The 72,089-nt window shown below is 43.6% G+C and overlaps 2 protein-coding genes across 5 annotated transcripts; both read left to right on the forward strand.

The window, feature by feature from the left end:
• The first annotated feature begins 5,074 nt into the window (after positions 1–5,074).
• Positions 5,075–22,398, forward strand: LOC120535992 (CD48 antigen). Of its 3 annotated transcripts, none has more exons than XM_039764253.1 (10): positions 5,075–5,333; positions 6,113–6,205; positions 14,088–14,405; positions 14,564–14,830; positions 14,906–15,031; positions 15,130–15,150; positions 15,605–15,649; positions 18,195–18,233; positions 18,309–18,349; positions 21,265–22,398. In XM_039764253.1, exons 2-10 carry the CDS (start codon positions 6,187–6,189, stop codon positions 21,457–21,459), a joined length of 1,071 nt encoding a protein of 356 aa, XP_039620187.1. In that variant the 5' UTR covers positions 5,075–5,333; positions 6,113–6,186; the 3' UTR covers positions 21,460–22,398. The 3 variants fall into 3 exon arrangements, with proteins under 3 accessions (XP_039620187.1, XP_039620186.1, XP_039620189.1); XM_039764252.1 differs by lacking the exon at positions 5,075–5,333 and adding an exon at positions 5,340–5,511; XM_039764255.1 differs by lacking the exon at positions 5,075–5,333 and adding an exon at positions 5,340–5,511 and having other exon boundaries at positions 15,126–15,150; positions 21,265–21,370.
• Positions 22,034–40,083, forward strand: LOC120535991 (hepatocyte cell adhesion molecule-like). 2 transcript variants are annotated; one of them, XM_039764250.1, is made up of 9 exons: positions 22,034–22,110; positions 31,192–31,527; positions 33,144–33,407; positions 37,248–37,367; positions 37,541–37,561; positions 37,708–37,749; positions 37,868–37,906; positions 37,997–38,031; positions 38,344–40,083. In XM_039764250.1, exons 1-9 carry the CDS (start codon positions 22,044–22,046, stop codon positions 38,809–38,811), a joined length of 1,392 nt encoding a protein of 463 aa, XP_039620184.1. In that variant the 5' UTR covers positions 22,034–22,043; the 3' UTR covers positions 38,812–40,083. The 2 variants fall into 2 exon arrangements, with proteins under 2 accessions (XP_039620184.1, XP_039620185.1); XM_039764251.1 differs by having other exon boundaries at positions 37,997–38,096; positions 38,344–38,694.
• The last annotated feature ends 32,006 nt before the right edge of the window (positions 40,084–72,089 follow it).

Genomic DNA, 72,089 nt, shown 5'->3' on the forward strand with positions numbered 1-72,089 from the left:
GAGGTTGAGTGTCTGGCGGATTGATGGGTCGGAAATAAACGCCTTTCTGAGAAAAACTGCACCTGTACGCTCTCGTATCGTATGCAACATTTTGGCGACAAGGATGGCTACATTTTCACTTCCACCACCATCTCCCTTTCTTTCCCTGCCCGGAGAGCCTCCAGTGCCTTGGTTCCGCTGGCTGGAGTCTTTGAAACTTACCTCCTGGCTCTTGATTTGCAAAATGTAAGTAATGCCCGCAAAAGGGCTTTGCACCTACACTGTCTGGGAACGGAGGGACAGCACGTGTTTGAGACTTTGGGGAACGCAGCGACATACTCAGCTGCTGTGACTCTCCTGGAGACGCACTTCTCCTGCTCGCAAAGTGTTATTCTCCGCCAAATCCTTTTCGTAAACGACGACAGCAGGCAGGCGAATCGGTTCACCAATACGTGGCCAACTTAAGGGGTTTAGCCAGTTCATGCAAGTTCGGATACATGCAAGATGAATTTATTAGGGATCGATTGGCTGAGCACACGAACAATCCAAAAGTCCGCGAAAAGCTCTTGCTAGAATCAGATGATTTAAGTCTATCACGGGCAATCCACATTGCATTTCAAATCGAGTCTGCCAAACTCGACATATCTCCTGCTTCCTCAGCAGTGACAGGAGACGCGGCTCAAGAACTGCAATGCACAGAAGACTCGGACAACTGCAACGAGGATCCCAGTGTGCAGCATACGCGACAGCTTCCTCCAAGACCCCAGCGTTTTTGCGGAAATTGTGGCTCAAAATCACACCCCACGAGAGCGCAGAGCTGCCCTGCCAGGGTCAGATACGCCGGCGCTGCAATAAGGCCAATCACTTCGCAAAAGTTTGCCGTTCCGCTCCGGCATCGTCAAAGCCTGTGACAATTCATAATGTGACATCTAGGCATACATCTTTTAAAACCTGCATCCATCCATCCATTGTCTAACCCGCTGAATCCGAATAGGGTCACGGGGTCTGCTGGAGCCAATCCCAGCCAACACAGGGCACAAGGCAGGAACCAATCCCAGGCAGGCGCCAACCCACCGCAGGACACACACAAACACACCCACACACCAAGTACACACGAGGGCCAATCTAGAGTCGCCAATCCACCTAACCTGCATGTCTTTGGATTGTGGGAGGAAACCGGATCGCGGAGGAAACCCACGAGACACGGGAGAACATGCAAACTTGCACAGTAGAACTCGACAACGTATGCCTTCCGCTTTTGCTAGATACTGGGTGTTTGTGATGCGCCATCTGTTGAAATGACAAACGCAATGCATGTTATTACTGTACTAGAAATGTTTTTGATATGCCATCGGATGGAATGACAATACAATGCAATACAATACAGTTTATTTTTGTATAGCCCAAAATCACACAGGAAGTGCCGCAATGGGCTTTAACAGGCCCTGCCTTTTGACAGCCCCCCAGCCTTGACTCTCTGAGAAGACAAGGAAAAACTCCCAATAAAAACCTTGTAGGGAAAAATAGAAGAAACCTCGGGAAAGGCAGTTCAAAGAGACCCTTTCCAGGTAGGTTGGGCGTGCAGTGGGTGTCAAGGTAGGGGGTCAATACAATACAATACACAGAACAGAACAATTCCTTAATACAGCATAATAATAAAAATTTTAGAAGTACGGTTTAACAGTGGATGATATGGCATAATTAGGTTTGGATATTTTTATGACGAATGCAATGCATGTGTATGTGTTATATACCATTTTGTACAGGATTCCTAAAATCAGTGTTAATGTCTGTGCAACAGTGTCTCTGTTAAATCTAAAGACTAAGAAGAAGTTTTTCCCAGATCTCCAGCTATCTGCTCCAGTCACCACTCTTTGTGGCTATGCCAGCTCTAAGATTGACATTGTGGGTTCAGTTGAGCTGTCAGTACGCTATGGTTCTAAGTTTCTTCCGCAATTCACATTTCATGTCTCCCTCCATGGTGCCAACCTCTTAGGCCTGGATCTTTTTAACAACCTTGATGTTACCCTTGTTGACACTAGTAGATCTGTAATTCTTAATGTCTTCTTCTTTGGCAAAAAAAGTTGCCATCACTTTTTGATGGACTTGGCTGTCTCTCTGCCTTTTATCACCAGCCTTTGCTAGATCTCACTGTGCCTCCTGTCATCCAGCCACCACGCGCATCCCACTGGCTTTTCGTGACGGGTATCTGCTGAACTGCAACGCCTCCTAGAGGCTGGAATTATAGAACCTGTTAATGCTGCCCCATGGATTTCCAATTTGGTTGTTGCAAAAAAAAAGTCAGGGAACTACGAATCTGTGTCGATCTAAGAGCAGTAAACAAGGCAGTCATTCCTGACAAATACCCTCTGCCAACTTCAGAGGAGCTAACTACACAATTTTATGGATCTCGTTTCTTTACAAAGTTAGATCTCCGTCAAGGATATCTGCAGGTGCCACTCCACCCCAGCAGTCGAGACCTGACTGCATTTGTCACTCACATTGGGGTTTTCCGATATACTAGAATGCCATTTGGACTCAGTTCAGGCCCGAGTTGCTTTCAGAAGATAATGTCAACCATCTTGGCAGGGATTCCAGGGGTTGTCATTTATCTTGATGATATAGTTGTGCATGGTCCCACAACCTCTGATGAGCGTCTCAAAAGAGTGTTTTCAGCTCTGGACAGGTATAATCTCACTCTTAATGGTGATAAATGTGTGTTTTCTGCACCTTCAATTGAATTTGTGGGTTTCCGACTATCTGCAGATGGTTTAACCCCACTCCAGTCTAACACAGAGGCAATTCAGAGAATTCCAGAGCCCACATCAGTAGCACAGGTTGCTTCATTTTTGGGTATGACTGCATACTATCTACGTTTTCTGCCGCAATACTCCTCCACTACTGCACCCTTACGTCAACTTTTGAAGAAAGATGCTCCCTGGGCATGGACTCCAGCCTGCACAGAGGCTTTTCAGTTACTAAAGGCTCAGCTTGTTTCACCGCCTGTGCTGGCACACTTTGACCTCAATAGTCCCACCTTAGTCACATGTGATGCATCTGGAGCTGCTCTTGGGGCTGTACTGTCTCAGATTCAGGAGGGACTGAGAAACCTGTGGCATTTGCTTCTAGAGCTCTTAGCCCAGGTGAACAGAAATACTCAGTTAGTGAGCGAGAAGCACTGGCATGTATCTGGGCTTGCGAACGGTGGCACATGTATCTGTATGGCCATGCATTTACACTCAGAACTGACCACCAAGCTCTCACTGCACTGCTTTCTATATCTGGTTCTGGTCACAGGCCACTAAGACTGCACCGCTGGTCAGAGCGTCTCCAGCAGTACAATTTTAAACTCCAGTATACTCCCGGGCACCACAATGTGGTGGCTGACCTACTGTCTCGGTTCTCAGCTCCTCCAGTCATGACTCCCTGCCCTGATTCTGCTGAGCCTGAACTTGTTCAGCTTCTTCACACACCTCTAGAGGCCACGGTGTCACTCCAGGAGCTGCAGCAGGCCTCAGAGCAAGACCCTGTGCTCACTCAGCTTCGTACTTTTATCAGGCAGGGTGGCCTACTCAAGTCTGAGGTGACGCCATTCCATCGTGTCAAGGATGAACTCACTTGCTGGAATGAAAGCTGTGTTGCTCGTGGTCTCTGCACAGTAGTTCCAAGGTCTCTCCAGGCACGAGTCCTGGCTATGGCACATGAGGGCCATTTGGGTATTGTCCGTGTTAAGCAACGATGTCGCAACCTTGTGTGGTGGCCAGGGATTGATGCTGATATTGAAGCTCTGGTCAAGGAATGCCCTGCTTGCCTTGTTAGCGGTAAAATGGGTCCTCCACCCACACCCCCATTGCAGCCAGTTCAGTGGCCTGTTAAGCCTTGGGAACACATACAGCTAGACATCTGCGGTGAGTTACATGGCGTTCCACATCATCAGCGTTTTCTTATTGTGGCATATGACCTACACTCTAAGTGGCCAGAAGTAGCCTCAGTTGGATCAGTTACAACCAGAGCTGTGATCGAGTTTTTGGAGTCCATTTTTGCTCGCTGGGGGTTGCCAGTGGCTGTTTCAACAGATAATGGTCCACAATTCACTTCTGTTGAATTTACAAGCTTTTTGATGAGTAAAGGAATTCGCCACCACCACACAGCATTCTACCACCCTCAGGCCAATGGGGGTAGAGCGTCTAAATAAAACTTTAAAAAATGGCATTAGAGCACATTTGGCAGATGGATGCACATTTCTCTCTGCACTTCTCCAGACACTTCTTCACTACAGAGCTACACAGCACTCAACTACAGGCAGTTCACCTGCAGCTCTTATGATTGGTCGTGAACTTCAGCTTCCACTGGATCGTCTGCGTGCCCAACCAGCTTTGCCCACTGCAATGCATACACACAACAGGGTGTACAAAAGCCAGAATAAAATGAAGCAACATTTTGACAGGTCACGCAGGGTGAAAATGCCAGACATAATTGTATCAGATTGGGTCAAGGTGTGGAGGCCACATCGAGAACATAAGCTGAAATCTTTTTGGTCTTCTCCTTTAAAGTAATAAGCCAACTAGGAGCTGCCACATTTTGTCTGGCTGATGGTTCCCGATGGCATGCAAGCTGCCTCCGCAAGGTACCTGCACCACCAGTGTCGAGCTGTGACTCTTCAGGTTTTACACCAGAGTGGCTCGATTCAACTGCAGGATCATTGGTCCCTATGCAGAATGTGGATCCTGAGGTGTTGCAACCTCTGACTGAAACCATCTCCAGACCTGAACGCGTCAGAACTCGGCCAGCCAGATTCAAAGATTTCCTTACTGATTTTCACAGTTAGGCAGACTTTAGAATGACCTTTGGGTTTTGGAAGAAGCCCACAAAAAAAAAAAATACTTCTGTACAATTTCAATTACTTCTGAAAGTTCGAGCCTTATGTTATGTTTTTCTGGGAGTCACTGTATTTGGTGGGGTTGGGGGGAAATGTTATGTCTGCAATATGTACATTTTACGACAGTGTGTTCTTGTTTGCAGTAAAGTGTTTGGGGTTAGAGGTTGAGTGTCTGGCGGGATTGGTGGTTCGGAAATAAACGCCTTTCTGAGAAAAACTGCACCTGTACGCTCTCGTATCGTATGCAACAAAAACAACCAGGGGTTTTAGAAAAGAGCAGAGATTATCCGAATCCACTCTTTTGTTTGCCCAGCAAGCAGATCTGCGGTCGGCTTAAAAGGGCTTCGCGCTGGTTCTAGTGCTTACCAAAAAGAAAGAAAAAAAAAAGAGAGAGAGAGAGAGTGAGAGAAAGAAAAAAAAACATCAAAGCGGCTTTGGACTCCAGCCCTCCACTGCGAGGTAGTCTGACAGTCAGGTGAGCTCTGATTCGCAGCACCGCCCTGCTGCGCGCTCTGCTCACAGGCGCGCGCCCCGTCCGTCCAAAGCGGCGGCGGACAGCACTGGACTTGAGTGCGCGATGCCCTGCGGAGCGTGTCCACTGTCCTCCACGGCTCTGGGACTTCGAGTGCTCCTCGTTTACGTGCTTGTCACAGGTAGGAGACGGGTATGGGGTTCCGACTGCCGGCGGAGGAATGGGGTCCATCTAATCAGCTGGTCGGATTTGGGTTTGTCGAGTGGGTGAAATAAAAAGAAAAAGAAAAGCTAAGCCGAAGCCAGACCCCGCGATCGGACTCAATGGTCACCTCGTATCCGTCTTGGCAATTCACTAGGAACAAACGGACACGGGGTGCGATCCTTTTATTTGCCTTTGCTTCTTCTTTTTTAAATCTTTTACGAGGCAACTTTTAAGAGTCGGACTGTTTACGGTGGAAGAATGGCGGGGACTGGTTTCCCTTATCTGAAGGAGACCTTAAGAGTGAGAGTGACGCCTTCCATCCTCTTTTTATTATTATTTTTTTATGGCAGTCTTAATCTTTAGTTTATCGGACGACGAAATTAGTAAAGGGGCCTGTCTGTGTGCTTCAGCAGCGCGTCTCCACTTCTCAATTTTTTAAACTGGTGAACTAAGCGAGCTGTCCATAAAGCATTAGCAGATGGGGGTCTGCTCTAGACGAGCCCCTTCAAGTTTTATTTTTAATTATTAAAGAGATAGATATGAAATCTCTTTTATTTCTTCTGTACCTTTTTCTGCAGCAAGTACGCAAAACCGCAGCTTTCCTCCTGCCAGTGAAGCGAGCAGCAGAAGCCCCTCGCAGTGTAAAGACGACATGACAGACTTGCACCAAGGTCAGGTTCAGCCTTTTTCTTTTAAACATATTCACGGGTCTGTGTCATTTTGTTGGGGGTGTTGGGGAGCTCTCAGTCTTCCATACGTTTTCCCTGCAGTTTGTGATATGTTCTCTGCTCCTCTCTGCATGGAAGTTCAAAAAAGTGGCTGCCATGTGCCTGGGCTCTGCCATCAATGGCTATGAAGACATTTGAAAAACGAATAAAGAGGAAGCTGTCAGAGAAGACCTCGGGTTTATTAAATTCTGTTCAGCAGGGCCTTCTTAACAGCATTATAGCCTCTTTCCCGACCCCACCACACCCCCCGGCAAAACAGTGCACTGGGGCCCCTATACCTACACAACCACTCACAGGAATAAAAATATAAATGGTCAATAAAATTAAACATATATTTATTGTATTGGTACTTAAACAAAATAAGTGTTTAAACATTAAAAACATGCCGTACAGCAAAGATTAATCAACACAAACGTTTGAACGATATAACATGAGCCTTGAGAAACACACATTTCAACATATAAGTAATACTCAGTTGGTAAACCATGCAGCCTGGGGCCCCTATGCTCGTGGGACCCCCGGACAATTGCCCAGCGTGCCCATGTCTTAAGATGGCTCTGTTAGTGGAGGCAGGGGACAACATGGTCACTTTGCTTCATCTGGAGGGCATCAAGACTCACATGAGGCCCATCGTACCGTTAGCTTTTAACACCATCCAGACCGACCGTCTTGCGGAGAGACTTCTAAAAGATTCGGACTTCATTTTGGTAGGGCTGACTGGTAACTTTTGAACAGATAGGACTCAAGGGTGAAAAGGTTCACTCAGTCTGTCTGTGTTAGACACGCTGCCTTCATCTACACTCCGAAACACTCTTTACAGTTCTTTACTGGGTTCTTCATAGAAGCGCAAGGCACCATTTCATTCTAGACGGGGTCTTTACTTATGATGTTGGTTCTTTGTGCTTTGAAAAACTTTCTAATCACTGTAAAAAATGTTACATTTACGGTAACAAAAACTGTAAGCTGTGATTGCCAGAATTTTAACTTAAAAAAGAAGGTGACAATATTTTTAAGTATGCGGTATAACTTTATAGTATATAACGGTTTTTTCTTTACAACACATTCAATAGAAGTAATGTAGGAGCACTGTAAGTAATATGCTGTCAGAATTAAATACCAATAAAATAACAACCAATACAACAGCAAACATGATTTAAAAAAGCTTATTTTAAACATATTTAGATAATCTATACAAAAGCACACATTTAAATCTATGTCATCAATAAAATCTAATATCTTTAACTATCTATTGTATTGTACACTTTTAAATATTGATATATTTAAAGACAATCTTTAGTCTATTACAGTCTATATCAATTTACAACACATTGTAAGGTTCCGAGTCCTGCGCCCTTCCTGTGTTAGGGTATTGGGGCTCTCATGGCGGCGGTCCTTCAGTGTCCAGGACAGAGTGGTCTCTGAGTAGGCTGCGGATGGACTTGCAGCATTCCCGGATTATCATCCTTTTATTTCTGAGGACAAGGCGGTTCCTGGCGACCCTGAGAGCGTCTTTCACGCATGTAGCACGTGAGACTCCGTGGCTCCTCGTTGGCTTCCAGTGAGTGGGATACCGGGGAATAGTCCAGAGAGCACCGAGTGGGGTGAGAGACTCTTCCAGTTGGTCTTTCAAGGCGTCCAGCAGTAACTGAGAATTTCCAGAAGAGATGCAGTGCGTCTTCTTCCCGTATGGACTCACCACGGAGAATAGCAAACGTGACGTATCATTTAGTTTTAAACATTGAAACGAATTCAGTGCTTAAGGAGATTACGGCATGTTGTCCGGTAGAGAAGTAAAGTTTGCTTTTGGTGTATGGTGTTCTACAGGTGTGCCAGTTTATCGAATACAACCCACCATAAATCAGCTGCCATAACCTCAAAAAAACCTTCAACATGCGGGGAAAAAGAAATGTGCTAACTTTGTTTTTTCCTTAAAGCTATGGTGTTCACCGGGAAGGAACGGTAAAAGTGGACTTGTCCTTACGTAAATATCGTAACGTCGGTGTTACTGAAACGGGGAGAAAGGATCGGCGGCAGGTCGAATGGAAACGGAGCTTTACCGTTTGATACTTTACAGTTATTCACCGTCGCTGTTTAACAGTTTTACACCGTACAGTAACGGCCATTTGTTCAGTGTTACCGTAATGTATCAGTAAACGGCGTCTAGCATGTTGTGAAGGTAGAAAAATAATCGATTTCACAGAACCTGACTGTAAAAATAATGAAATGTATTATTTAAGACATACAGGTAATTTTCAGTAGAAAATAAGTTAACTTTCCTTTCTTTCAAAAAAGGTATTTTGCTTTCACCGTTCACAGTATTTTACCGTTAAATTTACGGACATTTGTTTTACAGTGTATGGGAAAAAAAACAAACCAAATCTTTATTATTTTTTAGGCAACCTATAGGATACAAGCAGATTAAGAAATCCTGGACTTTGCCTTGGTTATATATGTATAGCGGGAGTCCTTTCAATAACAAGAACCATTGGTATTTCACAAATGTGTCATCAACTCTTCATGGTTATTTATTGTACGGAGCCTGTAACACATCTAAATAAATAAAGGCACTTTCTGGGACGTTCATGTGGAAGAGTCTTTTAGGAACCAAAAATGTTTCCACTGTGGCATCACTCTGAAGGGCCGCCCTCATTTTAAGAGTGCGGATAGAGAACTGCTGGTTCCTTCGTCATTCTTATATTATTTCTAATAGCTGTTCCCCGCGGCTCTACCCACGTAGTACTGAAACAGGACAAACTTCAAAAATCAATAAAATAATATAATTCTGTAAGACGTACAGACAGGCAGACACATTGGATTAAACATGGGGGACAAGCCCCTTGGCGTCTTCGGCGCCCAACCCCCAGTTCCGGCGATAATATTAGTAAAATCCGTACAAAAGAAAATTATTTATTGCAGTCAAAATCACGAAAGTCTATAAATATGCAAAAAAAATTATTTGGGGTAAAAATCATTAAATGAAAATAAAATATTTACTCTCTTGGAGTATTCCCATTATACTGACGTCCGCTATGCTCGGTGAGTATTTATAAGAGACTAAATAAACGATCCCTTCGTTTTAACTGACATTCTTATTGATAAAAGAAAACTTTTTTGTAAAAATTACTCATTTAAATAACAGGAAAAATCACGTGAAAACTAAAGTGCCATGCAATGTGTCATCGTAACTCGACCTTCAGCCAACTGCATCACCTAAATACAAACATTGGTGTTATGAATTCATTTTAAAAATATTTTGTTCATGCGAAAGAAACTTTACTCGATTAAAAATAAAAACCATGACTTTCTTGATATTAAAAACCATGACTTTCTTGATATTTTAGTTTATAATTTAAAAACGGAATACGAATCTGACTATCTAACAACATCACATTAAAGTTTTTGATAAATTCTGAGAAGAATGATACCAAACATATATACGGTATGTAGGTTTTAAAATAAGCTCGATTTTAAACGTGATATAAATCATTGTACAAAATGGTTGCACTTTTAGGCTTAGGATTATATATATTGATATTGATATAGATATTGATATAGAGATAGATAGATATAGATATAGATATAGATATAGATAGATATAGATATATATAGATATATAGATAGATAGATATAGATAGATAGATAGATAGAGATATATATAGATAGATATATATATATATAGATAGAGATATATATATATATATATATATATATATATATATATATATATATATATATATATATATATATATATATATATATATATATATATATATATATATATATATATATATATATAGTTAGATGCCAATTTTTGGACTCTTGATTGCTATCTATCTATCTATCTATCTATCTATCTATCTTATAGCGTTTTTTCAAATCTATCTAAAAAATAAATACGAATGTACACATAGCAGAAATTTTTAGAAACAAACAAACCAAAACATGGCAGGTAAAGATCTTACTGCAACTTTTAAAGCTGATATTTGTGGACGTTGTCCACAGCAAATTCAGCCACTGTGTCTGTCCTTCTGCTCCAAAGCCCCTCAGATGCTGCAGTCGATTTAAATGTGAGCTCGGGCACATGGTAGCTCTCCAGTAAGATTTAGTCCGCTCTAAACTTCTCTCACCTGAGGTAACAGTCATAGGAAGAGTCGGGACTGCTGAGGGACTACATTTTATCGCTGTGGACCCCCGTCTCACTGTTACCCCCTCACCCTGTGGCTGAACTGGTGCTGCTGATTTTGGCCGTGCACTGGTAAAGTGGGGCCTACAGAAACAGAGAGACTGCCTGAGGCCCAATCACAAATGGCCAGATTGTCTTATCAAACAGAGTCGATCCAGTTTCTGCTCCCAGACATGTCCATCTTTTTCATGATTTATGAAATCAGCTTTGATTATGTTTAACGTTCCAATTAAAAAGTAACATTTGTCACAAACTCTGCCAACAGCAATCGTGTTGCAGCTGAGGTGTTGCTGTGTGTCAGTGTTAAGCTTCAAGGGGGTTTCCTGAAGATTTTCATTGCATATCGTAAATGTAAATGGACAGCCTTGGGCCCCCCATCCCCTCCAAGTCCGAGGCCCTGCCTAGCCTGTCCCGTCACGACCCCTCTGGCTAGCAGCTACACGTGAAAGGAGCCTGGGGACATAGGACCCCACAAGTGTCTCCATGTACCGTGTATTGCTGCTGACCCATTGATATCTCTGTAAGGCAGTGGTTCTCAGCCTGTGGGGCGGACCCCCTAGGGGGGCACGAAGTAACAAAAAGGGGGGCATGAAGATGTGAAAAAAAGAAAACAAGAATCAAAAATATGAAAAAACATCTGTTGAAACCAAAACAAATTAACTTAATCTACATTCTGATACTAGAAAAATAAATATAGAGTTAGATAAATGACAATAAAAGTTAAGTAGGTATAATAAAATATGCATCTACATTTCAAAAAAACGTTAGGGGGGGGCGCGATTAAAACTAAAACTCGGGTCACAAATACTTAAAGGTTGAGAAACGCTGCAGTAGGGAACTTGATATGTGCAGCTTCAGGGAGCCACCGGAGTGACCTGTTAAGTGAAGTGACCTGTGGCCACCTTGGCTGGTTGATCACCAGATGCGCTGCTGCATTTTGAATCACCTGCAGTGGCTTGGTGACACGTGCCAGTAAGGAGTCCAGATGTGACCAGGAGTTGTGCTGCATGCTCCGTCAGGCCTGCTGTGATCTTGTAGATGTTATTGGTCAGTGAAGAACACGGCCATCGATCACCAAGGCTGTGCACTGACCTGGCGGGTGTGAGCAGCAATGAGCGGCGCTGAACAGAAGTGGGGTTTTGAATAACAAGAAAGGAAGAGCTGCGATTACAAGAAGGTCCACCTTCGTCCGGCTGTGCTGGAGATGATGGCACTACTTAAAGGTTGTGATCAGGGCTGTCTTAATGCATGGGCATGCTGGGCAGCATATACAGGCCCCATGCTAATCTATGTATGTCGTGACTTGCTGTCAATAAATAAATACTATTCTATACTAAGCTATAAATATTTGTTATTGTATTACAAGTCAGCGTTGGCATTCACCTCTGATTTAGTATCACGGCCACCTCTGCCACCTCGTGTGCCTGTATGTGTACAGATCCCACACACTACATCACGTAAAAGCGTATATGTTAACGTCACTTCAACTTAATTCTCTGCAAAGAAATTTCACAAATGTTTGTGTCGAACACTTGATTCTTAATAAATAGTTCAGAGTAATTTCATACTGTGCCATCTCCGTCTGAATAGCTTGCCAATTGAGTATCATTTATATGTTTCTCAAGGCTCATCATTCAAACGTTTGTGTTGATTATTATTTGCTGTTTTTTAATGTTTGAACACTAATTTTGTTAAACGTACCAATACAATTAATATATGTTTCATTTTATCGACTATTTCCATTTTTATTCCTGTGAGTGATTGTGTAGGTAGGGGTCCCAGTGCACAGCTTTGCTCAGAGGGGCCAATAATGCTGTTAAGATGGCCCGGGTGGCACTGTCAGTGGCTTCATGCAGAGGTTTTAGCTGCCATCCTGTGGTTGTCTGGAGGAAACAGCAGGGCCAGATGGGTATCCTCGGCACAGCAATGTGAAGTTGTCGCCACCAGGTTTCCGGTTCAAGATTACAAGGATAGAAAGCATTGGTTCAGACAGGCTGCTTTTAATCTCCTAAATAAGAATAATAAATCTTTATATAGCGCCTTTTTCACTATTCCAAGAGCCACTTCAACCACCACCAATATGCAAAGATCCACCTGGATGATATGACAGCAGCCATTTTGCGCAGTACACTCACCACACGTTAGCTAGTAGCCGATGAAGGGGTGACGGACTGTTAGCCAATTAGAGACAGGGGATGATTAGGGGGCCAGAATGACCAGGCTGTGGACATCGGGGTACACCCTGCTCTTTATGAAGGATGCCCAGAGGTCTTTAATGACCACAGAGAGTCAGGACCTCGGTTTTATGTCTCATGTGAACGATGGCCCCATTTTTACTGCAGTGTCCCTGTCACTGCACTGGGGACATTGGGGATCAACATACCAACCACAGGGTAAGCGCCCTCTGCTGGCCTCACCCACCAACACCTCTTCCAATAGCAACCCAAGCTTTTTCCCTGGTTGGTCTCCCATCCAAGTCCTGGCAGGTCCTGAACGTGCTTAGCTGCAGGTGGATGACCCCTTATGAAGTGTAGGTGGTATGGCTACTGGCCATTAATTCATCTATAAATATAAAAGTCAATGTGTGTGTGTGTGTGTGTGTGTTCCAGCATCACGTCCGAACGACTGGAGCGATTTTCATGACACTTGGTACAAACGTTTCTCAATGGTCGACTAAAAATACTGTAGGGTGAACTCAGCCGTAACCCACCCCTTCTGGGTAGGGTAGGGTGGGGTGGGGGGTGATCTTACGGTCTTGTATGCACGTTATCATCCAGTTGACACTCTGAACGACCACCAGAGGGCGAGCTGGAGGTGACTGCCAGCATTCTTTATGTTTGAGCTCCACTACGGCGCGCCAGTTGCTTTTGAAATTAAATAGAGTTCTACATGTGGAAGTGTGTGTGTCTGTCCGGCCCGAAAGTGAGACGCAGAGTCGGGGTGAAGGCTCCAGCTCCGAGGATATGCAAGCGAGGCCAGCACACTGGCAAAAGGAAACCTCCAAAGAAAGACAGTCGCTTAGCTGCTAATCCACAAACGATGCGAGCACTTCGGCAACATGAATCCTTCTAGCAGAGAGATGCCCAGAGCAGCGCTGACAATTTCAATAATTTGTAGGATCCCATGCTTTTAACAACACAGGCTTACACTGTTAGTATAAAGCAGGCGACTGCCAGCATTCTGTATGTTTGAGCGCCACCACCGCGCCCCTGTTGCATTTCAAATTAAATAGACTTGGCCAGTTCCGAGCGTCAACTGGATGATAACATACATACAAGACCACAAGACAAGCACATTACTGAGTCTTTATTGTTTGTTAGTTTATTTTTATTTTTAAAGCTGTGTTTTTTTTAGTTATGTTTTTCTCAAACAATTAAATAAAAAAAAAAAAAAAGCATTTTATTTTCTTCCCAGGCAACACTGGGTATTTGAGCTAATATGAGTAACATTTATGATCGAAGTGTGGGGGCTCTTTGCTGTATTTTATTTATTTGCACTAAGATTATGTTGATGGTGAAGTGTTTTTAATCTCGCGGTCTCTCTGGAAAACCAGCTGACAAGTCAAATTTCACCCTTGGGACAATAAAATTGAATTGATGGTGGGGTGGGGATGTCCCCTCACTTCCATGTTTTTCTCTGTAGGTTACGCTGGACCATCAGGATGGGTCATCTGTGCTGACCTTTACCAGAATGTGCAGCTCTCTGTCCAGCGGTCAATGGGCCAAAACAGTGCAGACATCAAGTGGAAGAACATGCAGAATAAAGTGGCAATTGCAGAGATGTTTCTAAATCACAGTGCTTCATATTTCGGGGAGTACAAAGGGAGAGTGAGCTGTGATGCCCAATGCAACACTCTCTGTTTACAAAACTTCACACAAGCAGATGAAGGCAACTATGAGAAGACAGAAACACCCAAAGATGGAACTCAACACAAGTGGACAGTCCATCTCTTAATGCTGCGTAAGTCTATTGGGGTGAGGATGAGGAGGGAGCAAAGGACACCCACCACAGTGCCTCACTCTGGCAGCCTCTGGCAATTACCCCGAGTCGTGCAGCTCTGTCTGCCCCTGACACAAGCATTACCGTGCGCCTCACTCATTCGTCTTTCTTCTTCACAGGGTCTCCCAAAGGACTAAACATTTCTGTTCCATCCAAGAACAGCTCTGATGATGAGCTGACGCTACACTGCCAGGCCCAGGAGGGAACGTGCCTCTCCTATTGGTGGCTGAAAGACGGCAAGCCACTCCCCCTGGACGGCCGCCACCAGCTGTCCCAGTGGAACCAGACTCTGAAGATTGTGAACGTCACCAGAGAGGACTGCGTGAATTACACTTGTGAAGGTGCAAACCGTCTGGGCTTAGTAGCAGCCTGGCGGTTGCTTTCAGGTAAAACCTTGGTGGCGGGGGGGGCACCTGGGGCCTCTTCGTGGGACCCCTAATGGATGTCCATTTTGTCTGTAGATAAGAACTCCAGCGCTTGTGCCAAAGCAACCTTCTCAGCCACCCATACGCTGGCAATATCAGTGGGGATCATCTGCCTTCTGGGCTTCTGCCTCATCATCTACTGCACCCATCGCCACCGTCAGGGTAGCAGCAAGCGTTCTTTGAATTTCTAAAAAAAAAAAACAATAAAGATAAGAAATAAATAAACAAGTAACTTGCTACTTTTTCTTTCTGCAAGGTAGCCATCTACAGTTGGATCAGAGGTGAGGAAATCCTGGTGTCATCATCACTGGCTTGTGCTTTCTTGCAGCACCACTGGATGGCGCTGTGTCCTGTGCAGTGACTTCTGTTTGAAGAACTCTTGGGGTCTTTTTATTTGATCGAGTGCTCTGCTTTATGCTCCAGCATGGCAGCTCAGTACCTGCTTTATCCTAAAGAATCGATCTCTGTTTAAGACAGCGCCACCGGGGAACACACAACACCCGTGTGCTTAACTACCGCGCACAGCAGGCTTATGAGTATCAAGGTGACAAACCCTCAACAGCCATAAGAAAACTGTTAACAAAGGTTAACATCAGCCTCCCGGACATCAACAGTGTGACTTCCACACATCTGGAGGACACCTGCTGATGGCTGACCCCGAGGTCTGGCTCATGGGATAAGTTGGTTTTATTTTTTTAATATACAACTTATTTACAGAGCTATTCTTTTCTTTAGGACAACAAAAGGAAGAAAATACGTACATGGAGGTAGTCGACACAGGTATGTGTTGAAAGGTGACCTGCAGATAGATTGATGGGAAAGGCACTATATGGGATAAACAGAGAGAGAGATCAATTATTTTGTGTTTTATTTTGGTAATTAATTTAGACCACTTTGCAGGGATCTATTTTGACTTTACGCATTAAAGAGTCTTTGTCTACTGATCAGTGTAAAAAATCCAAATTATATCCACTTAGATTCAATGTTGTTTGACAATGAAAAGTGAATAGATAGATAGGAAAGACACTATATAACAGATAGATAGATAGATAGGAAAGACACTATATAACAGATAGATGATAAAGGCACTATATAATAGATAGACAGATAGGAAAGACAGAAACACTATATGATAGATAGATAGATACACCAGATAGATGATAAAGGCACTATATAATAGATAGACAGATAGGAAAGACACTATATAACCGATAGAAGTGAAAGGCACTATATGATAGATAGATAGATAGGAAAGACACTATATAACAGATAGATTGACAGATAGATAGATAAGAAAGGCACTATATAACAGATAGATAGAAAGATTTGAAATGTCTACATTAAAGCTAAATAGATAGAGAGGAAAAGCACTAAATAGCAGATAGCTCGCTAGATAGATATAAATGGCACTTTATAATAGATACTGTAGATAGATAAATAGATATGAAAGGCACTATATAATAGATGCAAAGTGTGAAAACTTAGGGGAGCTAGAAAGCCCCAAACCCATACTCGAATACACCAAGGGTTCAAATAAATGTATTTTTTTTTTTTTACTATACCTCACAAATGAAGCACAAAAACACAGTTATCTTTCCCACAATTCACCTCTCCTCTCTCCACCAGTTGAGTGTTGCTAATCTTCCTTCCAGCTACAACTTGGCTGGGCAAGGCAGTGCGGTCCCTTTTATTGAGGACCCAGGAGTACTTCCAGAGCCAGGATTGTTGGCTGTTTCAAGTACTTCTGGACCACATGGAAGTCCCACATAACAGAGAGTACATCTCCCTGCAGTGGCCTCTTGTGCCACCCACGGTCCCCAGGAGGGCTGCACTGCCAGACTACAATTCCCTGCATTCCCTACTGGTTCTCAAATAAGTGCCAGTATCGAGGGCTGCTGACATCTAGCTACTGGGGGACATAAACACCCCCCAGAGGCAATCTTTTTCTGTTGTCCTCTTTTATCCTGGCCAGGAAAGGTGCTACACACATGTCCATTTTGGGATGCACGTCTAGTTGCCTGGGGCTTCCCACCTGGGTAAAGGACTGTCTTTTCTGGATAGGATGTCCATCCATTCATTAGTGAAGGCTTGTCTGGGTGTGACATCCTTCATCTTTTGGGCGGGAGGTCTTATTGTCCACTCAGGAAAGGCACTATATAGCAGATAGATAGATAGAGATGGGAAGTGTAAAGGGTTATTGCTGAAGGAGCCCCCGTGGCTTCTTGACGCAGTTTCTGCTGAATAATTCTTTGACAGGAAGTCCTCCATGCTAGAATGTCACAGTGAGGACAGATGGGCAGCTTTGTGCATAATGGCCGTCAGTTTGGTCTTCATTCTGTACTCCTCTACTACCTCAAGTGGGTGGTCCATTAACTGAGCCTGCCTTCCTTTTCTGCTTGTTGATTCGGTGGGCCCCCCTTGAAGTGCCATTATAGGCCCAGCACAGCACACTGACCATCACAGAGGTGTAGAGGATGTGCAGGAAGTCACTACCCACATTAAATAAAAGCAGTCTCTTAAGAGAAGAGAGCCTGCTCTGCCCTTCCTTCTTTAGTTCCTCCGTGTTTGAGCAGAGTCTAAAGTGGGCCAGTAATACCAGCAATCCATCCAAGTTCTACTTAGAGTGACGAGACCACTATTTAGCATTCAAATTGTATTTAATTTAGATGACCCTCCTCTTCTTTTCGATCACATGCTCTTGTATTAAGTCACAGGAAGTTTCATGGGAGACCCCAAGCCCCGAGCCCGCTCTTTAATCAAATGCTTGTGTATCACCATAAATAGAGTGCCACCTGTAATTTGTTTCCACTTCAAGCACTGGTTACGAGATGAGACTAAGCTGTCACTGGTGTGGACCTCCAAGTATCTGCAGCATTACACCAGCTTCACATCCTCTCCCTAATGGTGACCGTGCACAGAGGCTCTTTGGTGTGTTGTAAAGTTAATGTTCAGCTCCTTGGTTTGCTGTTGTTAAGTTGCTAGCAGTTCTCCAAGTTCTCCCCACGACTCCTCTCCCGTCTCATCCCCCTTATCAATACACAGCACTAGCGTAGAATCCTCTGAGAAGTTCTGCCAGTGACCTGGTCTGCTGTTATTTTTAGAGTCTGAGGTGTACGAGGGGGACAGAAGAGCTGACAGGTCTGTTCCATGTGCTGCTCCATTGTTACTCACACAGTCGTTGAGCGCCACAAACTGTCGGACTGAGAGTCCATTATCAGGACACCATAGGCTCGTCCACCTGCACGCCGCCTTAAGTTATCATCATTATGCTTACATTATCTCTTCAAATGTCATTATTTTGTCCCCTTTATTTTTGCCTGCACAGACTTGGACCCCCGACGCCCCAATACGCATCACACACCAGGTAAGTCCTTCTGTTTCTATGCTGAAGACAATGAACCTGTCTGATGTCTTTCTAACTTTACTTTCAATGTCTCAGGGGAAGGGGAAGACCCGTATAACGGACAGGAACTTGATCAGGTATGTTAAAATGAAAATTCTAGGAATACTCCGCCCCAGAAACAATATTTTGTCTAAATGTGACTTACTTTGTATTGACAGCCAGAAAAAAAAATGTAATCTCGTACTTTCATAAAGAACAGGAGAAAAACAGTTTATGATGTAAATAGGACAGAAATGGTGACCAGATGTGACAAACGACAAACAATGTGAAAACGTCCATGGAAAAAAATGTTGCATAACCCGTGTTTCATATTCCACATATTGCAAATATCCATTATTCATATGTATGGTCAAAATGTGTGTTTTTTTTTTTAAAACATTATTAACAGTTGCTTTCTGAAACATGACATTAAATGTCAACAGGAAAGACGTGCTAGATGTGAGTGTGTGGTATACAGTGTCCGCCATAGACAAAGACAGTCAGTCAGTCACTGTCCAACCCGCTATATCCGAACATAGGGTCACGGGGGTCTGCTGGAGCCAATCCCGGCTAGCACAGGGCACAAGGCAGGAGCAAACCATAGGCAGGGTGCCAGCCCACCGCAGGGCACACACACACTTACACACCCAGCACACACTAGGGACAATTTAGGATCACCAATGAACCTAATCAGCATGTCTTTGGACATGGGGAGAACATACAAAATCTACGCAGGGAGGAAATGAACCCAGGTCTCCTTACTGCGAGGCAGCAGCGCTACCACTGTGCCACCCTACAAAGACAGTTGTCCTTGATTTGCTCCTCTGCTCCACAATTTAAAATGACAAATCAAACATTTCAGACATTGTGATTAGAGAGCACATTGCAGACTTTCACTTAAGGGGACATTTTAGTCACATCATGTAGAAGTGACAACAGTTTTTCTACATGGTCCCCCCGATTTCAGAACACAAGTAATCCTCAATACAGTATAATAGTGCAATAGAAATATTACAAGTACATATTAAACAGTCATTAATATTACATGATTTAATGGCACACTACACACAATTGACTCGAGCGTTGCTAGTTTTCCTCCTCTTTCTCTGTCTCTGTTTAGCATTCGTTTCCTCAGAGGTTGATGCTCTTGCCACTTCCTGAGCAGCTCTTCTTTATTCCACCCTAGTGGCCCACTTCTTCTCTTCTTCCGTCGGCATCTTTTCACGTTAAAACTGATTAAGTCAGTGTTTGTGTTGCAATTACTTAGTACGTTTTCTTTAATATTTCACTTAAGCTGGCACCAGTGGTGTAGCTCAAGTTTGTGCCGCTTGGGGCAGGGTGGTGCTTCAATTTGCCACTCCCCCAACATATCTGAATATGTTAACCTATTTAAATAGCATTAATTCATTCATTTCCCAACCCGCTCTATCCTAGCACAGGGTCACGGGGGTCTGCTGGAGCCAATCCTAACAAACACGGGGCTCAAGGCAGGGACAAATCCCTGGGCAGTGCGCCAGCTTACCGCAATTATTATTATTATTATTATTTCTTGATCTGTGAACGTGCCACCTAATTCAGATTTAAGATTTCTTTTTAGTCCACATAACCAATCCCCAGGCAGTGTGCCAGCCCACCGCAGGGCACACACACACACCAAGCACACACATTAACACACACCTAATCTGCATGTCTTTGGACTGTGGGAGGAAACCCACGCAGACACGGGGAGAACATGCAAACTCCTTGCAAAGAGGACCCAGGAAGCGAACCCGGGTCTCCTAACTGCGAGGCCACTGCGCCACCGTGCCACCCCTTAAATGGCAGCATATATAAATATGCAGCTAGAGATCCACAAAGGGAGATGATGAGTCACATACTGTATCTTGAAGCAGTTTTTTATTCCTAAGCTTTCGACAACTTGCCAGGTGTCATCATCAGAGAAAATGATTAGACAAACAGGAATCAAAGGCCATATATAGCTGGTGAAGGGCGGGGATGGAGGGGAGGTTGTAATGGGTGGGTGTGGATTAGTAAGGTGGGCTTCAGAAGGTGTTGGTCATAAAGTCTTTTTTTATTATTTAGATGTTCTTCTTTTTAGATGGTGACACTGAGCAGAAAGCAGGAGACAGAGCTGGAGGTGGCAGAGTTAAAGATGCTAAGATTTGCATTGGGTGTGACGAGGATGGACAGGATTAGAAATGAGGACATTAGAGGGTCAGCTCAGGTGGGACGGTTGAGAGACAAAGTCAGTGAGGCGAGATTGTGTTGCTGTGGACATGTGCAGAGGAGAGATGCTGGGTATATTGGGAGAAGGATGATGAGGATGGAGGTGCCAGGGAAGAGGAAAAGAGGAAGGCCTAAGAAGAGGTTTATGGATGTGGTGAGAGAGGACATGAAGGTGATGGGTGTGACAGAAAAAGATGGAGAGGACAGAAAGATATGGAATTAGATGATCCGCTGTGGCGACCACTAACGGGAGCAGCCAAAAGAAGACGAAGAAGAAGGTGATGATCTTCTTTTTAAGCTGGTATATGCCGAGTTCAAGTCCGATATATGTATATTCTGATTTGTTACTTGAAAGTCTTTTCTTGTTTGTCATTTCATTTTTACTTTGCCTCTCATAAGTGTGGCTTTGTGCCATTCATCTAACTTACAAGTCTACTGACATTTCAGTAATGATTTACTAGGAACCTTCTCAAAGCCCACCGACCCAATTTCCAATGCAGTGAACCTTTCATGCAGTGTGATTGTTCTTTATAATGGAATGGGTCCATGAGGTGCCACACAACCCATTAAGTGCCATTAACGGACCAGGATTTCTAAGAGTGTAGGGCACAGGGGATTCATTTTGGAGTCAAGTCCTCGATTGATGTAAAGTTACAGTTTGAGTGCATTGAAGTGAATTCATTTGTCTTCCTCATTCCTTTATCCCAGTGTGCTGTCCTTCTCTTCTTGTTCAGACATTTTGCTCCATTTTAAGTCCTCTGTCTTCTTTGCTTTTTGTCACCTGTAGGCCTCAAGAGCTTCTGTGATGGTCCAATATGTCTATGCAGATATCCTTCCTCCAAGGGAAAATGGATGCATTCACAGGGTCAATGGGGACCTCAATGACTCTGTTTACTCCACCATCATATCCGAGAGTTCGCTCTGCACCATAAGGGAGGACACTCGACAGCAGAGCTCCAGCGAAGCCCTTCAGGTGTGGTGACTCTGAGAGGACTCCTCTATTATGCTGGGCAGGCCGATGCCATCAAGGCCAAGTTGATGGTGGGTAATCTTGGGAAGAATTATAGGAAATTCAGAGCCGAGCAGCTCAACCTTGAACCTTTTTGACTTTATTTTGTTGGAGCAGGAAGACGCCTGCTGGGGTGACCCAAACAGTCAGCACTTCTAGGACTGTCACACCCATCCATGAATGCAGTTCTCAGTATCCCTAGGGAGGCAAATGGACAGTCCAGCAGGGTTTGTGGTGTTAGCAGAGGAGCTACATTGCGGAGGTGGAGTGAACTTCCATTGCCAGGCACTGTGCAACATTCAGTGCATCTTCGACTACTGACAATAAAGACAAATGGGAGAAGACACGAGGCGTCTCGGATTTTTTTTTTTTAAATACTTAATTATGGGTTTGGTTTCTCACGTCTCCTGCTCGCTGATGGATTTCCTGTTCGCAGACGACGAGCGCTCTTCGTGAAGCTTCAATACGCACGTGCGCCGTCTTATTCAAGCGCATCTCCTCCCCATCGGTTTGGAAACTACAGCAGCCCAGCTCGAGAGCTGGCACCCAGCAAGACAATGGCGGACAGGCACCGCCGGGGGGTGACCCCCGGCAGACGGGACATTCTTCTAGTCGCGCTTCTGGGTAAGTCCGCGCCCTTGGCTCACCCAAATGCATGCCAATCTGACGACCGAGCGATCGAAGTTAGGTAGACGAGGCGGATAGTTTTACAGCTGTGAAAATGGACAGAAATGCAAATGGAAAAAAATAATAAGTTGAATATAAGTAATTACACAGGTTTCTTGTGAAAAATTTTAGGATTTATAGATTTGGTGTTTGCCGCATCCAAACCTGGTGGCAGAGTCGCTCCATCTTATTGGGAGATGAAGGCTTGAAATGAAAAAGAGCATCTATTTTAGAAACAAAACGTGATATAAACATCTTACAATCCTCAGAAAGTGACCAACAGATGTCTGGCCTGGAACCCCTGCAGATTTTATTTTTTTTTTTCTCCAGCCGTTTGGAGTTTTTTTCTGTTTTTTCTGTCCACCCTGGCCATCGGACCTTACTCCTTTTCTATGTTAACGAATGTTGTCTTATTTTAATTTCTTATTTTGTCTTTTATTTTTCTTTTCTTCAGTATGTAAAGCACTTTGAGCTACTTTTTGTATGAAAATGTGCTATTTAAATAAATGTTGTTGTTGTTGTTGCTAATATTCATCGTCCACTACAGCTGAGTGAGTCCTCCCTCATGCTCCTCAGTGATCGCCCCTCGTTCTCCGAATGAGGGTGCACGAAATGGACCTGCAATGAACGTGTTGATGTGGCTGATTGTTCGATTGATTGATTGGAGTAATCACACTGCAGACGATGCCCCTTGCTGAAGGTGAATATTTAAGGCGGGGGTGCAAACGATGCTGCAGAGATCGGCACCTGGATGGATGGATGGATGGATGGATGGACGGACGGACGGACGGACGGACGGACGGACGGGGAGAGAGAGAGAGAGAGAGAGAGAGAGAGAAAACACGATATAGAAAAAGAGGACTTAACTAAACGTGGCCATACATGAAAATTTTCAAAGAAGTAACAATGGATCACATATTAAAAGCCAAAACTCCATTCAAAACCGAGTGCGCAAGGAAAAAAAATACAGCGTCTCGGAAGCACACATTGGGGGAACTGAGGATTGCCATGGGCTCCTGAACTACTTGCTTGTGGTTTAAAAGTCCGTTTATCCACCCAGTAATCCGAACTCCCTTTACCATTTCAAGGCATCAGGTGGACGGTGTCCATGAGGAGCTCCTATGGCAATGCGTCTTTGTGGTGCCGCTCTGGGACTACTCGTTCATATTAAGGGTTTTCTTCTTTTCGTGTGTGTGCGTTTTTTTTTAATTTTTATTGCTATACTATATCTTATGCTTCTGTAAAAAGCTACATTTCAGTCTTGGGACAAATAAAGTTCTATCTATCTATCTATCTATCGAGGTTTCTGTCACCAGAAGAAAGGCGTCTCGGTTCTGTTTCGAAGTGTTTACATGCATTAATCCAATACGTGCCTAACTGCCATTGAATTTTTTAATACAAGCCTCTGAAGGAACAAAAAAGTCGACTTTCACGTAGTGAGGTTTCCAGTGGAGAAAACTTTGGTTTATTTCCGAGTGGAAAACATGCATCACGTCACGCTGCAATGAAAGACGCGGCACTCCTCTGTGGTGCTGCGAACGAGGCGCGTAAACCGAACTGGTCTGAGGCCCGAGCTGCGGATTACAGTACTTACGTCACGGCGCTGTGATAAAAAGAACGCAGCTGAACACGGGAGTGTGAGCGAGGCTTTAGGGGGCAAAATTAAAAAAAACAAAAAAAACTTTAAAGACCTTGACAACTCTTTAATGAGCTTTACAATTGCTAAAATGCATTTCAGACTAATTTTAGTGTCAATTTAGCAAAACGGTATGCGAACTGATCACTGATCAACCATGGCCCGCATAGCGGGGCCCTCTAAGCAAAGATGTACCGTGCGTTTCCAAAACCGCTTATCCAGGGCATGGTCGAGGGGAAGCTGGAGTCCATCACAGGATGAAAACACACACACACACACCATGGTTGTCAATTTAGCCAACCCACACATCCTACGCACCTTTGAACTGTGGTTAGACACTGAAACACGGGGAGAACAGGCAAACTCCATGCAGGGAGCACCCAGGTCTCTTTATTGTGCCACCGTGCCCCTTAGCACCGACTGTTTTATAAGTTTGTTCTGCATAGCCATCTGGGCAGGCAGCTTTCACACCTCCTAGGGATTTAAAATGGTTCTTTATCTTGGAGACGGCAGGGCTTCTCAAACTTTTTTTTTCCTAATGACCCCCAGTGTACCACGTGAGGACCCCCTGCACCGTCCATCGTATTTCCCCTCTTATAATTTTGCTAGAGGTGCATGTTTTTGAACTTATATCCTCTTATATAATACGCTACCGTGGCTGTTCGTTTGTCTGTCCAGAATTTTAAAGCACATGTAGTTCATTGACTTGAAATTTGGTACACATATACAACGTGACTTCTACTATCCGCTTTCAGGGTGATAATTTGTATTACACTTTTTATTTTATTTTATTTTATTGTAGATTAAACTCTCGGCAGCGCGCAGCCTGGCGACCGTGCGGCGCATGCGTATGGGATCCGTTCTCATTCCCTACCACCTTCGCTAATCATTCTTGGGGAAGATTGGCACTTAAGTGAAAAATTAAAGAAAACGCACTAAGTAATTGCAACACAAAAACTAACTTAATCAATTTTAACGCAAGAAGATGCCGACGAAATTAGAGAAGCGGCGGGCCGCTAGGGTGGAGAAAAGAAGAGCCGCTCAGTTAGCACCAAGCGCATCAACCTTGAGCAAGAAAATTCTAAACAGAGACAGAGAAAGAGGATGAAAACTCAGCGCTCAAGTCAAGTGTATTCACTGCACGTTATCGTGCAGTACGCCGCTACTGGTCATTATATGTAATACGCTACCGTGGCTGTTCGTTTGTCTGTCCAAGATTTTAAATCACCTGTAGCTTGCAAACCGTTTGACCAATTGTCCTGAAATTTTGTTCACATATACTACTTGACCTCTACTGTCCACTTTCGGGGGAGATGATTGACCTCCAAGGTTATTCTTCTTTTTATTTTTATTTTATTGTAGATTCAACTCTCGGTAGCGCGCAGAAGGGCGGCCGTGCGGCGCATGCGTACGGGCGCCGTTCTCATCCCTACCACCTTCGCTGTGACTTCCCCTACCTCTTAAATCATTCTTGAGGCAGATTGAACACTTAGGTGCCAGCTTCAGTGAAAAATTAAGGAAAACATATTAAGTAATTACAATACAAACACTGACTTAATGAGTTTTAACGCGAATAGATGCCTACGAAAGAAGAGAAGTGGGCCGCTAGGGTGGAGAAAAGAAGAGCTGCTCAGGAAGCAGGAAGCAGCAAGCGCATCCACCTCTGAGCAAACGAATGCTAAACGTATAGAGAAAGAGTCTGGGAACTAGGAATACTCAAGTCAAGGGTATTCACTGCAAGTTACTGTGCCGTTACTGGTTTTTTAATAGAAGCGTTTTTACTACTAGTGTTGTTACACTGCCTGTGTTTTTAAAAGCATAATGCAAAACGAAATGGCCATTTCTAAAACAGCCCAAGTTATTTTTGCTAGTACCTGAAATTCTTAATCCTAAAATAAAACGAGTAGGCATTAGTTAGGGATACATATGCCATAATTACCAAACTACAGAATGGAAAGAATTTGAATACAGACTAACAGGAGAATGTCCCGATCTAGGTAATAAAACACAGGCAGGAGAAAGCGTCAATCGTTATTCTTTATCTAAATCTCGTAAGAGGTAACAAGTGCATTACATGTTGGCCACATGTTACAAAGAAAAAAGTGTCCCCTGCGCTCTATTTATACAATTCATTGATTAGGTCACTACTCAAAAAATAAATTCATTATATAATCAGAAAACGTTTAACATGATTGGTCACGCCTAGTTGCTAACAGGACATGCCAGATGTTGATACCGTAGATGACCACAATTTGATTGATAGGCCTGTTTGCTTAGGGTGTACACGAGAGTTTAAATGTATTATTTTTTATTTTTATTTTAGGAGATGTTTGAGTTTCTCCACGTACATCTTGTTTTCCAAAAAAGTAAAGAACAATGGCGTAATTTTTATGATCCAGCTGGGTAAAGAAACAGGAAACATAGTACTATAGAAGAATGGTTATGCCACAAATATAACATTTTCTTTTTTTAAGGGGTAGCACTGCTGATTTGCAGTAAGGCGATTGTGGGTTCACTTCTCCGGGTCCTCCCTGCGTGGAGAGTGCTTTGAGTAGTGAGAAAAGCGCTATATAAATGTGAAGAATTATTATTATTTTTATTTTTATTATTATAAAATAAGAAGAAATACATTTATCATAGTGAATAAAATTACAGCATCAGCTTTGAAGCATAAGCTCCGAAGGATATGAGACTCAGACACATGCTAGGTGCACATTGGACCAGGGTTCAAATACAGCTCTTACAATGGGGCACAGCAGATATTTTTAATAGCAACAAAAGCTGCTCACTACTCACTCGACACTTTAAACTAACTATAATACAGGTGCCCGCAAAAGCACTCCTTGATTTTAAATGGTTACAAAATCAAAATTTATTGGAATTTTCTTTCACCTTTGAGGATACAGTTTCATCAGCTCATAAAGTTTCATATCTGTTGATTCGAAGTGCGCCCCACCTGTTAATCGGCAAACATCGATGCGATAATCGAGCTCGGACCAGACTCTCTGAAGCAGATCAGGCGTGATCGCGTTTATAGCTTCAGTGATGCGTTCCTGCAGATCATCCATAGTTGCAGGTAGTTGAGGTACATACACTCTGTGTTTCACGTACCCCCAAAGGAAAAAGGCACAAACAGTAATGTCCAGTGATCTCAGGGGCCACTTGAGGTACACCTGGTCATTTTGTCCAGCGCGACCAATCCATCTATTTGGCAGGCACTCGTTGAGAAGATTACGGACAGCGAGGTGCCAGTGCGGTGGTGCCCAATCTTGTTGAAAAAGGTAATCACCTACCTCAGTAAGTTGTGGAAAAGAAGAAATGTTTTGAGTTAATGTATTCGCTGTCATCTTATTTATAAACATATTCTAATAAGTTTTGATTTTGTAACCATTTAAAATCAAGGAGGGTTTTTGTGGGCACCCTGTATAATTAAGTAACAATTAAAAAATATGAATATATTTTAGTGATATTGCATATCCCATGTATTACTTCATCCATCTATTATCCAACCCACTATATCCTAACTGCAGGGTCACAGGGAGCCAATCTAAGCCAACACAGGGTGCAAGGCAGGAAACAAACCCCAGGCAGGGTGCCAGCCCATCACAGGGCACACACACTAGGGACAATTTAAGATCGCCAATCCACCTAACCTGCATGTCTTTGGACTGTGGGAGGAAACCCACACAGACACGGGGAGAACATGCAAACACCACACAGGGAGGACCCAGGAAGCGAACCCAGGTCTCCTAACTGCGAGGCAGCAGCGCTACCACTGCGCCACCGTGCCGCCCCATGTATTACTGAAAATATAAAATCAGAAGTAAATTTTAAAACGCATATTTAGTCACTGCAGACTTTTTTTTCATAAGTTATTACAGAAGCTCCTGTGTTATCCCAGTTAGTCTCACTCAGCACAGATGTTTTCTCTCCACCATCACACCGCTATGTGCTTTGCTGGCGATGCCATTCCAAAAGCAGTGGGCATTTTTATTTAGTCACCCTCCGGACGCTGGAGATGTTTTGTCAAGCAAGGTGTGAATGTAATCCACCTAAACTACATACACATGAAACGTACTTTAAGGGGGTCTCTGGAAGGCACTGTTGGTGGTCACATAACACGTTTTGAAAATTGCCAAAGGGAATAAGATAAGTGTGACACCCCTTCTATAGCTTGATTTTGTGCAATTGAATGACTTGGCTGAAGTTTTAAAATGATTTACAGTCATCTTTCAGCTCCCCTGGAGGTCTAGTGGGCCTCCTGGTCGAGAAGCTTTCCAGACCACCCATCATGTCTCTACACGGTATTTTCACTTTATCGCAGTAATCTCTAGATTTGTTTAATTCTGCTGTTCAGTAGCCTGTTACTTAATTCTCTGTGTTCAGTGACTTTGGTGGCAAGAGCTTCATTGGTTTATGTGATAGCGTTCCAAAACGGTCTTCTTATGTGATGGCAGGGATAACATCTTCATGCTTCTTAGAGACCTCTGGTTACAGCAGATAAAACATGAGAGGCGGCCATTCAGTCCACCAGGCTCATTGATTTAACTAATAGCTAAGCTGCCCTGATATCTCATCTAGATCCATCTGCAAAGGTTGTCAAGGTTTCTGCTTCAACTCCAAGTCTTGGTAGTTTGTTTCAGAGTCATAAAGAAGTGCCTTCTGGCTTCAGTCCTAAGTGCACTTCCTCTTAATTTCCATGATGTCCTCCAGTATGTGATTCACCATTAAGTTGAATTCATTCTGCTGGTCATGCTTTATCAATGCCTTTTTAGAATTTTGAAGACCTGGATGAGGTCCCCAGGCAGTCTCATCCCACATCTGAACATTTAACAAATTATTGTAATTAACAAAACACAGAAGGAAGAGAATTAAATTAGTGAAAAAAAAAACCCAAGGAATTCATAACATGCAATTAAAAGACACCAGAATTTAAAAACATCTTCTTGCCACTTGTATGTGGGCCCGATGTGCCTGACCGACCTTCTCCCAACAGCTCAGTCTACATCTCCTGCTTGGTCAGACCTCCTTCCTTCAGATCATCTTTAAGTTTTTATATCTTCCTCCACTTTGGCCTCCCTGTGGACTTCCAAATCCTGCAACGCAAGCAGGCTTGGACACAAGTTGAGCAAAACACAAAGGTTTTATTGTGGGAAGGTCTTTCCAGCAAGCATTTCTCATGCCACAATAAATATTCCTTCTCCAAAGCACAATCACTAAACCTTCTCTCTCTCGGCCTCTGCTGCTCATCAAGCAAGCTTCGTCCACCTCCTCCCAACTCTGGCTCCCAGACTGAAGTGAGGCTACTCCTTTTATCCTACCCCAGGAGTAATTCCGGTGGTATGAGACTGTGGCTTTCAAGCACTTTTGGGTGAGGCAGAAGCTCAATGGAGTAGGAATTCCCATTCCCTGCAGCTCCCTCTCACTCACTCCATGGTACCCAAAAGTGCTGTCCCCTGGGACTACAATACCCAGCATGCCCAATGAGTATCCGTGCAAGGATTCCAGCCTGCGTTGGCTGCCATCCAGTGGTTTGAGGAAGGAACCAACACGAATAAGCTGCATAGTGCTGCATATTTCCTGAATTCATAGTGAATGTCTCCTTGGGATCAATAAAGTATCTATCTATCTATCTATCTATCTATCTATCTATCTATCTATCTATCTATCTATCTATCTATCTATCTATCTAGTGAGCATAAATACTATATATGCTTTCTGTCAGAAAGCTGTTTCTTTCTTTTAAACGTATAGTTTAGACTCATTATCACAGCTATTATACTGGACAAGTTATCACAAAATGCTAGAATACTACAAATAAGCAGCTCCAAAGTGAACCAATCGGTAAAAGAAATTTTTAAAATGATCTTGTGCTGTCCTTTTAATGCAGTTCTTTTATCTTCCTTTCTGTGCATGTTAATCTCCATTACAGGTGTTGCTGTTAATGTACACTGGAAAGTAACGTTTATGATGCTAATCCTCACATTAGGTTAGCCCAGTGGTTCTCAAACTGTGAGGCAGTAACAAAAAAGGGGGGTGCGAAGATGTAAGAAAAAAGAAAACAAGAATTAAAAATATGAAAAATAAACCTATTGAAACCGAAACAAATTAACTTAAACTACATTCTGATACTAGAAAAATGAATATAGAGTTAGATAAATGTCGATAAAAGTTAAGTAGTTATAATAAAATATGCATCTATGATATATCATTAATTTAAAAAGAACAAATTGGTATTAGTGGACTCCTTTCAAAAAAACGTAAGGGGGGCGCGATTAAAAATGTTATGAAAACTCGGGTTGCAAATACTTAAAGGTTGAGAAACGCTGGGTTAGCCAATCATTTTTCAGCAAGAAACAACAAAAGCCATCAGCTTCATGAGGTCGGTGGGCGCCCGCCTCCTCTCTGTGGCTTGACATTCTACAGCCGGCCAGCACTTGACAAAGACCAGAAGTTTCCACAAAGAGCTGAGGCGCGATGAGATGCCTGAGTCGGTGAGCGTATGCCAGTGGGAGAGTGGTGGGCCTGAGGAGGTGGGAAGATGCCCTGTATTCTATTAACATGGTAGGGGTCTGCCCTTCTGTGCTCACCAAAATCTTGACAGTGTACTCTTCAGGGTGGTCAGGCCATCTAAACCTGAGTGGTCCCCAGTTTGTACTTCATCATCCTGATTGGTGTTTTAGATATGACTGATGCAAAATGCAGCTGACTATCGAGTGGTACTGGGCACAGTAGGCTCAGCTTGACTTGGCCCTGTCTAACTCCTAAACAATTTTGATTTTCATTGTCAAGATGGCAACCACTAGGAGATAATTATACATTTATATAGAAGATTGTTCATTTATAAAGTAGCAGGTGAAATGTCAGCAAGGAATTAAAAAAAGCCTTCAGCTGTAAGCATCACCACACTGGCATGAACAGTCCCTGGGATTGGACTTCTCAGTACCACTACTGCTGAATTGGATGAATAGAGTATCTATCTATCTATCTATCTATCTATCTATCTATCTATTATATAGTACCTTTCATATCTATCTATCCTGCCTACTATGCTAAATTTTAAATCTATCTATCTATCTATCTATCTATCTATCTATCTATCTATCTATCTATCTATCTATCTATCTATCTATCTATCTATCTATCTATCTATCTATCTATCTATCTACTACAGTACCACTTCATGAGGGAAAAAATAACAAAAACAAAAGAGAAATGCAGTTAAAAAGAGAAAAAACGTATAATTTCCATGTACCCTATGGTGGGCTGGTACTCTAGGGGTCAAGCAGCGCACAATGCTTTGGTGACCTGCTGAATAGCCTCTAGGGCTTTAGAAAAGCTGGTTGGTCAGAAGGAGTTACTGAAGAGCTCCTGATATCTGCTGTCCCCTTCGTCTTTCACAGGTGTGCTGGTGGCCAGACAGGTCACTGTGGAGGGCATCAAGTTATTTGGGACCCTCGGCCGCTCCGTTGTCCTGCCAGTCTCACTAACACTTCACTCAGAGCAGCAGTCAATCCAGTGGTCCTTCAGGAAGAATGATTCCAAGATAAGGATGGTCCAGCATGAGCTACACAAGCAGCACATGGTGTCCGAGCCGTACCGCCAGCGCCTCAGTTACATGCCCAATGGTTCCATTAACTTGATGAACCTGAGATATTCAGATGATGGAGTTTACGAAGTTTTGGTGACCAGAATCCATGGGCAGGTGGAGATGGAACGCATTTCCCTTCATATAATTGGTGAGTGTAGGTGGATTTCATCTTTTCCTCAATCAGTGGTCAGTAGAGCATGCTGCTATGTTATAATAATTGAGAGTAAATTAAAAAATGAAGTAGGCAAAGCATCTCCTGCCTATTTCTGCATAGGCCTGGTGGTGAAGTCTATAGAGTGGTCCAGATCTAATTATGCAATTTTTGAAACATTTTTATCCCCCATCCACTAGATGGCAGCATCCCAGGACCTTAGTAACCATGTAGACACCTACAGGGTATGATGGGTGTTGTAGTGCTGTGTGTCAGCCCTGCTGGGTCCCATGGGTGCTGCTAGGGGCTGCTACGGGGGTTCATGGTCCCTGTTTTTTGGGACTTGCACTTTGACCCAGACATGCTTCCATTGGGCTATGCCCTGGCACTGGAAGTACTTCTGGATCCGACATTAAAGGATTCTATCCAGCCTCCTCCAGTGGAGTCAGAGTTGGGAGGAACAAAGGAAGAAAACACTCAATGGAGGGAGGTGGATGAAGAGCAAATCGAAGGAAGAATAATTTGATGGGAATTGTGTTTGTGCAACCTTCTCAATAAACCTTTGTGAGGTATTTGTATAATAAAACCCTTGGTTTTGAACCTGTGACTGTATGTATTTGTGCTTAGTGGAGCCCCCTACCTGTCACACATTGTAATTTGGTGCCAGTTTATGACTTGTATGGACAAAGGTGTAAGTGGCTCCAGCCTAGTTAGCAATGTCTGTGCACTTTTAAAATGTTGCCAGTTTGAATGCCAAACTCAGCCAATTTATTTTCAATAAAATTAACTGGTCTGTGCCATGGTACATTGGTGCCATTGTCAGCTATGCGTGAACATTAATGTAGAGCCAGCTGATGTGAGAGTGTATGCACTCATGTGCCAATGGCTGTTTCAGACTAAAATGCTGCCAGCTTGTGTTCCAGTATTGACATGTGTCTGCAATGAAGTGTGGCCTACTGATATGCCAATTGGTGTTTACAAATGAAAAATGCCAGCTCAAGTGCCAGTGTTGGTACAAGGGGAAAGTTTTGCCAAGTCATGTTCAACTGTCAGCGACTTTCTATCCATTAAAGTTGCATAGCTCATATGTCAATGTCTATACCACTGTTAGCACTGCCTGCTTAAATGCCAGTGTCATATATTTATGCTGTATATGTTCTTCCACCCTGTGCTCTCAAATGAAACCTCAGCAGTTCATGTATTGATGACTGTAGCATGGTAAAGTTTTGCCAGTGTGTGTTCCTACATCAGCCAGATGCTTACAATCAAGCTGTGCCAGCTGATGTGCCAGGGCCTGCACTCAATTAAAGCAATATCAGCCTTGTTGCTAGTAAATTAGTGACAGTTTCTACAATGAAGTGAAAATATGCCAGACAGTGTTTCAGTGTGTATACCCAAATGAATTGATGCCAGCTCATGTGCCATGCCTGTGGTATTAATTTGTATTATGCACATATGTGCCTTGTTGCCCGATGCATTCAAAATCTCTCAGTTCAGGTGCCAGACTTCCAAAGAGGATTAAAGCAGTGCCAATCCAGGAGCTATGCCAACACATTGTGCTGTTCTCTTCTGCTGTACTTCTGCCATCTTATTATCTGTCCTCTCTTTGCCAGCACCCATTCCTCGGACTCAGATCAAAGTGTCTACACGTGTCTCCCAGAGCAGCTTGTCTCTGTTTTGCCAGACCGAGGAGAGGACTGAACTGTCCTATTGGTGGTTGAAGGACAACAAGTCCCTACCTCGGGATGGCAGACACATCTTGTCTCAAGAAAACTCATCTCTCGAGATCACGAACATGACTGTCGGGGACTGTGTCTCCTACACTTGTGTGACCGCCAACCAACTGGACCACCAGGAGACACGGCATACACTGACAGGTAAGTGGAGGTGACAACGGTGCCTGTCTTGTCTGTCCCCGCTCTGTCTCTTGTTGTGCTGAAGTGTCAGTCCTTAGGCCTGCACTCACCCCTCCAGACATCAGACCTTACCAGACCTCATGAGACCTCATCAGAGGCTGAGCTTCCAACATGTGTCCACAGAGGAAAAAGGTTACACCATCTCAGCGTTAATACTCTTAAATCAAAGATCAAGGATCTTTATGAACTAGCAAACTGAATATTATATACAGTAACAGGAATAGTTTACCGTATTTACTCGTGTATAAGTCGGGTCTTGAAACCCGAAAAATTGATCATAAAATCAGACCCCGACTTATACGCCCATTCGAAAATACGCCACTTCATTTTTTTTGTTTTTTAAAATCTTCTTGCTTCCTCCAGTCTCGCACCAGTTTCTCAGACACATCGAAATTTATCGCAGCAGCGCAGTTACCAATTTCTTTCTCCACTTTGAAGACTTTTAATTTAAAACCAGCTTCATATTCTCTGCTGATCGAACTCTCCATCGTAGATAAGGGATGCTCTTACGCTAAAGGTGTATGAGGGTGTGAGATGCAAAAAACACAAAACAGTGCAAACGTCACTTTGGAACAGTTCGGGTATTACCGTGTGGTCACTTAGGCACAATACATAGAAGTAAAAAGGCCGTGTTCTCCATGGTTACCCTCTCAGGTGGGCATTAGCATATCATAATCTCTTGGTCCAATAGCGTGAGTTTTCCGCATTCGACTTATATGACCAACATTATAAAATACCAGAAATTATATGGTAAAATCAAGCCTGCAAGTATATACCGTAATTACAAATATATGGTGTATTGTGGCTAAGAACACAGACATGTGTTCGCAGAGAATGCCCTAGAATTATCCAAATTGGCCAAATTGGGTCCCAGCCCCTATATATATTGCTGTTAAGCCCAAGACAAGTCACACTAAACCAGTTTGCTTGCCCTCAGAATGCCAACCAAAGGTAGCCATGCTGTGGATGCCAGTGCATGGGAAACAGAAGCTGGGGCGACCGAAGCAAACCTGTCGGTGCACCTTTCTCAAAGACCTTCATGCAATATACTTGGCATGGGATGAAACAGAGGCCACCGCTGCTAGTGATCGCTTGGTGCTCAATGTGTCACCTGGCGTAGGAGGAACTAAGTCTAAGTCTAAGTAAGGCTGCGTGGCAAAATCTTGAAGGAGGACTCAACTAGCTCGATGAAACGATCAAGTGTCCGCAAGCCTTGAGCTCAAGTGGGAATTCCCATGCTGCATGAAGCGACCAAGTATCCATGTGTGGCATTATTGAATGTATGTCCCTAGTGTGTGTGTGTGTTTAGTTAGGACATAACGGGTTGGATAATGGATGAATGGATGGATGGTTGAATCTCTGTTAGGGAGCTCTATTCATTACATCACCCAAGGGACTCTGGTGGTCTTAAACCAGACTGGCTTATCCCCAAGAAAGGGCCAAAGCCTAAAATAAGCTTTGGCCTATTTTCTGAGAAAGACTTGGCTTGATCAGAGTCTTTTCTGGGGACGATTATTTAATCCTGGGGTGGTTTATCCAAAACTGGAAACAATCAGATGGAACATAATCTCTCACTCTTTGATGATTAAACACCGTTACTGCTGACCTAAGGTTAAGAAGAGGCGTCTGCTCTCAGGTCACTGATGGAGGGCTGATTAACAGAAGTATTCTCCTGTCTACACTCACTCCAGTATCCTTCAAAGGAAAGACTTCTCTCCATGTCTAAACTCCATGTCTCCATGTCCCACTTCATGCCCAACCCAACCTGGAATGGGGTCTCTCTTTGAACTGCCTTTCCCAAGATTTCTTTGATGTTTTCCCTACAAGGGTTTTTTTTGGGAGTTTTTTCTTGTCTTCTTAGAGAGTCAAGGCTGGGGGGCTGTCAAGAGGCAGGGTCTGTTAAAGCCCATTGCGGCACTTCTTGTGTGATTTTGGGCGATACAACAATAAATTGTATTGTGTTGTATTGCATTGTAAAAGAAGTCAGCCCAGTGGAAGAGTTTGACAGTAATGTCTGGGTAAAGCAGGAGAAAGACACAAAGTAGAAACAGGGTCAAAACCTAGAGATCAAAACAGTGAAGCTAAAGAGCAAGACGAAAATCAAGGTCAGAAGGACAAATTTAGAAACCCAAAAGATCAATTTAGAAGGCAAGAAATATTTATAGAAGACTAGGGAGCTCTGCCCCCTGCTCACTTCGCTTGCCAACACCCGTCTGAGCACTGTGCGCTAGCCAATTCACGGCTCTGCCGCTCATGTATGGGAAGCTGATGTACAATTTAAACAGATTTTTATTTTCATGGGGATTGTTACATATGCATAATAGAACTAACTATTTTACATTACAGCGAGTAATTAACCATAGTAAAAAAAATTAAAACATAATAAATGGAACGAAAATTATGTTTCATGTTGCGTTAGAGGTATTTGTTGCATTTTATGTTTTTGTTCTGTTTGGCTTTGAAATTAACATGCAAATGCTTTTTAAAGTTACAATTTTACTGTAAAACTTCATTAAAAACAATATTTGGAATTAACTTTTTGTTAATACCGCTTTGAATTTTGATTCCGTATTTGGAGTTACATCGTGACAACGCAACGTGTAACTGCCCGTGAGTGAATATCGTTTCTTTCTCTCTAATAAATAAACCGACTTTTTCAAATGTTTGTCCCTGTGATTTATTAATTGTCAGAGCAAAAACTATTCTAATGGGAAACTGTAAACGTTTTAATACGAATGGCATATAGAGATCTCCTTTGGTGTCTCATGTTATCCCCTGAAGATGGACTACATTACCTTTCTTGTCGCCTGTTCAAATTTTACATGTCAGAATTGTTCGACCAATTTTGAATACAACTAATCTTCTCCTATTGCACAGCCCATCACTCAGACGTAAATGACGCAATAACATTACAATACATCCTTCTTTCTACAGTAATTCGGCCGGTGGAAGATCAGACGGTGTTAATGGTTGTAGATATTCATTGTGATATTGTAAGTTGATGTTTTCATCTTCCGCACTGTCACCACCAACTGTCTGAGCACGGTCTATTGATACGCATTTAACCAATTTGCCATGTAACTGATCGACAATTTTCATGCTAATTTGTTTGACTTCATCGTTTCTTGGTGCTAGGATTTCCCGTGTACTCATTTCTTCTGTTGATAACCCTTTGTGATGAAATTCTTCAATATGATTTGGACATAATAAGTCTTCTTTTATTGGGAACTTAAAGTGAGGAAAACGTAAAAATTTATAAGAACTGAGAGTGCAGGAACTGTGTCTGACAAAAGCATTCACACCAATGAGAGGTGAGAGGACCGCGGGCATGGGCCGTTAACAGGAAATGGTTGAGAGGAGGGTGGGACTTGAAAAAATCTCTTGGAAAAAGTCTTGTCTCATCTCAAGATTTTCTTTTATAACAGAGAGATAAAGACATGGTTAAGTGGGCAGCTATTTAAACCTAAATGTTGCAGTTACAAGCGGGTGAGGAGCCTGGAGGCCACGCCCACTAACTGAGGGAAAGGTTACTAAGGCAACTGGAACAAGGCATACAAAATGGCTGCCAGAAGAAATAACAATTGAAAAATAGAACTCTAAGGTTTTTCTAATTTTTCTCTTTCTGCCTTCAAGGCTCAGTTTCAGCCCATTCCCGTTTAAGTGTTGACCACCTCTTGTCCACCTCTGCCCTTCGGACCACTTTCTATTCGCAGACGTGTTTGGTGGTCACTCCTTGTGGCTGACTCTTCACTTATGCCTTGACTCCTCACCAGTGTCCTTTTTTTCTCATTCTTGGCACAGCTGAAGACTCCCCGGTGTGCCCCATGTGGTCCTACAACTACCTCCTAAGTGGCTCGGCTGGACTGCTCTGCCTCGGGGGTCTGTGTGTCATAATCTGCTACATCAGAAAACATCAGGAGGGTAAGAGTGTCCCAGTTCTGCTACCTCTCTCAGTGTCACCGAGTCTTCCACGACTTTGTTTGTGGTCAGGTGTGGTCTGCTAATTCCATGTCTGGTAATGGAAGGTCACAGCTCTGTTGGTCAGTGTAACCTAATGAAAACCTTCTCCTTGTTTCTCTCCTTTGGAAAGGCAGAAGCCCTGCAGTTCATCAGAGGTGAGTGGATGAAGGGGATGGCTACTGGTGTGTGTGAGAGTGGGCGTCAGCATCGGGGGCCGTGTGAATGTGCATGTGGAAACCTAAATGTGTGTGTATGTGGGTGTGATAGTCTCCTTGTCATGCTGCGTCTTTTTTGCCCTCAGAGCTTTGTGTGGGAAGACATAGATGGATGCCAAATGGAAGAGGTACACTCTGCATGCTTATTAATAATATTAGATAATCTTACCAGCGTGGTGCCATGTGAGGGTTTTCAAGGGTATTGGGACACTTGGACAGATGGATTTCTCTTTTGTTTTCTAACAGGACGGGACGGGGGAGATTTTTCTGTGTATGAAATTCTGGGTAAGACATTCTGGACTTACAGGACTGCCTGCTGATGTCAATTTGGGGCCCTGGGCTTACCTCACTAACTTCAGTATCTTCTCCTTGTAGAGCTTCGTCCACTTGATGAACCCTTAAGAGCTCAGGTAATACAAGTGGCACAGGGAAGGGATGGAAAGCGCAATGGGTGGGTTGAGGAAGGAAGTTTATGGTGAGTGTTGCAACTTCTTGGCAGGGTTTCTTCTTAGCATAAGGGACTGCTTGAGGTCCTGCAAACAGTGGGGGGACCTGCAGCCATCCAAGGAAAAGGGATAAAGAGGTGGGGGGTAAACGCTCAAAATAAGTATACTGCTCAGGGCCCAGAAACAGGCCTGCTTCTCAGAATATGCAGCATGGTGCCCACAACTTGTGGATGAGCTCTGAAGCAGCCTCCCTGTGATGTTTTGTCTTTCTTTTAGGAGACCATTCCATCCCAGCTTTCTCAGGAGCGCCTCTTGTCCTACGTGGATGTTATTCAACCCCCAAATAGGAATGCCATATTGCCTGATGCCGGTGGTGCTAGTGCTTCTGTCACTGAAAGACTTGCCTCTCAAGATGTTGCCCACATTTATGAGAATCGGGCTGTTTATGCACAAGAGCCTAATGAGCCAGCAGCCAATCATGAGCTTCCTGCTAAAGGCCTCACAGATGCAGCCAATCACAATACTGTAAGGGACAATGTTGTAGCCAATCAGAATCCTCTTAATTTCCACGCCTGGAAAAAAGTATCCTGTCAGGATCTCCATCATGAATACATTAATGATGATCTCTCCAGTCAGCCTTCATCAAGTGAGCTGACAGCCAGAGAGAACCCTCCAAGTAGCCCCAGTGCAGCCAGGGACAGCTCGTACCAAAGGACCAATGACTTGTATTACAATGGTCACTAAAGCCTAGTCATGCCAGCGGACACATTCACAATAAGAGAAAAAGTGACACTTCTTTGGGTGAATATATGATACAAAAAAAAATGGTGTTCCTGTGTTTCTAATTGTTTATGAAAACACAAAGAAATTTAACAAGCAAGTGCTTTGATGCCAGCTGGCACCACCTGGGCATGTGCAGGAACCAACACAGCTTCAAAGATGTTTGCTTACTTCTGTCTCTCCACATCACACTCTCTCCTCTGGCTTAGCAAAGATGGCACAAAAGGACCCTCCAAAAAGGACCTGGGCACATTTTATAAGCACATTGTTAATCACAGCATTTCTTTGTCACCTGGAATGTGGGAAGAGAGCTGGACTGGTTGGACAGGATTAGGGACTGTGGATTGTGGACACATATGAATGGGTGCCCCAAAATAAGTATACTGTACACAGAGAATTTCACCAGGATTCACCTGGAGCTGCATGTTCTTGGACTGGCTTGCTCCACCAATGTTTATTAGATACAGTGGCACACATAGGGGTTTACCGAAGGGATGTGGGCATATGGCTTAAAGGAATAGAATGATTTCTTCAGAGCTGGATTAGAGAGAAATCTCCAGGATGCTCCAATGTCTGTTACCACCAAATGAGGCACACAGAATGATTTTGCCACAGCTGGTCAGATTGGCACAAATGGGTGAACCTGAAGCACTTGCAGTAAATGTTACCAGGCACTTTGGCACACAGAGGTTTTCACTTGGAGGTGTGGTGTATGTAACATGACAGGCTGGCATAGGAACTAAGGCATATATTACCAGACAGACTGGCATACGAGAGAGATTCCTGAGATGATGGGTACACAGATTAGCACCTAGAAGATTTAGCCTAGAGCTCGGTCCATGTTACCAAACAATAAGAATTGTGCCACTACACAGGCTAGTACAGAGAGAAGTGCTCCCGTGCCAGGAGAGAGTGTATATGTGTCTAAGGAGACAATCTGCCATGCCGAAGGGTTTCATTCAGCTAAAGGTGGAAGGGTAGAACTTAGAAATTGCTCCTGGAACTGGAGTGTGAATCTCACCAGAGAGACTGACACACAGACAGGATGGCACAGGAACTCAGGGCAAATAAAACCAGACAGACTGGCACAAAGAGGGTTCCTCCTCCATAGCTGAGGTGCATGTTTACTATAAAGTTCATTAAAGAGCCAGAAGGCATATCTATTATCTGACAGAATTTTGCATTTGGCTATGATCAGCGTCACTACTGGTAGCATGAGGCTATACCTGGACCCTATAGAGGTGGCACAGGTAGTCCTACTTCTCCAGGATGGCACATCAATATGTGCCATTGCCAGAAGGTTTGCTGTGTCTCCCAGCACAGTCTCAAGGGCATGGAGGAGAATCTAGGAGACAGACAGTTAGTCTTGCAGAGCTGGACAGGGCATCTCGTAGAAGGTCCTTAACCCATCAGCAGGAACGGTTGGAACAGGTGGAGCACTGCCAGAGCCCTACAAAATGACCTCCAGCAGAAAGGCCAGTGGTGTAAATGTCTCTGACCAGACAATCAGAAACAGACTTGATGAGGGTGTCCTGAGGGCCCGACGTCCTCTAGTGGGCCCTGTGCTCACTGCCCACCAGGCACCATGGAGCTCGATTGCCATTTGCCATAGAATACCAGAATTGGCAGGTCCATGACTGGCGCCCTGTGCTTTTCATAGATGAGAGCACATGTGACAGATGCAAAAGGGTCTGTAGAAGCTGTGGAGAACGTTATGCTGACTGTAACATCATTCAGCATGACCAGTGTGGTGGTGGGTCAGTGATGGTATATCTGGGGAGGCATATCCATGGAGGGACGCACAGACCTCTACAGGCTAAACAACAGCACCTTGACTGCCATTAAGTATCGAGATGAAATCCTTTGACCCCATTTTCAGACCCTATGCTGGTGCAGTGGGTCCTGTGTTCCTCCTGGTGCATGACAATGCCCGGCCTGATGTGGCGAGAGTATGCAGGCAGTTCCTGATACCATTGATTGGCCCCCACGCTGACTCGCCTGACCTCAATCCAATAGCACACCTCTGGGTGGGACATTATGTTTCGGTCCATCCGACCCCTCAGACTGTCCAGGAGTTCAGTGATGCCCTGGTCCCTGGACACCATGCGTCGTCCCATCCAACGTTGTCAGGCATGCATATAAGCACATGGGGGGCCATACAAACTACTGAGTATGATTTGGAGTTGCTGCAATGAAATTTCGGCCAAATGGACTCTCCTGCCTGCCGGGTCATTGTTTCCCTTTGATTTTCGGGGTGTCTTTGAATTCAGCCCTCTGTTGGTTGATCATTTTCATTTCCATCACACGATGTGCCATCCTTTCATTCCTAACTCATTACCCAGTCCATATCAGTAGATATAGCCAGCAGGATTTTTTTGTCCATTGAGATCTGATGTGTTTTTGTTTGAGCAGCTTATATAATGTTCAATTTGTTCTTGTGCGATGTCAGTTTGTTTTTTGTACATACCACCATTTTGTGTTTTTTTTGATAGCAGTTGCTAACCAGGCTGACATGCAGAAACAACAGGAAGTGTGTAACACGTAAGGCCAATGTAGAAATGGCATAAAGGTCAGCATCAGGCCCTCTTGGGTAGTCCAAGATTGTGGACTCCAACCCTTTTGAATTTGTGATTTAGTGTCAGTTTGTGTTATAATCAGGATTTTGTGTTCTTTTTGGGGAGTTCCCCTTTGTTTTTTTTTTTGGAGCAACAGTGGCTGTATACAAGTTGCTGGGGTCTTTCCTGTGAATCGGAGAACAGAAGCTGTCAGCGAGGGAGTTACCGGGACATGTGTCTGGCGGGAGCCTGAAGAGGCTCTAAACTTGCAGGTCCTCTGTTTTCTGAGTTTCTCTGTTCATATGTTTTGAATGTGGATTGACTGTTTGAATAATCACTCTGAGGATTTTCACTTTATTTCTTTATGGAAGATTTTCATTTACTGTGACATTTTGCTTATGCACATTCTTCTTGCACCTGCATCTTTGCAGTGTTTTGCACCAAGAAACTGTTGTGGTGTCCTCACTTGCCGTAGACTATCAATGTCCTGTGAGACCTGGGGCATCACAGTCAGATTTAAAATAAAAGGATCAGGCCATTTGGGGTGGCACGGGGGGGGTGATGTTTATAGTAGTTGAGATGAGACACTGGCCGACTCACACACTCCAACATTCACAATGTGGCAGCAGTCCTCATATGGGGGACGGAACCACTCCCGACTCTCGGCTTCTGCTGGTCCCTCCATTAACTTACACCGGCTGGGTACAAAGTTATTAATTTGTTCTGCCGGCCAGTCCTTCTGTGTCGTCTCACTGGCCTCCCGTCCAGGTAATGAATTTCTTCCCGATGCTTGTTCTCCTTCTACAAAGTTCAAAGGTGGGCCCACTTTAGTTCAGTGTGGATGAAGGTTCGAAATTGGATGCCCTGGAGGGAATTCCTCACATGAATGGACAGAAGGTGCAAACTGCAGGCAAATAGTGAGAGGGTGCAGGTTGTTTCTGATCCCCACCACCCCCAATCATCAAAAAGCAAATGTGTAGCACACATTGGGGACAATCACTTTATTAAAGATTTTTCACAACAATTAGTTAGATTAAGCCTTTGCAGATTAGGCGCTAGATACCTTTACCATTAGATTTTGTATTATTGAGATCAGGACGTTGGGGACAGTGAGCTTATACCTGAGCACTAAATGCTTTGATGCGGAATTCCGTCAGCACAGACGAAAGCGATTTGCAGTCTGTCAAGGAAAAATAAGACGATTTCATTCCAAATGATAAGAGTAGGAATTAAAAGACCCCCTTTGCACGCTGCCACGCTGTAAGGGCTTTGTGAGATTGTGGGGCCTTGCTGCCTCCTCTTGGCACGCCCTCTGTGACTGTGAATGAAGCTCTCCTCACATGTGGGCATCCCGCGAACATCATGCGCCAAGGCTTCTCTCTCATGGGGGCACTGGAGCAGGCACCCGTCTACTTTACCATAGCCCTCGGCCCTCCCAATTTGTTTTCTGCTTTTGGAGATTTCCAGGCAGGTGAGCTCATGGCCAACATCTCTTCAGCCCTCACAACACTCTAAGACACTCTGGGGGGACTGCAGGATCTACCCACGTCCTGGGCTCTATCATCCTGAACATTTTTGGCCTGTGCTACTCCAGGAGACACCTGATACGTAACAGAGCCTAATCCTGCATTCTATCCGGCCTTTCCTGACCCCCAAAAGTGATAAAATAAGCTATAAAAAAATGAAAAGCCTACAATAAAGTTTCCATTTTAAAGACAAATAACAGCTGCGCCCCTCACGGCTCACTCACTCACGGGGCAGGAGGATGCTTGCGTTTTTTTTTTTCTCCTTGACAGACTGACATCAGCGCAGCCATTCCTGGGCAAAGGAAAAAATAAAATGGACAGAAAAGAAATACATTTAAAAAAAATAAAAAGGGAATAAAAAAGAAACACAAAAAGGTCGACGACAAGGCAACGCCGCGGGTAGAAATGCGCACATGCACGTTCCGTCAGCTCCCTTCACAGAAGGCGTGTCTTCATCCCGCCTGGGCTTCAGAGAGAGATGGGGCCTCCGGCCGGCATGAGCTGGACGGCGATCAGAAGAACCAGCAGCCAGGGGGAGCTGTGGAGCAGCAGGCTGACGGCCGAGCAGGTTGGCAGTTTAGCTGGAAGGGTGAAAAGAAAGGAGAAGAAGAAGAAGAGTGAAAGGAGTTCCTCACCTCTGCTTACGCATTCAACATTTTACTAAGCACCATGTGGAGTATGTCTGTTCTAGGGTTGGTCAACGCCTGCACTTCTTGCAAAAGGCTTAGGGTCCATGGAGTGAACAAAAATATTATGTTGTTATTTTACAGAATAGCTATTCATTATGGTATTATAATATGATTTAGTAATCTAACTGTGAAACTTGCATCACAACTCCAAAATGTGATCAGAAGAGCAGCTAAAATAATCGGCATACTGGCCCCATCCTTTTTTTGGAGACAGTGTGGAGTCAGGGGTGTAACATCATAAATGGTGACCCAACTCATATTATTTATAAGGTGTATGAGCTAATGCCTTCAGGCAAGAGATAGAGGTTACCAGACTGTATGTTGAAAAGGTGCACATTGTTATCAGTTCCACTATCAATTAAATTATTAAATAACTAGCTGTGTAAGCCCGTGCTGTAAAAAACCCAGGGTCCTAGAAACTATTGAAATTGTCAGAAAAAAACAGAAATATAGAGATGTTAGGTAATTGAAAGGAACTACTCTGGGCGTCTCTCTCCTAGGAGGTTTCATTTTGCCGACATGATCGCATCGCTAGTGCATTAGTGGCTAAGCGACTGTCTTTTTTCTGAGGTTTTGCTTTGCCGATGTGCTTGCCTCACTTGTGTATTAGCCGCTAAGCGAGTGACTCTTTCTTCAGAGGTTTCGTTTTTCCGACGTGCTGGCCTTGTTTGTGCATCCTCGGCGGTGGAGCCCTTTCCCCAACTCCACCTCTCACTTCTGGGCCGGACAGACAGACAGACACACACACTTCCACGTGTAGACGTTTATATATAAGATATGAGATTAGATTTTTTTTTGAAAGGCAAGGTGTAATATTTTTGTGGTAGGGTAGTTGTGTAATATTCTGTGTAATGTATTTAGCGTAAGTGATATGTATGTGACTGAGACACCCGTGTTCTCGCGAATGTCCAGGACACACTTCTCTTAACAGAAGCAATAAGGGCTAACCTAACCTAATCTAACCATTGAGTCCCAAACTCAGTCCTAGAGACCCCCTGGGGCTGCAGTATCCCAATCAGTCTGTCATTTTATTTCTAACTGACCTCATTTCATTAGCTAGAACTTTTTTCCTTTTCGATTTTTCTGCATTCAAACTGGAAAACAGGGTGATTGTTTGAATTATAATACATTTAGATGTGTTTTTATTTTGCTAAATTCTTAACTCATTTTATAATTTTCTCATTAATATGTCTTTTTTCTGTGTATTTTGTGTCACAAACTGCATACTAGAGCAGATGGCCTGCTAGTGGCTCGGGACCGACTGGAGCTGATTGTGTAGTAAGAGGGGCAGATGTACAATAAAAAAAGTAGATTTTTATTCCACAATAACCAAACACCTCACATTTCTGTGCGGTGCCGTCCCGATCCACGCGCGCGCGTATTGAATGTCATCGCACATTTTACAGCACTGCCCAATCTGCTTAACGCATGAGTGAATACTTTTACCCATAGACATATATAGGTAGACGCCGCATTCACTGTGTTGCCCAGTCGACATGATACGTCAGTGCATCCGCCATATTGCGAGTGGCAAAAGTGCCATTTAAACTAATACAGGTAGACGTGGAAACCGGGTTTCCTGATGAAAAAACAATAACGTTTAAAACAGTATCGTTTACATACAACAGATTTTGGCAAATCGTTTAAATGCAATTATTTATATCCATTCATACACTAATAACAGCAATTATTAAATAATAATAAATTATTATTATTAAATAATTCCTCCCATATAAGTAACATTTCTCGGACTGCCTTCTTTCATCTCCGAAACATTTCTAGACTTCGTCCTGTTCTTATGCAACACAGTACTGAAGTATCGGTTAATGCCCGAGTCATCTCACGTATAGATTACTGTAATGCTATTCTATCTGGCATCCCACAAAAACGTATCCATCGCTTACAACTTATTCAAAATTGTGCTGCCAGGATAATAACCTGCTGTTCTAAATCCACTGAACATATCACACCGATTCTCTCTCAACTTCACTGGCTCCCTGTTAACTACTGAATACAATACTAAATACCGCTCTGAACATTTAAAGCTCTCCACAACCTCACTGATCTCCTCCAGACTGGCACTCCTCTCTCACTCTGATCCTCATCTGCAGCTCGACTTTCTGTGCCACTCGTCAGACTCAGTGCTATGGGGGCTCGAGCGTCTCTCATTGTGCTCCTGAACTCGGGAATTCTCTTCTCTCTCAAATACGTCAGCTCGATTCAATAACACATTTAAAAACTGCTCTCAAAACAAAAGTTTCAAACTGGCATACCTATTGTGAATTTTGCACTGTTACTTCCAGTTATTAGTGATGAGAGAGCATGCTCGGCCGAACATATTGGAGCATGGCACTACTCGAACGAGCACCACAAGTGCTCGTGCGCCATGCTCGAGTCTCCGCCCCGCACGTTTCGCGGGTTGGGGACAGCCAATCAAGGGGCAGGTAAGTACTGCCCTCACTGTAAAGCCAGTAGCCATGTCAGGTGCTGGCATTACAGTGATTGGCTGGCCGGAACACGTCATCGGGTGCTTTAGAGCGTCAGCTCACCTGCAGGCACTGGCATATAATGTTTTAGAGCGTCATTTTTCCTGAAAAATTTATTTTTTTTGGGCGTTTTGGGAGTGTTTTTGTCAGTCTGTAAAAGTGGCGTACAACTCGGACAAACTGGTTCCCAGCAGCGACTTGGGAGTCCAAGATGCATCCAGACATCGTCCCCATGCTGTTCCCGATCCATTTGGGTAATGTTTTTGTCACTTTCTGACCTTTTCCAATGGACCAGGCACCCTCCCCTCTTCAGAGCAGGGGGTGCCTGGTTGTCTCCCATTGATTTACATTATACTGGGGTGCTCGGTAGAGCACATGAACATCGCGATGTGTTCGGACCGAACACTCGAACACCCGAACACTTTGGTGCTCGCTAATTACTACCAGTTATCGTTGTTTGTTTGCTTATTATTGCTTTTTGATTTAACATTCTCTTGTTTTAATTGTACTAATGTTGTTCAATTTTATTGTAAGATGACCTTGAGTGCTAAGAAAGACGTCTATTAATAATATGTGTTATTATTATTATTATTATTATTATTATTATTATTATTATTAATTATTGAGATGAAAACTTGACCAATGTCTGAAAGTCAAAATAGTAAGACTGCAACTGGCAGTCTGGTCTTTCTTTTAACAGTGAAATGATCCACTCAATGACAAAAATAAAGAATTTTATTGTATACAAATTGGTTTAATCATTTCTGAAAACATTTCACTCATTTCTCTTTCAATCTCTCTCTCTCTCACACACACACAATGTGGTTACTTAAATATATACTGGATATGATCTAAAATCCATGAAACAGAATTGTCTTCCATAGCTTTTTCCATGTGTTGCCACTCTGTAATTTGAGAGTATTCAGTCTGGCAATGTGGCACAGCCTTAGTTTGTGGAAGACAGACACAACTAAAGACATGAGCATGAAATGATGGTTGTCAATTTCAAACTGTGTTTCCTCAATGAGCTCCTTGAGAAAAAACACATCATCTGAACCAAACTGATTGATCAAAGATACACTGGCAGCTTGCCCTAATGTCGACTGTCGGATAACACGCTCAGCTGCTTTGACCACCTTGACTGGACCCTCAGAAGGAATCATCAGACCTCCTTTGTTTTTTAATGTGAGTGAGTGGTAGCTTTGATCACATGATGGCAGTACAGCATCTCTTACCAAACTAGCACGGCACACATCACAGGACAGCTTTCTCAAAATCCCATCTAAGGGCTACCTGACCTCCCACTGCTTCCTGAGGTGGATTTCTTTGGGAAACTTTCAAAGTTTTAGAAATGTTAACAGCTACAATCAACATTGTTAGTGACTAAATACGTTTAGCCAAAACGTTGTTTGGAGGCTCACTTGAGCACATAAATACATAACTTTGCTAGCTTAGCTTGGCGTAGCTAAAGTTAAGATTATAAAACGGGATTTTCTAATGGACAAATATAACCAAAACAATTGTTCAGCCTTACCTATCAAATGTAATCCCTGTGATCTGGTTTGGAGCGTACAGAGGTTGACAATCCCAAGCAGCACATGCATGAGGCATCTTTATCCATTACTTCACTCCACAGCAGTGCCACTCGCAATATGGCAGCGACGTTGACGTGCAATGCTGCTGGTAATGAGGCATCTAGTAATTTTATGTCTATACTTTTCACACTAACATTGTCTATAAAGCCATAGTGTAAGACTCCATGATCAGCTGAAGTTGCCCGCTTAAACATGGCATATACAGCTTGTATGTTCTGTTAAAAACGCGCTGCCTCTCTGCACTTCTTGGCCACCATAAACACACTGGAAGACACCATTTCAGGCCAGCAGGGGGAATTCAGTACACATTAAACATAACATCATACACAAGTGAACACAGCTGATCACCATCTATCGTAACAAAACTTATTTCCATCTAACTTCGGGGTAACTAATAATAAAAGAAAACTCTACGGTACAAATCCTTTAATAAACAAATTGTACTCCCCTGTGGCTATCTTTCTGGACTCTGTGACTGCACCAAGTCTCAACGTCAACTTTAAAACACCGGTGGGTAAATGTAGAACGATACACTCGTTTTGTAGTTCTGGAAACTTTTATCCAAGGACAACTTTACACCACAAAATATTCCTATCTGGAATTGCAGATTTATTCATTTTAGAAACAAATTTGTATTGTTTAATGATTGGATGAAGGGAAACATTTGGTCTGTCTCTGATGAATATGGTAACCTTGTGCCCTTTTATGAATTTTGTATATAGTACTAGGATGTTATACCAGTGAGCCATTATGGATGTAATGAGAAGTCAAGCAAAATGACACCTTCATTGGCTAACTAAAAAGATTACAATATGCACGCTTTCGAGGAAACCCAGGCCCCTTCTTTAGGCAAGATGTAATGATTACATGAATTTTGTATAAAATTGAACTTTTCCTGCAACCATAAACACTATGATAACCTTATTAGGAGCATCCTGACTTCCTTAATTCTGATGATTAAAAACACAGTACCTAATTTAGATACACCCCATCATCTTCCACCTTTACTAATTGGTGATTGTGATTTTATAAATACAATTTTGCCTAATAAAGCAATTTGTAATTTGCTTATCTTGGATGGTCAACTCTAGAAGACCCCTGGTGGTTCCAAATGCCTTCCATTTCTTGATCATTGAGGCCGTAGTGCTCTTGGGATTACTCAAAGCTTTAGAAATCGTTTATCACCTTGTCCTGATCTATACCTCACCACAGTTGATCGCGGAGGCCTACTGAGACTTTATTGGACTTCATGGCTTGGCTTTTGTCCTGACAGGCAGTGTGAATTGTGGACCTTCTCTACACAGGTACAGTACATGTGCGCCTTTCTTAGTGATGTCCAATCAGTTCAATTTGCCATAAGTGGACTCTATGTTCTCGACACATCTCAAGGAGAATTGAAGCAAACAGGATGAACCTGAGCACAATCTGGTGTGCCACAGCAAAGGGTCTGAACACTTATAGGAATGAGAGATTTCAGTTTTTCATTTCTAATAAATTTGTAAACCTTTCTGTAAATATGTTTTCATTTGGTCTTTTTTGCTTTTTGGAGCTACGATTGCTATAGAACATTTTTCCTCCTGGGGAAAAAAAAAAAAATTCTCTCTATCATATAAAAAAATCTTGGGTTGAGACGTGATTTTCTCTGAGACACTTTAACGTCCCACGAGACAAGGAGGACAGCTGCTGTACAGGCTTGTGAATGTTCGAAGCGCTGTGCAGCAAACATTTCACGCCATCACGGCACAAGCCGCAGCAAGCCAGCTGATCGAGCATAGAGGAGGTAAAAACAATGTATTTGTTTCCCATTGTATCACCATTTCAGAGGGGGTTTTGGAGGAGCAACTGCATCTCCTTAGCGTGTGTTCAGCCCCCCTCTTCACAACGCGAGAGGCAAAGATGTGAAGTGGCTGGCACGTAACGTGCCCCGAGTTTGGTTTGAAGGGGGTGGGCAAGCAAAGCAAGCTGGGGGCAAAGCCTCCTAGTATTTATGAAGATTCTTTGTATTGCCCTTTCTGCTCCAAGCTGAAGGTTGATAAATCCTTCCACTTGAGGGGCTATTTGTTACACTTTTTTGGGACTTTGTATTCAGGAACTCCCAAGTTGATGACAACAACACAACTAATTGTGCAGATAATGAAGGAATCTAAAAACTATCTCAGTCTATTGTATATGGTCTAATGGCAGCAAGCAGTAGAGGTTTTTAAACAGGACAAGTAATCAGCCGTGACATTGGGCCAGCTACCCAGCACCACAAGGGACTGCGTTCAGCTCTATAAAAGCCGAAGAAAACCTACAGTCCCTTGTGGTTCATCGAATGCGCAAGGTGATTGGTGAACTCTCTTCTGTTTTTGCTAATTTTGATTATTACTGATCTTCTGGCCTTTTGTGACCCTTTTCTCTGTTGTTGACTTCACCTCTTGGATTTCATGTTTGAAATACAGTGATCCCTCGCTATATCGTGCTTCGACTTTCGTGGCTTCACCCCATCGCGGATTTTATATGTAAGCATATCTAAATATATATCATGGATTTTTCGCTGGTTCGCAGATTTCTGTGAACAATGGGTCTTTTAATTTATGGTACATGCTTCCTCTGTTGGTTTGCCCAGTTGATTTCATACAAGGGACGCCATTGGTGGATGGCTGAGAAGCTACCCAATCAGAGCATATATTATGTATTAAATAAAACTCCTCAATGATATACGAAATGGTTCCCGTGCGCTGCTTCGCATACTTAAAAGCTCTAACAGCACCTATTGATTTTTGATTGTTTGCTTTTCTCTGACATTCTCTGCTCCTGACGGAGGGGGTGTGAGCAGAGGGGCTGTTCGCACACTGGCCTAGAGGATACGGACCCTCCTCTAAAAAATGCTGAAAGACTACCTTCACATTGCTCCCTTAATTGTGGCTGCTTTGTCGGGCGGTGCTTCGCGTACTTAAAAGCCCGAACATCCGTATTTTGATTGTTTGCTTTTCTCTCTCTCTCTCTCTCTTTGACATTCTCTGCTCCTGATGGAGGGGTTGTGAACAGAGGGGCTGTTCGCACACTGGCCTAGATGATACGGACCCGCCTCTAAAAAATGCTGAAAGACTACCTTCACATTGCTCCCTTCCATGCAGCTGCTTTGTCCAGCGGTGTTTCGCATACTTAAAAGCCCAAACAGCCCGTATTGATTTTTGATTGTTTGCTTTTCTCTCTCTCTCTCTGTCTGTCTGTCTGTCTGTCTCTCTCTCTGACATTCTCTGCTCCTGACGTGCACTCCTTTGAAGAGGAATATATGTTTGCATTCTTTTAATTGTGAGACTGAACTCTCATCTTTGTCTTGTCATGGAGCACAGTTTAAACTTTTGAAAAAGAGACAAATGTTTGTTTGCAGTGTTTTAAAGTTCCTGTCTCTACAACCTCCTGTGTTTCTGTGCAAATCTGTGACCCAAGAGTGACAGTATAAAAGTAACAATATAAACAAACGGTTTTTACTTCACGGATTTTCACCTTTCGCGGAGGGTTCTGGAACGCAATCCCCGCGATCGAGGAGGAATCACTGTATGTTGAATGATCATCAGACATTTTATGCCAACTTTAAACAGTTGATTTTTGCCACATGGTCCTCAAATAATGGACAAATGTCATATGGTCTACAGACCTTCTGTGCCGACTTCATATGATGGACCTTAGACCTTACATGTACTAATAGGTGTGCAAATGGACCTCAGACCCTATGTTCTAACTTCAAATGCTAGAGCAGTGCTAGATGATGGTCAGACCTCCTAAACCTACCTCAAGTGGTGCTTTTATGTTAAAATGGTCTGATGTAATGGACCTATGCCCTATGGTCCTTAAACTGTATCTGCTGGCTTCAAATGGTGTGTTTGTTAGATGATTACCAGACCTCCCGGGCCAACTGCATATGGTGGAACAATTGTGATAGACCTCATATGACCAGCCTAATTCAGATTCCAAACTTCATGATCCGACTTGTGTGATGTACCTTAGACCTTTAGTTTTTACTAGATATTGTAGAATTGTGTCAAATGGAACTTTAACCCAACATGCTGACTTCATATAATGGAACTGTGTTTCATATTGGTTCTAACTGCATATGGTGGGTTTATATCCAGTTGACCTCGGATGATGGACCAATGTCAGGTGGTCTACAGACCCCATACAATATCTCATATGACGGAGCCATGTTAGATGACTCTGAACCAATTTTGTATGGTGTGTTCATGTTTGATTGCCCTTATATGATGGCTGAAGTCAGATGGTCATAAACTAACACTTTTGCTGACTTTGTTTAGCATTGTTGGGTCCATCAGATGTCAAATCCTGTCTTCTGATCATATAATAGAACTGTGTTAGGTGACTGCCAGATCTCGCAAACTGTCTTCATAAAGTGGGTTTATGCCAAAGAGCCTCCAATAATGGAACTGTATCAAGTTGACGTCAGGCTACCTGGGCTGACCTAATGTGCTAGAGTGAACACAAATAAGAGAGAACTTACATTCAATGATGGCACTCAGCTGCTTCTGGCCTATTCCTTTGCATATGAAGGCAGTGTTCTGCTCTTCCAGCTTGTAGTCTTTCATGGTCATTCGGAATCCAGGACGCAAGTCTGACACGGAGATGCGATTTCGGAAGGCATCACTTTCCTTGTTTGTTAAGTTTGAGGCCAGTATAATCTCCTTGCCTTTAGCAGAGCTGGTGAACTCGTAACCCCTGATTGGAACAGTGGCAATGGCTTCATTGTCTGGTATGCAGTCCACTCGAAGCTGATTGTCTGTCTGAAGGCACACAATAATCTTGCTTTCACAAAAGACTGATGGCAATACTGAAAAAAAGGAATTGGTTTTGTTAGAAAAGTAGGAGAACAAAGGTTGGATGACAAGAGTTAGACATTCATTTGATCCTCATGATGGACAATGACAGTTGGTTCGGATGACTGAGACACGAGAGCATTGACAAGCATGGACTGGGAGCCAACTCACACATCTGACTCTTCACTGGAGTATCGGAGTATCTATGAGGCCACATCTCAAGCAGACAGGCTCTTATTGGTCCAGTTAAATATGGTCAGATTCTGAGTTGGCCATAGACCCCAGAAGGATGCACTTTTAGCATAGGTATTTTTATTTAAGGACACAGCTAATATAAATAAGGTAATAATCAATGAATACGATAATTAACCCTTTTGGCCCTGGATTTTCTGTTTTTATGGGAAAAATTATTTTGTGAGGTATTCTACCTTTGGGGGTCTCTAGGAAGCTCAAAAATGAAAAAACAAAAAAACTCTTACTATTATACAATAGCTGCCAAATACTTCACTCTTCTTAAGGAAATAAAATTGAAAGTTGTACGCACAGTCCGGAAGCGTCCATTTTCACTTCCGTGTTTCACGGTGTCACATACGTACGAGTGGGAGGCAGCTGAAGGGGTTATATAATCGCAACAACTTGTCCGACCAGGGGGCGGAGGGATGCACTGGCTCTTTTTCTCATTTCTCGACAGACCGTTCCTGGGAAATCCCACCAGGTGCCGAACCCTGAGGGCAACATCACTTCTGGTCCCCACCCCAAGGGCGACATCACTTCCAGTCCCCAGTCCGAGGGCGACATCACTTCCGGTCACCTCTCCATAAAAGCCACTGTCCTTCCTCTGGTCATCAGTTCTGTCTCGGACTCAGCAGTGTAAACTACCCTGTGCTATTTTTGCAACTACCTTTTTGCAGACTGGATTACAATATACGGGTGGCTGCCCCAAACCTTCTTGCGATGTCTGGAATCGTTTATTGTGACAACGGACTGTATGCCAGTCTCTCCAGTCTGCGCTAATAGTAGCACACCCGGTTCCAACAGTTGCAAACGTACCTGTGCTTTACAAAAAATGGCTGCATATACAACCCCAAATCAGAAAAAGTTGGGACAGTGTGGAAAATGTGAATAAAAAAATAAAGCAGTAATTTACAAATTTCCCTTAACTTTTATAAGATAATTCATGTTTTTTTTGGTCAACATCATTTGATTTGTAAATAAACATCCATTCATGCCATTCAGGCTTGCAACACATTCCAAAAAAAGTTGAGATGGGGGCAATTCAGGGTTAGTAATGAGGTATAATAAGTAAATAATGATGTGATTTGAAACTGGTGATGTTAACAGGTGATTGCAATCATGATTCAGTACAAAAGCAGCATCGAGGAAAGGCCTACTCCTTTAGGAGCAAAGATGGGCAGGGGATCGCCAGTTTGCCACCAAGTGCGGGTAAAAATCTTTGAAATGATGAAGAAAAACGTTTCTCAAAGACAGATAGGAAGAGATTTGGGCATTTCTCCATCTACAGTGCATAACATAATGAAAAGAATCAGGGAATCTGGAGAAATTACCGTGGGCAAAGGCCAAGGGCGCAAGCCTAAACTGAATGGTCGTGATCTCCGAGGCCTCAGACGGCACTGCATTAAAAACCGTCGTTCATCAATAAATGATAGAACTGCGTGGGCTCTGGACTACTTCAGGAAGTCACTCTCAAGCACTACAGTACGTAGTTACATTAGGAAATGCCAGCTAAAACTGTACTGTGCCAAAAGGAAGCCCTACATAAATAGTGTCCAGAAGTGCCGTCGACTTCTCTGGGCTCGAAGGCATCTGGGATGGTCCATTGTGCAGTGGAAACGTGTATTGTGGTCAGACGAATCAGTTTTTCACATCTTTTTTGGAAGAAATAGACGCCGTGTGCTGCAGACCAAAGAGGAAAAGGACCATCCAGACATTTACCAGATACAAGTCCAAAAGCCCGGGTCTGTCATGGTATGGGGTTGTGTCAGTGCCTTCGGCAAAGGTAACTTGCACTTCTGCGATGGCACCATCAATGCTGAGAAGCATATCTCAGTTTTGAAGGAACAAATGCTGCCTTCAAGACGACGTCTTTTCCAGGGACGCCCATGCTTATTTCAGCAAGACAATGCCAAATCACATACTGCGCGCATAACAAAGGCATGGCTGCGTAAGAAGAGGGTGCGGATGCTTGACTGGCCTGCCTGCAGCCCTGAGTTGTCTCCTATAGAGAATGTTTGGCGCATTTTGAAACGAAAAATGTGTCAACGAAGACCCCGTACTGTTGCGCACCTAAAACGTTGTTTGCAGGAAGAATGGGACAAACTAACACCTGCAACACTTAGTCACTTGATTTCTTCAATGCCTAAACGTCTTTTAAGTGTTGTTAAAAGACAGGGGAACTGTACAAAGTGGTACGTGCTGTACTGTCCCAACTTTTTTTGAAATGTGTTGCAAGCCTGAATGGCAAGAATGGATATTGTAATGGACAGCCGGGTCCCATGCCCGGTCGGGACGATCCTGCTGTATATGGTCCGGGGGAGCAGCCATGGACTTCTCAGTACCTCCCCCGGGACGCTTGGTGGCAGCCTCCCTGGTTGATGATGCCTCAGTTTCCCGCAGGGTTTCATGGGAAATGGAGTTCTCCCCAACTCTGTGGGGACCCAGGATGGCCGCCAGGGGGCGAGGCAGAGATAATTAAGCCAGCTGGTTTAATCATCGGGCCCACACGGGAGTGCAATTGGGAACAGGTGAACAAGCAACAGGAGAACTCCCGGGAGGGCCATAAAAGGAGCCAACAACCACCACTCTGGGCCAGAATCGGGAGGAAGAGGACGAGGTTGCCTGAGAGGAGGAGTGGTGGTGCCAGCGGAAGGATTGCTGTGTGTAAAGTAAGGCACTTTGGGACTGTGTTATACCTGTGGGATTCACGGGGAACACGTGCCCCACAGGGGAGGAGTGTTTGAACTGTTTAAGTGTTTGGGACTGTGTTGGGCCTGTGGGACACGGGGAAGACGTGCGCCCACGGGTGAAGAGAAAATAAAAAAAAGATTTCTGTTCAATTTACATGTGCCTCAGTGTGAATCTGTGCCGGGTCTTTGCGCTTTATATAGCGCCTTATTCACAATATTTATTTACAAATCACATGATGTTGACAAAAACAAAAACATGAATTATTTTGTGTTTATACTGTCTGCAATGAAATAAAATTTGAGGAGAATTTATAACTTGCTTTTTTCTTTTTTTGTTCACATTTTCCACACTGTCCCAACTTTTTCTGATTTGGGGTTGTATATGTACTAGTAATAGGATGTCAGGGCTGAAAGGGTTAAATCTGTTCCACCCTAAGCAACTAATGCTTGCCACGTCTCCTACTCTTACCCTGCTTACATTAAACGTGTAAAAAAGAAAAAAAAGTCAGTGAATCATTTTCTAACCTGCTTAGTCCTGAATGGGGTCTGGAGCCTATCCCGACTGGCATAGGGCACAAGATAGAAACAAACCCTGGGTAGGGTGCCAGTCCATCTCAGGTTGAACACACACACACACACACACACACACACCAACCACTCACTAGGTCCAATTTAGGATCTCCAAAACAGGCCAAATGATTGTGATCTTGTGATCAAGAAAGACATTAGTCCCCTAAGTATTGTTCACAATTCAACAACTGTAGTTTGTCTCAAGGAAACTGCAGCTTGGTTTTTCCAGGGGTAAACATTAACACTAATAAGGATAAGTGTATAAACTAGCTTTAAAAAAAATCCTTAGCCCAAACTTTCAAAGATTTAACATGAATGAATCTGTAGCCTAATGTCACTGAAGAAATTATGGAAAATTACCAAAATGCCTTTAGATGCAAGAAGTTTATTGTCATATACTCAGTAAAAAACACATGTTAAACCATGTAATGAAATTCTTAACTTTGCTTGCTCACCTTAATATATAAAGACAGAAAGACAAATGAAGTATAAAAACAAATAGCAATTACAATTGCAAGATTATGGTGGCACGGTGGCGCCAGTGCAGGATTTACGTATAAGCTACACAAGATATAGTTTAGGGCCCCCAAAACAAATCATATTAGGCACTTACATAGAATATCTGGACTTATAAAGGGCCCCACGTCTCAAATAGCTTAGGGCCTTATCAAGTCTAAATCCGGCCCTAGGTGGCGCAGTGGGTAGCGCTGCTGCCTCGCGGTAAGGAGACCTGGGTTCGCTTCGCGGGTCCTCCCTGCATGGAGTTTGCATGTTCTCCCTGTGTCTGCATGAGCTTCCTCCCAAAGGCATGCAGGTTTAGTGTATTGGCGATCCTACATTGTCCCTGGTGGGTGTGTGTGTGCTCTGTGGTGGGCTGGCGCCCTGCCCAGGGTTTGTTTCCTACCGTGTTGGCTGAGATTGGCTCCAGCAGACCCCTGTGATATTAATGTTGGGTTGGATAATGGATGGTTGGATGGATTATAAGATTACAAAATAAGGTGCACAGTGCCTGATGACATATTGCAGCAGTCAATAACATTTATGAGGCTATGAGTTGTGGTTTGGATTGACTTTAAGTTTTTGAATTGTTGAGGAGTCTGATTGCTTGTGGAATAAAACTATGCGCCAGTCTTGTGGTGTGTGATATCACACTCCTGTAGCGCCTCCCTGAGGGAAGCAGCGTGAAAAGCGTGTGTCGAGGATGAGTATTATCTTTATGTTGCACGCCCTCCTGATGACCCTACTAGTGTAGATGTCCTGTAGGGAGGGGAAGGTTGCTCCAGAGATGTGCTGTGCAGTTTTAATTACACGCTGGAGTGCCTTCTTTTCCTGCAAGGAGCAGTTACGGTGCCATACAATTATAGAGCAGGTGATAACACTCTCTATTGTACCCCTGTAGAAATTGGTGACAGTTTTGGTTGGCATGCCAAATTTCTTCAACTTATCTGTCCAATCTTATTACACCAACCCATTCCACTACTTTAGTTGCGTTTTAAGTGTGCAGTCAGAAGGTGAATGTTGTGCAGCCTCATCTGGTCATCTACTGGTGTCATTAGGCAGATTTGTTGATTCGGGTGTTTTGAGTACTGAAATCTGCATCTTGTGTGGCTCTTCATCATCAGCTCTCTTATTGGCCGTCCTTTTGGCAAAGTGTGACATACTGTTTACTTCAAATGCACATTCTGCAGTTTATATGTTCATGACTGTAGCTGCCATTTCTTTCAAACTTACATTGACTCCCACACTGTCGTTGTAATGCTGAACAAGAGAGAGCACACACAGCACCTGTGATAACATATCGTTCACGTTTACCATTCACCCATCAATGCTGTTGAATGCCAATGTATTATCTAATGCCACAGAAAGTTTTTTCCTTCAGGTTTTTTTTTAAAATGTGCAATGTGCTCTCTGCATGCGTGACACACATTTATATGTCTAACAGAGATTTTAGGAGACTTTGACTGTAGAAGGTTCATCATAAACAGAAGCTGTCAGACTAGGTTAAGGAGAGCACCTCAAATCTTTGCAGTTCAAAATCATCACCCCTACTTTGAGTGCCACTTTCACGAGGCATTGGATTGGTTTAGATATGTGACATTAGGTGAGCCTTCTAATTGTTCCCACCCACTTTTAAGTACAATTCGCTCATCGTTGTTGTGCATCAGGCTTCAGCGAGACTTAACTACATGCTAACTGCACTAACCCCTAATCTTAACTTCTGCGGTGAACCTGAAGGCTGTGGCTCTGCACTTGGATATTATTGGCCTGGCTGGAGTTTGGAGAGTCATGTGAGCTTCTAACTGGGACGTACTGCCCCTAGTGGAAGTCCTGGAAAGTGCCATGTAACCACAAACCCTACGTGACAACCAGCCTTGGTATATTTTGTTAATAGTTCTTCAGTCAGTTATTATCCAACCCACAATATCCTAACACAGGGTCACGGGGGTCTGCTGGAGCCAATCCCAGCCAGCACAAGGTACAAGACAGAAACAAATCCTGGGCAGGGCAGGACACACACACACCCACACACCAAAACACACGCTAGGGACAATTTCGGATCGCCAATGCACCTAACCTGCATGTCTTTGGACTGTGGGAGGAAAACCACGCAGACACGGGGAGAACATGCAAACTCCACGCAGGGAGGACCCGGGAAGCAAACCCAGGTCTCCTTACTGCAAGGCAGCAGCGCTACCCACTGTGCCGCCGTGCCACCTTAATAGTTCTTGAAAAGTGTAAGTACAAATAATTGCCTAATTAGTTTTATAAGCTCATTATTATGGACCCTTTGCACCCTGGGCCCTGGTGAAATATCCTGGCAGATTAGCTCCCATCACCGCCATAGAGCAAGTGTAGCGGTGTTTCATGGTTTGTCTGAACTGCCCCATCCGAAACATCACACTCCATCTAAGGCCACATTGAGGGAAGCCTACCTGCTGCCACAGCTGCAAACAGGAGCAACAGATTCATCTTGTCTCCAGGTTCTGTGGTGCTGTAAAGAGAAGAAGCAGAAACCTGTGTGAGTCTTGAGCTTAGAGACCATCAGTCTAATCCCAGAAATGTCCTTCTGTTTGGTCATTATCCAAGCCCGTCGTCCCCAGTACAGTAAAGAAGGGAGCTGGAGTCAATCTCAGCAACAATGGACACAAGGCTAGAACCAGCTGTGAACAGGATAGCGCAGGGCACACATACAATAACACACACACTTACACACATGCACTCAGGGCCAGTTCAGAGTTGTCATGTATTTTACATTTGTATCTTCAGCCTGAGGTAGGAAACACACAAGCACACTGGGAGGACACAGGGAAGACAGGAGAATCCTATGTAGAATAGTGAACTGGAAATGGGAATGAGATCCACATACTGCTGGTCTGCAAAGTTCTACACTGAGGCACCACTTTCCTTCTGTCATAGCATAGATAATAACTACAGCTTAAGGTCATGGACTGCAGGAGCCAACCCTGGCAGCAGCAGACACAAGGCAGGAATGAGCTGAGGAGGGGGTGCCAGTCATATGCCCTTATGCAGCCACCAATGAACATAATATGCATGTCTTTAGAATGAGCAAGGAAAGGATGAGCACCAGAAGAAAAATGCAAAGGAGACTCTAAACGGGTAACGGTCAGTGCATGCCATGCCACCCCCCTCTCAAGCATTTAATCTTTATTACTCACTAGCAAAATACCCGCGCTGTGCAGCGGAGACGTAGTGTGTTAAAAAAGTTCTGAAAAAGAAAAGGAAACATTTTAAAAATAACATAACATGATTGTCAATGTAATTGTTTTGTCACTGTTATGAGTGTTGCTGTCATCAAGGATTTGATTATCATTATTTCTTTCAATCAGGTTCGTATTTGGAGGAAGACGTGTTATGTTCAAGTTACATTCCGCGTTTGTCAGCTGTGAACTTTGACCCGGACACAGACAGACGGACAACATAGTTCCACCCAACACACTGTTTATTTACAAGTTATTTACGATAAATACGTGCACTCACAACCCCAGTGCCTCCAGCACCGAATCCCTTAAGTCCAGACCACACAGTCCTGTGCCTCTCGTTCTCCTGGCCGCCTCCAGTCCTCACTCCAGCTCCGTCCTCTTCCACCCAACTTCCACGCTGACTGGAGGGGCGCCTTTATAGGAACCCGGATGGGCTCCAGCTGCTTCCCGGCAATCTCCCGCAGACACACCCCCGTGTGGCGGAAGTGCCGCTGCGCCCGAAGCCGTCCGGGTGTCCCCTGTCGTCTTCCCCCCGGCACTTCCTGGTGTGGCGGAAGTGCCGGGCTCCCGGGATAATAAGGCACTGGGGGCCGCCTGGCGGTGGCCACGGGCCCCTACAGGGCTGGGCTTCCAAGCCCTTTACCCGAGGCCCCCAACATAACTAGGACGGATGCCCCCTCGCGGTCTGGAGGAGGCACAAGCCCTCCTCTCGTCCTCCTGGGCGTCCTGGCCGGGCTCCACACAGCCTTTGTAAAGATACAACAGGTTTCATTGATAACTTTGTGTCCACGTTGTCAGAGTTGAAACATTCATAAACATCGAAGTGTCCACTACCCAAATTGCTACCTGTGAATTGAAGATGTTTAACAGGCATTCCCGGTTGTCCAAAGGTGTAAAATATTTCCCCATTTCTATACTCTTGAAAGCGACAACGAAACAATTCCACGGCAGCTATCAGTTCACATGCAGAACCATAGGTTGAGAGCTTAAGCATTTCACTGCTATAGTGGTCCTGTGTAGTGTAATGGTCTCCTGTACCATCATCAGTCCACACCTTGAACCTGTCCCAGTCATTCAGTACATAAGACACAATGTCTCTGCGGATATCAAGGCTGAGACTGATATGGCCATGCGATAAGCAAGAGAGAAAATGGAAGAGGCAGACGCAGTCTCGGGGCATGGAAACCACTGGGTACGGGTCGGTGAAATTGTGATCGACGGTGATCACCAGAACAGACATGTTATTCGGGGTAAACTTCCACCCATTTAGAAAGGAAGTTCGAAGGAAGGCGAGAAGCGGTGGAGCAGGGAATGAAAAGCAGAAGTCAGCACCAGGAAGACGTATGCGAGCAAGTAAGGAAGCCTAACAATGACAACCTTGAAGTGGTGGAGTAAAAGAAAAAGCAGGAGTCACCAGCAGGAAGATGTGAAGCAAGGCCAACAATAACAGGCTTGAAGCGGTGGAGTAAAGAAGAAGGGAGCAGTGAGCACAACAAACAGCTGAGGAAAGTAAGGAAGCGAGTGAGGAGGCACGGGATGACGTTAATGTATTTAGGCAGGGAGCCAACCACGTGGTAAGTGCGCAGATAGTGGCCGTGCGGAAAGAGGAAAGGGGACGGCCCTTGTGCATCTCTGTCGTGAAATAAATCGTCTGTTAACGGAAATAAGGAATGAAACCACCAAAAGGAGAGGTCAGTTCTGAAAGTTCCTTACGGCATAATGTGGAGAACCGCCAAAAAGAAGACGTTATTTTTGAAAGTTCGTTACGGGGCACGGCGTGAAATGAAACATACTTAATGTCTGTAAGTACAGTGTTCAGGATGAGCATGGGAAATTTTGGCTTCCTACGTGTATTGGAAGTCACAGAAATAGTGAGGAGGGTTTCCCCATCTATATATACAGTTTAGGGGGTGCACCCATTTTCCCCCCTTGGGTGTTGCAATAGGACATGAAACATACCTAACTTTTGTAAGTACACTGCAAGGAATGAGCATGCGACATTTCAGCTTCCCACCTCTATGGAAAGTCAGTGAGGGCTATATATATATATATATATATTTATACAGAGGTCCTTCTCAAAAAATTGGCCTCCATGCCACGCCGCATTGAAGCAGTCATTTCTGCAAAAGGATTCCCGACCAAGTATTGAGTGCATAACTGAACATAATTATTTGAAGGTTGACTTTTTTTGTATTAAAAACACTTTTCTTTTATTGGTTGGATGAAATATGCTAATTTTTTGAGATAGGAATTTTGGGTTTTCATGAGCTGTATGCCAAAATCATCAATATTAAAACAATAAAAGGCTTGAACTACTTCAGTTGTGTGTAATGAATCTAAAATATATGAAAGTCTAATGTTTATCATTACATTACAGAAAATAATGAACTTTATCACAATATGCTAATTTTTTGAGAAGGACCCTGTATATATATATAGATTTCAAGCATCATCACTTTAAAAGACCACATGACATATTTACAAAATGTCCCCCATCAGAAGCACCCATGCAGTCTCAGTTATGTATATTCTGAACAGACATCCTTTGATTTTCTAACGCAGATACTCAGTCAAAGGTTGTAGGAAGTCAATGGTCATCCATGTAACTTGGACATAAAGCAGGAAATGCCAGTCCTGTGCCCGGGTCAGTTTAGATTCCCCAATTAACTAGACACACATATGAGGACCCAAGGGAAAATCGCATAAGTTCAGGGAAAACAAGTAAACTCCACAAGCAGTCTACAGGGGTGGGATTTGAACCCAGCACTCCAAAGATGTCAGGAATGGCATTAGCTGCAATCACACACCCAATTGTTTTATATTAATGTGCCATTTTTGTCCACTTGAATTTGAATAAATTGAAATTAATTGCGTTTTGCTATCAGAAAATTAATTTTAAGTCAGGTTGGTGGTGAAGGAGTTGCTGCTCCTGTTACAAAACCCTCAGTGTGCTGATGTGGGCAACTCCTGTTTCATATGGCACTTCTGGATTCGCTAACAACACCTTCAATTCCTGACAGCACAATTGCATGGGTGTGTGAGTAACAGAAGCGGGTGGAGTGAAATGCTTGTAGTCTGAGTGGACACTGTCAGAGACAGCTGGGGAGGCGACCCCAGGGGGACCGGAGGAGGGCTTGCACCTTCCCCAAACCATGTGGGGGTGACCTCCCTGGTTGCTTTGGGGACCATGGGTAGGGAGCTTGGAAGCTCAACCCTGTAGGGGCCCTTGGTCACTGCCAAGGGGCGCCCCCGTGCCTTTGGAGTTCTGGACCTCAGCACTTCTGTCACACCCGGAAGTGCTGGGGGGAAGAGGAGCAGGGACACCCGGAGTGCTTCCGGGGATACAGCCATATTAAGACATTGGGGCATTTATTTACAGGGTTACATGTTACACAAACTTGACAGAGTGAATTCGGTAAAGAGTGAAAAATAACGATTGGATAATTAACCAATCCATTTTCTCAACACACTTATCCAGGGTGGGGATGTGGAAGCCTATCCCAGCCTGCATCGGGCTCAAGGAACAAACAATCCTTGGATGCCAGTCCGTTCCAGGGTTCATGTACACACACACACACACACCTGCACGCTCTCGCTTACTCACTAGTGCCAATTCACCTGACCTACATGTCTTTGAACTGTGGGATAAAACAGGAGCAGCAGGAGGAAACCCACATGGACACAGGGAGAAGATACAAATTCCATGCAGGGTTGTTAACCCTGATCTCCTCCATACGAGGCAGCAGCACCACCATGCTGCCTCCAGTTATACCTTAGCTTTGGCACCATTCTTTTCATTATAGGTTTACACAGCTTTTCTGCCCAAGGATAGGCTAACACTACATAAAGGGCCTTGGCATAGTCAATGGCACGATCAAAGTCCTCTACTTCAGCTGCTGTATCGGCTGGTTACACAACTACCAGCTACACAGCTCTGTGTTAACATGAAGATATATCATTTTAAAAGGAATACAATAATGTATGACATTACACTTGATCACTAATTGGACAAATATATTGCATATTTTAATTCTGTGTGAATTTTGCCTAGTCACTAGTCACATTATTAGCAGACTTGGCACTGTAACAGTAACCATCCATCCATCCATTATGCAACCCACTATATCCTAACTACAGGGTCATGGGGTTCTGCTGGAGCCAATCCCAGGCAACACAGGGCAGAAGGCAGGAAACAAACCCCAGGCAGGGTGCCTGGGCATGAACACACACACCAGGGACAATTTAGGATTGCCAATGCACCTAACCTGCATGTCTTTGGACTGTGGTAGGAAACCAGAGTACCCAGAGGAAACCCATGCAGAACATGCAAACTCCACGCAGGGAGGACCCGGGAAGTGAACCCGGGTCTCCTGACTGCGAGGCAGCAGCGCTACCCACTGTGCCACCGTGCCGCCTAACAGTAACTAACAGTGTTTAAATTGTATTGGGTTACAATTACAGTATTTTCGATCAGACGACCTCCTGTGTTAAATTGAAGATGTGGGGATCAGCAGTAGATCATTCTGCCTTGTGCAGCAGATGTGGGAGTTTTCAAAATCTCCCAGTGAATTTGAAGAGTGTTACTTCCATTACGCTGGACAACACTCGGACATAATTTAAAATGTACAATATTTCTTTTTTCATCATAAGCACCTTTTACACAATCTGTCTTTCTATTTATGAATAAAGTAACTGCAAGTGAAAAATTAGAAAGCCGAATAAGTAACTAAATGAAGCCTCCCCGTTATTAGATTCGCGGTTAAAACTTTTATCAGCATCACCACAAAATAAGCATGGTGCCGAGAAACATGGCATCTGCAGGGCAGGCATATGGCTCTGGTTGGCAGGGGTTCAACTGTTGTTTTTGTCTTTTGCTCCTGTTGTGATGTGAAATTTTGCATACAGGTTGATAAATATTTTGTATGTCTTTATTTGTAACTTAGACAAAGCAATATAATATGAGTGTTACATTAGTGAGAAGCATTCATGTTCCCCTAAGGACTAAGTCAGGAAAGTGAATTTTACGACAGGGTTAGGTGAAGTACCTCAAACAATTATGGCTAATATTTCTCTGCTAAAGTCCCTCAGTCAACCACCACAGGAAAGCCGGGCTGCCTAACTGCCAAGCTTTACCTTAACACATGGTTTGGAGGGCAGGTGTGAAGGTGTTCTGTCCCCCCATTGGTCTGAAGTATGGCTGTTTGGAACTGCCTTGTATTAGAAGCCTTTAAATACCATGATGTCCTATTGGCTGTAGGGGTTGGACAGAAAAACATTTGCTTGCTTTACCCCCCTCTCTCTTACCAAACTGATGAAAGATCATCTCACACCATGAACTGAAAAGGACAGAACAATGGAGTTGTCCTTATTGAGACAGGCATGCGGCCTGTTCTGAAGAAAGCTGACCACAAAATTATGCCTTAACTAGAGACATTTAAAGTAACTGATAAGTCTGTATGCCACCTGAAACTACACATCACCATTTATCAGGTTGTATGGTTGCCAATATTCAAATGTACTTTGCATATTGTTATTATTTATGAATATTATCAATAATACATTGTTTAAAGTGTAACTTAACTCCTGCTTGTCTTTTACTACACCTAATTGCATGGGGTTTTAGATGTAGAAGGGAAGGTGGGGAGAAGTTATATACTATAATACCTTAGAAACAGTGGAAAGTCTAGGAGATTTGAGGAATTCTGACAAAGGCTACATATTAAAATTACAAAAGGGGAAAGTAAAGCAATATATTACTCTACCAAGACAAAACAATTCCTTTATGATTCTGTCGTTTGTTACATTTGTTGGTCATTTCTTTTCTGTCTATCAGTGTATGTTGTCCTCTGTGACGTGTTTTGTGGAAGGTTCAACCCAAAGGGCAGGGCTGCCTGTCCATCAACGTCAAGGGGCTGCCCTCACCCTATAAAGGCATGGGCATCCCACAGTCCCTTGTGGCTTAATGAATGCACTCGGAGTGGTGGCGAGTTCTTTTGTACATTGTACTTGTTGGTTATTTTTTTGTGAATTACTGATTTTTTTTGACTTACTGCTCTGTTTTTGACTTTGCTTGCTGGATTTGTGATTGGGATTTGTTACATTGGATTGCCTTCACATTTTCAAGTACTCCTGGCTGTGTCTTTTGTGCTCTTCGGAGCTTCCCTGTTTAACAGAACCTTTCTAAATAAAATGTTTATTTTCAGAAAAAGATTCTACACTGTCCTTTGTGTTGCCAGCTGGTTTTTTGATGCCATTTCCCCCTCTAGTGGAAATTTGAAACATTTTTCATGACTTTGTGCTTTGGGTCTTTCGAGTTTACAACAAGGGTGCAGTCACTGTATGTGTGTGTGTGTGTGTGTGTGAGCAGGTCCCAGGGAGGACTGGCACTTCTTCCAGGGTTAGATTTGGCGCTGCTGCTGCTGGGGTGGGTCTCAGTCCTTTGTGACCCTGAATTACATTACTCTGGCTTGATAATATCATTTTGATAAAATAAAGCTGATTTAAAACAACTGTGAGTATAAACTCACTTTTTGCTCATATTTTTTCTTGACTTGAGCACGATACTAGCCAGATAGCCTTCACCCCCTCATGACCCTTAAGTGGGTTAGGAGCCGAGTTTGATAACAGATGTATGAATGGGTAACATTAATTCATCTGGACGAAACCATGGCAGCCATTCTTGTGCCAGTGCAGTCACACACATTAGCTATTAGGTGGTGAAGGGGTGAGTTAGTTTGCCAATAAGGGGATGATTAGGGGCCATGGTGGGCAAGTTAGACAGGACATGGGGAAACAACCTCCTGTTTTGAAAGATGCCACAGAGATTCAGGATCTCTGTCTTATGTCTCATAATAAAAAAGCCCACTCCATCACCGGGACAATGGGATCTACCCACAGACCACATGATAGGCACCCCCTGCTGACTTCACCAGCATCTCTTCCAGAAGTAATCCAAGCTTCTCCTTGGTGGTGTTCCATCCAAGTAGTGGCCGATCTCAAACATGCTTAACTTCAGGAGGATTACTTGGTCTGAAGTGCAGGTGGTTTGCTGGTCGCCAGTTAACTTAAAATGCATGTGGAGAAAACCAAGAGTACTTTTCAAAAATCTCATAAAGGTACCCACAAAGCACCTGGACTCCATTTTAAACCCAAGACACTGCAGCTGTGGGGCCAAAGAGTTTTCATGTTCTCCTTGTGTCTACATGGGGTTCCATCCACAGTCCAAAGACTTTCAGGTTAGGAGATTTGGCAATGCTAAAATGGCGTCTAATGGTGATTATTCCTGCCTTGAGTCCTTTGCTTTCTGTGATAGGCGACCCTGCTCAAGATAAGCAGGTTTGGAAAACGTGGATCTTGCAGTTAGAAAGTGGTGGGGATTAAGCCTGCAGCCGTGTGTTTTACAGCCACTAGGCAGCGACAGTTTATGGATTTCCTCCAGCATTTTAAAGACGTGTGTCTCTGTGTGATCTCAGTATCCGTATGACATATAGGGTGACCAAGCGACCTCTTTTGCCCGGACGCAAACGTTCTGTCGGGTTTTATAAAATCACGAAAATGTCCGGTTTTTCATAGGACCCTTACGCGTGTACGTAAATTGAGTGGCGTTTTGCACACAATACTAGGGTACTACTTTTTTGCGCGACGTAATTACCGGGAGGCTGCCTTGTGGGCGGGTCTACGCCGCGCGCGCAAACACACAGACACAGACAGGGAGCAGTGCTGACAGGGATCAGAGCAGAGAGCGGAGCAGTATAGCGGAGCAGTATAGCAGGGAAAATGCCGAAGCGTAAGTGCAGCTTCACCGATGAACTGCAAAGAAAATTTCCCACATACCGTCCCGGTCGGGACAAGTGGGAGGCGGAGTGCACCGTGTGCAAAGCCGGTACATATGTCTCGGTATCCAATAAAGGTGCTGGGGATCTGAAAGCCCACATGGACACCGAGAAACGTAAAAAAGCTGTGCGAGGTGAGAGTTCATCTGCAAAATTTTTTTGTCAGACCAGGAAAAACAGAGGATGATGTAAATGTAGCAGAAGGTGCAATGGCTTTTCATACAATGAAACATCACAACAGTTACAGGTCCATGGATTGCACCAGTACTTTGCTTAAAAAGGCATTTCCTGACTCTGACATTGCAAAAAAGTTTAGTAGTGCTCGCACCAAGACCGAAGCCATCGTCAATGGTGCTATAGCCCCCCACTCTGTTGAAATCACTCATGAAGCACTCAAAGAAATCCAGTACTGTGGTGTTTCCACAGACGGGAGTAACCACGGAGCAGTGAAAATATTCCCAGTCATAATCCAGTATTTTGACAGGAAGAAGGGTGGCGTGCAAGCAAAATTGATTGAAGTTAAAGACATACACAATGAGACAGCAGAAACCATTGCAAAATATCTCAAAGAAAGCCTGGCAAAAAACAATCTGTCGGAAAAATGCATTGCATTTACTGGAGACAATTGCAACACAAATTTTGGCAGGAATCTGACGTGATGAAGCTGGAAAAATGTGTTTGCAAATTTGAAGAGTTTGCTGCAAAACAAGGCTCTGATCGGTGTGGGTTGCCCAGCACACATATTGAATAATTGTGCACACCATGGGGCAGGCACAATAGAAATTAACATTGAGAATATCATATTCAAAATCTACCAGTACTTTTCACATTGACACTGTGCGTACTGAGAGCCTGAAGGAGTATTGTGATTTTGTTGAGATTGATTATAGAAGGATGCTCTCTTATAGCAAGACAAGGTGGCTGTCATTGTTCCCAAGCATTGAGAGGAAGTTACAGATGTTTCCAGCTTTAAAGGCATATTTTCTGTCTCAGCAAAAGCCTCCCATAGCACTCAAGAGTTTTTTTGAAAATGATTTTGCTGAAGTCTACCTTTGGCACATGCACACACTCATGTCTGTGTTCCACACCCACATTCAAGAAATGGAACAGGAGAACATGTCCATTATGGAAGTGAAGAAGATATTAAACTATATACATACCATTCTTCTTCAACGCAAGAGCAACAACTTCATGTCCCTTAAAGTTAAGGGACTACTGGCACAGAAGCGCAAAGATGGACTTGACAAAGGCTGTGACCAGTTCTGTGCAGATGTGCATGGCATGTACAGTGCATGTCTGGAGTATCTGGAGAAGTGGATGACTCCCATGGAAGAGTTCTCAACATTCATGTGGATGGATCTGAGTGAGCCACCAAACTGGAATGATGTAGAGGCATGCATCAATTACCTTGGAGAGAAGGGGGTGGCAGTTGATGATGTTAAGTGTTTTGACCAGGTCACCAATCTGAGGAAATTCACAGAAACGTGCAACCATGATGAGGAGTTCAGTGGCCTGCAGGTACCACAGCAGAAGTAGACCAAATATTTTGAAAAGGCAAAAAGCATGGCATGTTACTCAGAGCTACTGACAATTGCACAGTTTGTCTTTGCACTTCCCTCTCACAATGCAAATGTTGAGAGGGTTTTTTCACTAATGCAAAGCCAGTGGACCAAGGAGAGGAACCAGCTCTCCGTAGAGTCACTAAAGGGGATTCTACTAGTTCAGTACAACTTCAAAGACATGTCTTGCAAAGACTTTCATGCTTATTTGTTAACCCATCGAAAACTGCTAGGAAAGATCAGCTTGTGGAATGGAATTTAAAATCTATTGCTAGCTTCTGTATGAAAATCTGCATGTTCTCTGTGTGGCTAGGTATTATTATTAACAGAAGTGTGCTTCCAGCTGTGGAATGCAGCTCTCACCCACTCCCCGGCTTGTCTCAAGTAGTGTCTGGTTATTGTCCAATTAAGATGCCAAACATATGACAGGTTTTCTGATAAGCTTCATTCCAAATATAAGACTAGAATTTACGCTTTCCTCTGTAATCAGCAAATTTTGTAAAGAATGTTCTATGGCCTTTGTTTGGAACTGCTCTATTTTTTTTTTCTAATCATTCTCATTGAAGATTTTGTTATAAATGCAGCTGAACCCCCCTTGTGGGGGGCCTTCCTTGCATTTTCTCTCTGTAAGGAAAAGCCACTCTGCTCACCAAGAAGTCAGAAATAAAAGATTCTGCTTATTAGAATTGGTGTCTGCCTGCTATTTGTTTGAACCTTCGTCCACAAGCTCTACAGCAAAATAGGGATGGGCTGACAAGGAGGATGAAGAAGAGAAGCAGGATGAAGAAGAAAACTAAAGATGAAAAGTCTAGATTCTTTTTGTTTAAGTTTTTTTTGTCTTTGTGAGACTCTTCTGTTATTTATTTTATTACATTTAAGAGATATATTGTTGAAGCTGGAACAGAATAGTTCATATTTAGAACAATATTTAATTATTTATTGGAAGAGTCTAAGAGAGCTATTATTTTGTTATAAGTTTTTACAGATTTCATTTTATTTTATTACAGAGGTTAATTCTGCACCATTGAAGTATAATAAATAATGTTCATCAACCACCAAGAAGCTTGTCTGAAGTCGTCTGGAGGCCGTGCCGATCATCCTCTTTTTTGGAAATCAAAATATGGTCACCCTACCGTATGAGTGTGTGAGTGTGTGTGTGCTTGTGCCCTACAATGGGCTTCAATGTGGGCTCAGCTGCTACCTTGTGTCCGATACTTCTGGGGTAGACTCCACCTTTATACAGTTTTGCATTGGGATTTATAGAAGAAGAAAATGAAAAGATGGGTACATTTGCTTCTTTATAATGAGGGGTTTATGCTGTCCATCCATCCATTTTCCAACCCGCTGAATCCGAACACAGCGTCACGGGAGCCAATCCCAGCCAACACAGGGCACAAGGCAGGAACCAATCCCGGGCAGGGTGCCAACCCACCGCAGGACACACACAAACACACCAAGCCCAATTTAGAATCGCCAATCCACCTAACCGGCATGTCTTTAGACTGTGGGAGGAAACCCACGCAGGCACAGGGAGAACATGCAAACTGAGCATGAGGACCTGGGAAGTGAACCCGGGTCTCCTAACTGTGAGGCAGCAGTGCTACCCACTGCACCACTGTGCCACCTGGTTTATGCTGTGCTTATCAATAAAGTAGCAAGTCATCATTTTATGTAGTGCCTTTCATATAAGGCTGTAATTTATAGTGTCAGTTACCAAGCCATCATCAAATTGAGTAGAGAGTCTACGCTTTGCAGGGTGGCACGGTGGCGCAGTGGTAGCACTGCTGCCTCGCAGTAAGGAGACATGGGTTTACTTCCCGGGTCCTCCCTGCATGGAGTTTGCATGTTCTCCCCATGTCTGTGTGGGTTTCCTCCCACAGTCCATAGACATGCATGTTAGGTGCATTGGCGATCCTAAATTGTCCCTAGTGTGTGCTTGGTGTGTGTGTGTTTGCCCTGAGGTGGGTGGTGCCCTGCCCAGGGATTTGTTTCTGCCTTGCGCCCTGTGCTGGCTGGAATTGGCTCCAGCAAACCCCTGTAACCCCTGTGTTAGGATGTAGTGGGTTGGACAATGACTGACTCTACCTTTTTCATTTCCTTTTAAATGTGTAGGACATTTGTTTTTTTCATAACTAGTGCCTTTTACTTTGGCATTCTGTCTTTCAGCTCCTTTTTGATATGCAGCACATTTGTATTATAATACAGTACATGCCTTTTGGTTGAGCAGTGAGTCTACTTTGTGCTTTCTAACTAATGTGTGGCTCTCCATATTTCATTAAATGGCTTTTACTTTATGTGTGGGTGCTTATTTTTTTTAATTTAAAAGACAAAACTCATACCAAGAAAAACTCAACTGTCAACCTCAACTTGACTCAGAGATGCATATAATAATGTAGCCTCATGTAAAGTGACTCTTCATATAAATTAAAACAGCAAATATACTAAAAAACACAGGAGAGACGTATGTTTTATATAGTGCCTTTTAGTTAACCAATTAGTGTAGCTTTTTTTTTTTAAATAGCACATGGGTCCTCCCTGTGTGGAGTTTACATGTTCTCCCCGTGTCTGCGTGGGTTTCCTCCGGTTGCTCCGGTTATCTCCCACAGTCCAAAGACATGCAGGTTAGGTGCATTGGCGTTCCTAAATCGTCCCTAGTGTGTGCTTGGTGTGTGTGTGTGTGCCCTGCAGTGGGCTGGCGCCCTGCCCGGGATTTGTTCCTGCCTTGCGCTCTCTGCTGGCTGGGATTGGCTCCAGCAGACTCTTGTGACCCTGTGTTACGATACAGTGGGTTGGAAAATGACTGACTGGTTGTATGCTTACATGCGTATGTTTTATTATGTAGTTTATTTATGCAGCACAGATTTACTTTAGTGTTTTTCAGTTGGACTCTGAGTCTGTTTATCATACCTTTTAGTTATTCAGCACATATGAGTTGTATTTTGCATGGCTTTTTAAAGATATTTTAATAGC

The sequence above is a fragment of the Polypterus senegalus genome, chromosome 9 (assembly GCF_016835505.1).
Source record: "Polypterus senegalus isolate Bchr_013 chromosome 9, ASM1683550v1, whole genome shotgun sequence".
In the NCBI taxonomy this organism is placed as follows: domain Eukaryota; kingdom Metazoa; phylum Chordata; class Cladistia; order Polypteriformes; family Polypteridae; genus Polypterus; species Polypterus senegalus.

Coding starts and splice junctions, on each gene's coding strand:
- LOC120535992 (XM_039764252.1), top strand. CDS start 5,436: ATGCCCTGCGGAGCGTGTCCACTGTCCTCCACGGCTCTGGGACTTCGA. Junction 14,406..14,563: donor AGTCCATCTCTTAATGCTGC/GTAAGTCTATTG, acceptor TCTTCTTCACAG/GGTCTCCCAAAGGACTAAAC. Junction 15,032..15,129: donor CACCCATCGCCACCGTCAGG/GTAGCAGCAAGC, acceptor TCTGCAAGGTAG/CCATCTACAGTTGGATCAGA.
- LOC120535991 (XM_039764250.1), top strand. CDS start 22,044: ATGGCGGACAGGCACCGCCGGGGGGTGACCCCCGGCAGACGGGACATT. Junction 22,111..31,191: donor TCTTCTAGTCGCGCTTCTGG/GTAAGTCCGCGC, acceptor CGTCTTTCACAG/GTGTGCTGGTGGCCAGACAG. Junction 37,368..37,540: donor CATCAGAAAACATCAGGAGG/GTAAGAGTGTCC, acceptor TTGGAAAGGCAG/AAGCCCTGCAGTTCATCAGA.